This window comes from Paramisgurnus dabryanus, chromosome 17 (genome assembly GCF_030506205.2).
Source record: "Paramisgurnus dabryanus chromosome 17, PD_genome_1.1, whole genome shotgun sequence".
NCBI classification, from domain to species: domain Eukaryota; kingdom Metazoa; phylum Chordata; class Actinopteri; order Cypriniformes; family Cobitidae; genus Paramisgurnus; species Paramisgurnus dabryanus.
Genome location: NC_133353.1, coordinates 9371508 through 9432455, shown reverse-complemented (window position 1 = coordinate 9432455; position 60948 = coordinate 9371508). Strand labels below are relative to the sequence as shown.

The window sequence follows — 60948 nt, the reverse complement described above, 5'->3', positions numbered from 1 at the left end:
AACTTATAAAAAGAAATTTGCTGTAAACATATAGTTATATAGAAATATATAGACTGATGAGATCCATAATTCATCACCTAGAAGCAGGAGTGTTTTCTGCACTGTAAAAATGCAGCATGAAGTTAAAATTCAAGCTACTATTTTAAGTTTTGACCTGTGATAAGTTGTAGACATAACTTATAAAATCAAGCTGAAATTGTTTAACTTAATTTTTTAAGTTAAATTAACATAAAAATATATTTTATACAGTGTACACAAAAACTGTCACACATTGGAAACTGAATGTTTTGACCAATGAATAAATTTCCTTGACTTTTCCAGTTAATTGTGTTTAGTGTGTAAGGATTTTCTTTTAATCATTTTTACAAAGATAAATTTACTGAAGAAATCTTGAAGAGCTGAACGTAACTACAATCATTTATATGACTTCCCGTGACTTTTAATCATTCAAAATTAAGATGTTTTTATCAATTTTTTACTGATCAGGGTTCAAAATATGGGAATGAGACACAAATCAAACACAATGATTTCACAGAAAATGCTGTTTAATCTAAGCTTAATCGAAAGAAAGATTGACATAAAGATTGTCACTTAACACACACACATACATACGCACACACGCGCAGGCTCACATCTCTGGTGTGCCCAATAATAAGAAAAAGAAACACACAAAAAAATGCCAGAAAATAAATTAAAGAATTCCAAGCAAGCTCAAATCAAACAGATTGTCATCTACATTCACTAAAGGATTTACAATGAAGCAACTCTTTCCTATAAAATATGTTTTTTGTTTTATAAAAAAAATTATATTACATCTAATGGCACTTCTACACGCTCTATGAAAAAGTCCTCAACTTAGTAACATCTCATATCTTACAAGTCAAAATTCTGAGATACAAGAAACAAATCAATAAATATTACTTTTACTGTATGATTATATAATTTCACAGTCTGAAAATGTAGAAGACAATAATCCAGTATTAATTTACAAAGACTGTATTGAGAAATTCATGTGACTTGTTTTTAAACCTCACATTTTTTCTTATTGCATTAATCCATCAGTTTTCCTGATGTTATGATCTGTCATTACGACAGGTGCGTTCATCCTCAATTCAACAGCACATACTGTATGAGTAAATACATTAAACAAACATTCAAGAAACGTTTTTTTTTTTTATATTTCAGTATGTTTTGTGAAAAGCACGAAAAACAAAGAAATACATCAACAAGAATCAAATTCATCAGAAGTACCAGCATGTGAAATCTTATGGATTTGTTTGCACACAAATTCCAGTGAAACCATTTGAAATATAAACACAGACCTTAAAGTACAAAGAGAGATTTGTGCATTAAATGTGCAAAAATAAAAACCGAGTTCATTGCTTTAACAGCAGATAAAGATGCACACTTGCTTTCATCTGTAGTTCCTGAAGAAACAGCTTGATAACGTCATTATCGTGAGTCTTTTCCAGGTAGATTATTAGTCTCCGGATCAATCGGATCTTTGTGCTTGTGAACCAATAGTATCTCTGATATCTAGCAGATGTCAAAAAACAGGGCTTTTAATCCTGGAAGACTCGAATCAATGTCAAATATTGCAGCTTTTACCAGAGGTTTCAGTCGTACTTGACTCCAAATGAAATGTGACATAATGATTTCATCAAATACATATCTACAATAAATATACAGTTAGAAATAGCAGCCTAGAGTATATCAGTGTTGTAACTATAATGTGAACGTGTACGCTGAAGAGAAGTGCTTATAAGCATCAATGAAGTCAAACCTCATTAAACAGAGACAATGAAACCAGGTACCACATACAGCAATTCATCAATAATCCTATAATGTTAAAGAAAACGTACCGACACCATCTCTAGCTTCTACAGTAAACCCTGAACCAAAACAACTAATAAATAAACTACTCAAGTTTTCTCAGGACCGATGAAATATACAGCAGAACTTGGATTTGTTTAGTGCACACTACTGTTACTATCTAACCATAAACACTCCAGCGTCATATTAAATCAAAATAATGACAAGTCAACAAATCAATCGCTTCATTCAATCAGCAAATAAGAAAGACAAATCTGAAAGAATGAAGAGAAACTCAGTAGATATTAGAAGAAGACAGAACTGTAAAGTAAGATCAACCTGTCCTTCATTCAAACTGATCATCTGAAAAATGTCTTCAGTAAGTCATGATGACACAATCTCAAAAAAGAAACGATTTCAATGTCTATTATAACATTGCCAAGTGCAGAAACTTTAGTAATAGACCCTTCAGTAGATTTACACAAAACTAAAACATCTCCAAAATGATAAGTGAATAAATACAAAAAATCTGGATGCAGTGAAATCAGTGAAAAACTTCTCTCTGTCATGGTGGTAAATCACATTTCATGACGTCTCCATCAATAAATTATAGCTGCAAAAGCAAATCCTCAAACCTTAGATCTCAAGGTTTAAATACATTACAAACACACACACACACACACACACACACGAGAGGTCAGCATCCAAGTGCATCAAACTTGACAAAATGATTGCTGGGGTATTACTGTCACCAATGAACAAACTGACATCCCCCTGCAAAATACTGGATAACATTAGTAATATATTCAGGTCACAACTTGGACACGTTTGTAAAAGTGACAATGAGGTTTTTATACAAAAGCGTGTGCTGCGGCCGCCAGTGTAGAGATGAAGTGATTGTGACACACAGGAGCTTTTATCCAATAGGAAGAGTTTTCACAAGGCCGCAGTGAAACTTGCGAATGTGTCGGTACAGATCGCCCGACTGAGTGAAGCGTCGCTCGCACCACTTGCAAGCGTGCGGCTTCTCCCGCGTGTGCACCACGGCGTGCCGGCTCAGGTTGTGGGAATACTGGAAGCTCTTTCCGCACTGGCCGCACGTGTAGGGCTTCTCGCCGGAGTGCGTGCGCTCGTGCCGCTTCAAGGTGTACATGCACGAGAAGGTCTTGCCGCACTGCGAGCAGGTCGGCACGGAACCGTCGGGCGACAGTTTGGAACGCACGCCGTCTTTCTCCCGGAAGTGAGAGCTGAGGTGCAGCTGCAACACGTGGGGGCTCGGGAAGACTTTGCTGCACAGCGGACAGACGCACACCTGCCGTCGACCCCCCACGGGTAACAGGACCCCGCTGGACGTGGAGATGTCCGAAGAGGCCAGATCGTCCTCCTCTTCCCCCTCGCTGTCCCCGAGCAGCCGGCCTCCCCCCTCGCCGGCCTCGCGCCGATGACGGTGAACGTTCACCCCCATCCCATCCCCCTCGCCCTCCCCCTCCATCAGGTCATCGTCCGGGGGGAGCAGGGCGGCCGAGGTCGGGCCGCCGTTGCCGGGGAAGAGGGCGGCGAACCCTGTCACCACTGAGTTCCTGGTGCTATTCCCAAAGCGCCGGCTCTCGGGGCTCACGGGTTCGCTGTCGCCGTGCTCTGACAGAAAGTCATGTTCGTCTTTAACAAGTGGCTCAGTGCCCTGCTGCTGGCTGTCGAGGGCCAGCTGTCCCGAGACGTAGGAGGGGTGAAAGGCATCTCGGCTCGACAGAGGCTTGAAAGACAAATCCAGAGCGCAGTCCGTGTCATCCGACGCCCGAGACCTCTGGGACACGAGGACGGCCGAACCACTGACATCGGCTTTTGTTTTTCCAGCTGTTTGGACGCGGGGCTCGGCCTCGGCTGACACATAATTGACACCTACATGGTCCGGGGACCCGTCAGGGTGACCGTTCGCCTTCTGCCTGACCGGCGTGAGCTTTTCGCAATGCGCGAGGGCGCTCGTGTCACAGTCGTCTGGCGTGTGGGCTCTCGGGGGGGCGTGCGTCGCCGACCCCCCCGCCCTGTCGGAAGAGATCTCCCTGTCCGAAGTGCCCATAATCATGCCGTCTCCGATCCTGTCGTCCAGAGAGCACAGTTCCTTATCCTTTAACTTTCCTTTGCACACTTTCACGATGTCGTACATGTGCAGGTAGCTGGCGGCGGCCAGGACGTCCTCCACGGGCAGCGCTCCGAACTCAAGTTTTCCCTCGTACATAAATTCGAGGAGCAGGCCGAAAGCGGGGGCCGTGACGATGTCGCTGTTCAGATGCACCACCTCCCTTTTGTCCAGCTGGTCTCTGTAGAAGAGGTGAAAGTACATGCTGCACGAGGCCAGCACGGCTCTGTGCGCCTTGAATCGAGCGTCTCCGACGAGCACGGTGCAGTCGCAGAGGAAACCCTGGAGCCTCTGCTGACTCAGGCACTGCAGTAACTGCCGGCTGTGGTCTGGGAACTCCATTCTTCTTCCGTAACCTGCTGGAAAACAGGAAAAACTGGATGTTAAACAAACGCCGGGTAGCCATTCACAACACGCAGACCTGACGACGCATCTACAGGCCAGTGGAGACAAACAAAAGTGCACCCAACCCACTGAGCGATGCATTAAAAATGAGGAAAAAAAAGGCAGACAATGCAGAAAGGACTATTCAAATGAGCGCTTACAATGAAATCGTTTCAAAGAAAACACAACTTTCATCTCACAGAGAAACGTAGCGCTCTTCATTCAGAAACTTCAGCTCAATGTCATAACTATGTGCAAAAGCAGAAATCCTACACGTACAGTTTTTGCTTTAAATCAAAAGTCTGTCAACTGTCCAAACTGTCCAATTCTAGAAAAACCAACTAGTTAAATCAGTTACAGTAGAACAAAGAGATCCTCAAACAGTTTCTGAAGATATAAATGAAACAGAAAAGAAACATACCGTCCTGTAGCAGAGCTTACAGAGGTTGATCGAGAGTTTGAACAGTGAATGAGAGAAATCCAGCCATGAGCAAACACCTCTCACATCTCCAAACACTTCACAAACATGAAGAACATCAGCAAACTAAACGCGTGAGAGCAGCAGACGCCTGAACGCGACTCTCTATCTCGCGTCCATGTGAGCAACTGAGTGTGTGAGCTCTGTGTGTGTGCGCGTGCATGAGTGGTGTGTGTGTGTGTAACTGGTAGAGTCAGCTGCTCTGACATCAGTCTCAAACCTCCAGCTGTGTTTTTATGCCATATGTTCCTTCGAGTCACAAACTTCTCTCACATTTAACACTATTATCATTATAACGCGAGACTTTATAAGTTTTGAAAACAGAAATAAGCTCATAACCAGATACTTTTAGTCGAAAACTAACTTATTTAAGGCGATTGAACGAGCATTACATCACTCGACACCGTACATGGACTTTTGATTAATAATATTAAACGCGTCTCTGTTCCTCTCTTACTCTTTCATTTAGATGAAACATTAGGGAAACTCATAAATTCCACGTTAAATCGATCAAATACAAAGTTGAGATATCGCGTAGTGTGATGTGAAGAACAGATGATCGCGTCACAGAAACTCCAAGAGTGTCGCGGATCAAACGCGCCCGCGCCGCGCCAATACAATGTATCACGCGTTCAGTTTACAATAACTTTACCTCAAAGCAAATACTCACAGAGACACGAGACTGGTGCGCATTCAGATGTTCAGATCTTCTCTCATGACTCTGTGTCCAGATGTTAAAAGTCTCTCTCTCCCTCTCTCTCTCTCTTGTCCTCGAGTCCGGTGCGATCGCGCGCGTGTTTGTCAGGCAGGTTGTTAAAGGTCCAGTCTCGCGATAACACAGAGTGTACATTACTGCACACTCAAACTGGCCCAGTAAGCAGCAGTGTTCACTTACAGGACACCTGGGCATTTCTGGGAACTCTGTTTAGATTTATTGAAGAGATTTAAGAAATGTTTATTGTGCCTGTGAGTTCAAAATATACTCTTTTAAAATATAATGTAAAAGTGGAATCTCAAGAGATGAGTATTTATTTATTTCTTTGAACATTAGTCTGTTTGATAAAGTTTCTTTCATGTGCCAGGTGCCTCTTTAAAACATGTTTGTTGAGCACAATGCTAGAGAAGTGCGGAGACATTTTCAAATACATGAAGAGGAACTTAAGAGCATCAGTATAAGAGAAAACTGGCTTTCTCCAGAAACCTAAGTGCTATTTTTTGGAAAGGCCTCTGTAGGTGCTTGAGCTGAGAAAGTTATTTTGAATTATCACAATCCATCCAGTCTAAATGCATTCCACTCATTCAATACATTTAAGTGTATAATTAGAGCTCTTTTGAGACACTTCCCCCTCCTCTGTGGTCATTGTTGAGAGCGCTGATGTGTTGTGTGCTCCCAGTTTTCTGGGATCTAATCGGAGCTAATCCTGCTCTGAACTGGAATGTCTTGGCACTAACTTCTGTCGAAATTCTCCCTAAAGTTACTCTGGTTTAGATTTTTCATGTGGTAACAGCTGTACTGAGTGTTACATTTGGCACAAAGACATTATTTTAACTATTAGTTTTAATGCCCATCAGCTGCTTCAAATTGATCTTCTTATCATTTACAAAAAGTTTTATTTTTAAATAATTGAATTATGACATTGTTTGGCACACTTAGAAGAAGCTCCAAAATAGGATAAGATGCAAAAACCACTTAATTTTCATTTTATGAAAGGTAAAAATATCTATAACATATGTAAAAGCGTATCCACACATTTAAGTGTTTGCATTGTACATAACAATTGTTATTCTTCATTGTTTTTAATGGCCTTTGTTGGGCATATATTACTTCTACATCTCTCCCTCACTGTTACTCTCAAACTTTTCAAGTGTTTCTGTTTTTCCAAGATGATTCGTTCTTGCGCTGGCAATCCTCATTTGTTTCTCCATAAGTTGGATTGTATAGAAGCATCTGCTAAATGAATAATGTAAATGTGATTCCAATAAAACTATCCACCAAAGATATTACAGCATCATGCAGGAGTCACACAGCAGTGCTATAATTCACAGAACCGCTACAGAACCACATAGTAACAGGGCTATTTTGGGATTTGTGATCTATATGAACGCTCAAACTGTTGTTGATCCTGTAGGCGCAGTGAAGACGTGAGCAGGGAGTTGCAGCTGCTAAGCTTTTGCCCTCTGCAACTGTTTGGGTCACCTTTTGCCCAAACTCCAGCTGTCGAACGCTTTGAAAGGGCCATTTAAAGCGCCTCCGAAGGGCTGTTTAAGAAGAATGTCCTTTACAATACTGTATTTCTCTTCTTCTAGTAGTTAATGTGTACATTTGAGTAGACAGAGGACTGCTCTTTCACAAGAGATGCCCCCCCAAAAAGTCTTGCTATTATATGTACATTTTAATATATGAGAGAACGGGGCTTGTTGTCACAGTGTTATTGTATCGTAGCTTTGCACACAATTGTCTCAATTTTATTTAAGTAAATTGTACAATTTTTCAAAGATGAATAATTAACCAAATTGAAAAACTCTAAGTGAATTAAAACGACGTTTTAAAATGAAAAGTGGAATTTTGAGGCTTTTTGATTTATAGGCTATTTTCTCAAAAGTTGACAAAAGTGATTCATTTAGCAGATGTAAGTTTAAAATGTATAACATGAATATACGGATCATCTTTCACACATGGCCAGCTGGGTTTATTATCATCTGCCTCTGACAGCATTATGAACAAAAGAAAAAATAACTGCATCCACAAACAATTTCATCTTTTTATCTTTTTATAGTCTACAAAAATGTACTGTTGAATTAATAAATGTTTAATTCACTAATTCATTAAATTCACTAATTCATTATTTCAAATGTTTATAAGTGTAATCATGCACATGTCAAAGTACACAAAAAGAGCAAATCACAGAATCAACATTAAATAAAGCCATTGACAGTTAAACTGCTCTGTTCTGTCTGAGTTTTCACAAAACTTCTCTGAAGACTGATGGAAATGCAGCACTGTTGCTGTGAGCAGGAATGTCAGGCCCCTGCGTTTCATTCATTCATCCAGAGAGAGAGAAAAAGAGGGAGTTTGGTTGTAGTTTGTGGATAGTGTGTTTACGGGTTACACAATGCTGTTGTTGTGTATCCAGAGCAGCTCCGAATGACAGCTCGAGGTTCTCACAGGACAGATGAAGGGAGGGGGGACTCAGTTTTTTCTCTCTCTTTTCTCATCAATGGCATTCCGACCCGACCCGACCCTCTCTTTCCTCTTCCCTGACAAAAGCATCACATTCCTCCAGTGTTCTCTGGCCCGGCCCATCTACAATCTCTCTGGATCATTCACAAACACACACAGACAGACAATCTGCTTCTCAGCACTGAATATCTACTGGGAATTACCCATCAAACAGTACAGATTCCTGACTCCAGAGTCCAGCTCAATGCAGGATGCAATTCCACTCCATAACCAAACTGATTATTATAAAACCATTCATATTAACACAAGAGCTAAATGTTTTAAGTGATATATATAAAGATTTGTTACTTACTGAAAGTCCTCATCTAATAAAATCAAATACACAATTTTTAACCAATTGTTGGGTATGAAAATAATATGAATTTTTCATAGTGACACCCTTTCACTTCCATTGAAACCATTGTTTAAATTCATTGATGTTAAACCTCTAAAGAAAATTTACTGCAATCTTTTAAATAAAAAATCTAATGTTTTTGTTAAAATATACTTTATTGATTTATTATATTTGTAAAATTTTATGGAAAAAAGTAAATATGCCTCAGAAAACAAATCTTGCACTTTTAATTATTACTCCGCTTAATCTATATCCAGAGGATAATTTTATTGCTGAGAGTTTTCTCTTTCTTGACTCACGAGCCTTAGATGGATTTTTCACCTCTGTCTCAGATGTTTCTGGAAATAAAGTCAATTGTTGATGTAAAGAGTCTAGAGCTCTTTAGTTTCGCTACCTTTTGTTTAAAATAATTTGATAAGGAGTTAATTAATTAATATTGAGATTTTAAATATTTAAATGATATTGAAGACATTTTTTGTAGTTTTGAGTCTTCATTTGTTGTCCATTTAATTTCATTAAAGTCTTGAATTTTTTTTATATATTTCTGTAGAGTTTCACTCCACAAAATGAGTAATCTAGCAAGATTTAGCAAATACTTGTATGAATTTATATGAGGAGTTATGCAGAATTAATCTGTATATAAGGCAAACAGAGGTAATATATTGACATCTGCAAGTTTTTCTGTTCATACGATCTGGAATAAATGTGGTGCTACTGAGGCCATTTCCAGCTCATGTCCATCTGCATCACATTAATGAAAGCAGAGATCATGTGAACGAGAGGAGATCTTTGCCGTCTTCTCATTATGAACACTTAGAGGTCACATAAAGACACAGCATACAGAATTATACATAAAAACATAATGATGGGCTGGACACTTTTAGACAGACACACAAAAGATAATGTATTTAATGGGCTCTCATCTGGACAGACCCAAGAGTGAATAAAGCCTTTAGACATTTACAGCAGGAAAATGAGCCATAACTCTTTACAGCCAAGATTATATGTTATAATATTAAATAATGCCATTGACCTCCTGAAATGTAAAAAGAATATAGCAAAAATTGAAACATTATCATGAAACTTACCAAAATGTGTCCTAATGTACTGTTATTTCTTTACTTTATCCAGCTCATGCAAATATTTCTAAAGCTAATGTACTACTTAAAAATAGTTTTTTTTTTTTTTAGCATATGTGTTAAAATCCATCAGTACTGTGGTGCAGTATTTAATCTGTGAAGTAGAAACTGAAGTAACAACATCACACTTCATGTCAGATGTGTCTAATAAACAACTCACAGACATTTAAGCAAAATTCATAACATTATGGTTTGATTTATTTACTAAGCTATTTTGTTATAGTGTATATGTTTTGAATGTTGTATATTTTATGGCTGTAGTGTTTTGGCTGTTGTGACAATACTCCAATAATCTATACTGTAAATAGAGTAAACTCTAATAATTTTCTGAAACTTTGAATTATGTTTCTACTGTTTGATCCAACATGTATTTTCTCTAAAGTTGGTTTAGAAATTGAATTGAAACGTGTATTTAGTCATTTATTTTCAGCCTGATGAATTGCTCATCTCTGCAATAATCTACTGTACTGTAATCTGGTGTGTCAGTAACAGGGTGTGCTTTAGGACCGCGCGCTCTTCTCTCCGCGGACGCGCGCCTCGCGCTGTGGGCAGCTGTTGTGGAGTGAAGGCGAAGACGCGCTCGTGCTCATGAAAACACTCGTGTCTGTTTCCCGTGGAAATAAATCAGGCAGCAGATCCGCGAGCTCATCCACAGACATGATCCGTGCTCACCTGTGATCCATCAGTCTGATCTCTCTCCTCTGCCACGTGAGTTATTATCAGACAGACACACACACCGTGCAGGACTGATGCGCTTTTTCTCCCTCACAGGCCCCACTCAAACCTTTAACTCTCACATTAAACTGGTTTAGCTGCTGGTTAAACTTGTTAACTGTAGTGTCTGTGTTACTTTAAGTGTCTCAGTTGTTATTTTGTATCACTTCAGAGCGCGTACACGCGCAGGCCCAGTGTTTCTTTTTCTTCACTGTAACTTTGTACACACTTTATAAAAAGCGGATTTTCAGTTTCCTGAGAGTAGTACAGTGTTCACAAACTACATATGTTGTAAAGTACTGTAAAAATTTTTGCTTTACAGAAGAGATTTTAACATCAAACTACAGTGTTTCTTCAACATGATGTATTATTTGAAGTTAGTGCCATGTAGAAACAATGCTTCATGCTTCCTGTAGTTCTTAAAGAGATGCTAAATGATAACAGGGTTTACCTGTGTTCACCTTGATGTGCACTATAAATCACATTAAATAAAAGTGTTTGAAATGGTACATAAATTGTGATAGTACTTTGGTTCCATGATGTTATTGTATTTATTATGTATACAAATAACCTAACCCTAATCACTATGTGAGTATCATTCAGCCAAACTCTTGCACGCATAGTTACCTGCTCATTTACACATACACAAACAGGAACTGGTTTAGGTGATGTCTTTAGTTGTTTGTGCTGTGACTTCATTTGCTCACAATGGATTGTGTTACTTCTGCTTTGATTGATTGATTATTGCTGATTATAGTGCAGCAGGATCTGTGAATCTGATTTCATTGACTGATCGCTTCAGATTAATTTCTTGATACAGATAAGGTATTGGTCTATTTCATTACAAATTCATCTACATGATGTGAGCCAGACAAATGAAAGTGTGCTAGTAGAAAAAACTTTAAATGTAGAATGCAGGTTTGTAAACATGGTTTGTGGTGACTAGTGTGGTAAGTTATTGGCTGTATAAAGCATTCAACCAATAAGTCAAAGTTGAATGACGATGTACAACTAAAAGTCAATTTTGCTTGAGCAGTCTCATAAATTTTCAATTTTAAGAAGATTTTTTTTATTTATTTGTACAAATAACAGTTCCTGCCAGTGATCAATATATCATCCTGAAGCAAAAGATCCAGACATGATCTAAGCCTGACCCAGTTCTCATATAGTAAAGATCATTTGAGTGATGATGAAAATATTTATGCTATACACTCAATCAAATATGCTGATGACAACATTTCATACATGATCGGATCAAATAAAAATAAACCTTTTTAGAACTTATTCACTTCCTTTTATGCGGCATCCTTGTGGATTAAGTTTAAGAAAGAGGGCCTTTATAAGTCACAGGTATCTTATAACAATTGCATGAGTATCCTGGTAAAAAAAAAGGTGGAGTAGTGATAATGAGTTATTCTTTATGACAAGAGTGCAATTCCTTCCAGCTTCCTCTTTGATCTATAAATTCACTTGTAGACTGGATACGTCACAAAATATTATCATTAATCCGCTATCAGTCAAACAAAAATGTCTTTCTTTTATTCCTTTGCTGTTTTTATATTACGTGTTCTTTCTTATTACAGCTTTATTTATTTGCCATTGTTGTATTCTAATGTACCCAGAGTATGGATATAAAGTATTTATTTATTCATTCATTTAGTTACTCTTCAATCTTCCATGGTGAAATATCAGTAAATACCGTCTGTCGGTCCTCAGGCATTCGACCTGATCGGCTGGATAATGGATGTAACTGCTTTTTGGCTAGCAGTAAATTTTTCTTTGTAGGAGAACTTTCAGGTTTTTTGGGTAGCGCTGATGCTAATGTGGCACCAGTAGCTGTGCAGAATGTCAGGAATGCTTTTGGAAATGTGCTCAGACACAGTAAGATGTGTTGTGTGCATTAGTGGTTAGAGAGACAGACTGTGACGCAAAACGACATCATCTGACCGGCCTTGCCTCTTTGTTTGCGGAGAAAACACTTGTACTCGCTCTGAGGTTGATCTCACAAACGTTGCAGTGTAGACAGAACACAGAGCAGGTTGTGACTGTGAGTTATCTAGTACTGGTTCAGTCTACTACAGAATATATTATTGTGTATTATTTATTATCAAAACATGTTTACAAACATCACATTCATTGTTACTCTTACTTCAGCATGTACCATAAGTCGTCACTGACAAAAATGAGACCTTAAATTGTGCAAGAGATCAGATTCACCTGGTGCATGATAAAACATAGTTTCAGTATATACGGCATGGTATGACCTGGAGATAATATAATGCTAACCAGTTAGAGCTGGGAGATATTAACCAAATTCATATAGATTTGTGTCTGTGTGTCATGTGAGATGTCACAAACACAAACAGCGTATGATGAAAATCTAATTCAAAGAGAGGGTTTTCCTTCCTGTTTGAAAATATACAGCTGCAGTTTGTCTCGGTTAAGTTCAAGTCCTCGGGTACTCATTCCCATCTCTACACTCTACCCTAGTTGCTATTTGATCGCATTAGGGGCTGCATAACAACTAATCGTTTGCAGAATAAAAGTTTTAGTTTACATTATATATGTGTGTATGGTGTATAATAATTATGTACATATAAAAACACATGCATATTATGTATATGTTTAAGAAATATTTACATGTTTATATACATTTTTTATATTTGTATATAATTCATGTTATATATAAATACTTAATATATACAAAATTTTTTCCATAAAATTATTCATGCATTTGTGTGTATTTATTATATGCAGCTTTAGATCATGTCATCAAAAGCGTTACTGTTTTGTCTTTTCACTTATTCAACCAAAATAAGTGCTATTTTTAATAATAAAATGCTATTTTGTTATTTTCAGATAAATCGTTTCGGTTGCCGAATGTTCGATGCATCCCTAATTATGAATAAACTTTAATATTACTCATGATTTATTAAATACTGAAAAAAAAAGATTCTGTACAATTTCCATTTTACGCCGTATATTTCTATTCATGGTTTCTGTCTTTGAGGCAGTTAATATCTGAATGTAAGTGAGGTCTTTCCTCAATGTTTCGACACATTTGCTGTATGTCTGTGGCCATTTTGGTAAATTTTTGCCCATTCTAAATGAATGATTTACTGTGAAAGGGTCAGACAATGTTCAACACATTTAATGTTATCTTTCTTAAGCACAGGAAGTGTGAGTAATGATGACTGTAGATCTACAATGCAACGTTTGTTTGTCTGTCTGATAGTGAATTGTTATGTTGTCAATCATCGTGCATTAACTCATATTGAGATACTGTAAGTTTGTGTAGCGCATGAATTACTTAATGAAAGACAAAGATTTAATGTCTCATACAAGGTTAAATGTGTTTAATTTAAAACAAAAATGTCTACTTTAAATTCTGTTAAATTCCTTACTAGTTTATACAGACATATAACTATTGTTCTATCAGATAATTCACATATGTTATTCATAGGAGATTTTAAGCATCACTAGTTTAACGTTTAAGTGTTTTGGGAGCTGATATTTCGTGTATGATGTTCTCCAGCAGGTGCTCAGTGAGAGGAGGAGGTGTTGTGCTGAAGATCTCACACGCTGGATTGGAGATGATGACGACAGCAGGTGTGGTGATTGTGAAGGAGGGATGGCTCCACAAGCGAGGTCTGTGCAATATATTTTTAGCTATAATTACAATAAAATACAGCTATAACTGAAATACTGGTATGTTGTTTATAATATTTGTATCGTGAGGTAACTGTTTTATAAAAACAATAAGGTACTTGAGGCAAGTGCTTTCTTGTGAATAAGTTTGAAGTGGCCCTTCAGCCGTGACCCCAGCCTCGAGTATCTTATTGCTTGCATACAACCGGCAGCTAATCTTCAAGTGTATATTTATTACCAAATGTACTTCCCAAAAATGAAGGAAGTGACGAGCAATTTATCATTAAATCTGAGCAGTAAACCTAAATGTAGAATTGTGTGTCTGTTTACACCACAGCTGAGTCCTGTGGTCAGTGATGAACCTTACGTTACAGTAAAAAAAAGATCACACGGTTGAAAAGCTTAACAAACGAACATAGCACAACACTTGTAAGTAAGCCGTGTGATGATGCTTTTGCACTAATATCAGGTGCATCATTTATTTGTTATAAATCATCTTATAATCTGGTCTTTATCATGCTCCAAATAAATAAGAAAATAACCACACATTAAATTGCTTTATTGATTGATTTTTCAGCTTAAAACAATAAACCGTGCTGAACAAATGTATTAAACCACCACCCTGTGGTGCACAGCTTCCCTAAACTAACAATATTGCTCATTAATCCAGGTGTGTGATAGTTGCGTGTGTGGTCAAGGGTGTAGATTTGATTTGAACATTGTCATTTCACTGTATAAATATTAGAAAGGGGTAGAATTACACCCCTGTATGTTGAAATTCATCACAATTGATCTGCAAACAGTTTTTTTCACATACACACTGGTAAATGTGGCTATAATGTTGAATCCTGAGCATTAAAGGGGTCATAACATTAGGAATCAAATTTGTCTTGATCTTTTTATAACCTTTAAATTAAATGTAAAATGTCTGGATACGTGACATAGATGGAGAGATTCCCCCAAAGAAACAATCTGCACATCATCATTTACATCCAATAAAAATTAAACTCCATCCATATCTCTCTGAGGTCACTGAATGTACTTACTGTCCCATCCGCGTTGACCTGTATTTGCCTTTTGTTTTGGACTAAACAAGAATCTGCAAATTCCAAGTTACGTACTTCATTTAAATACTATTTTGCAACTGGTAATGACCCGTTTATCACACCGCAGAACTTTTTGGCCACTAGGGGGCGCTAGAAATGTATTTTCACCGTGATAAATGACATGACACGTCTAGCGCCCCTAGAGGCCACAAGCGCCACAGCACTGTCGCAAAGGAAAAGAAGACAACTCTTTAGGTCACAAAGTCTGCGGTGTGCCTTCCAGCATGGCATATGAATATGATTTTTATGGGTTTTATTTTTTTCAAATGCCAAAAGGCCGTGTTGTAGTTCCATGACGCTACCACAGTGCCACAGTGTCACGTGATATAAGTCTCTCTCTACACTCTTCAAGTAGCCTCCAGTAAAATTCACGGGAAAAAAAAGTGTTCGGGTGCCATACAGGACTTATATATGCAAGCAATATAACATTACTTACTAGTCTAAAAGCATGGCCAAGTCAGCATCGGTCAGAACCCCTCCTCCTCCTCCTTTAGTTCTCGCCAGCGAGTGAATGCTGGCCCAATATAATTGATCCTCATCCTTCTTTTTATTCGGTCACTCTCCTGTTTCTCTTTCTTGTCTCCTCCGACAAAACCTTGGGTTTCTTTTTCTTAGTTAATGCTTCGGCCATGAAAAAAACATCAGGAAAATAAATAGTTGCGCTCTCACATCCAAATTTGAGGAAGTGGAGGAAGTGACGTATGCCGTAAAGCAGATTTTTGTTTTGTGCTCTGGTTACTACCTGAAACCCCAAGTTTAAAAGTACGAGTAAAGGCGATACAGACCCCGTCAGGCTACAGTAGACATGTCATTCAACCTATTTTAAGTCGATGTACCATCACAAGGGTCTTGAAAATATATTATGAAGGTTGAAAATCTACAACATGTCACTTTAATGGGAAAATGCACAAAATAGATTCGAGGAAAATTTTTAATAATTAAATTGAACACCTCAGGGTACATAATAAGAACAAACACATCATGACCCCTTTAAGATTCAAAGATTTGTGAGGAGTGGGTCTGATATCTGCTGGAGTGTCCTGGGAGCTTGACTGTTGTTTGGATTTTTCTGAAACGCAGTATGGACTTGACAACAAAGTAAATAATATCACATCTACTAAGCAGAACTTCAGTTTCGAGTGCCAGATGTCGGTGGTGTGATGGTTTTAGCTGAAGTTACTGTACAGTCCACTGTGACGTCAGGCGTCTGTCTGGTTAACCAGAACAGGAAATTGAGAAGAAACCGTTATTTCCATCTCAGCCTCATCTCAGAGAAAATATGAATGGATGCTTAGCAGACACAGGAACTGTGTTTTACATCACTGAACACATAAAAAAGAATGTCTGCTTAGATGATCATCTGACGAAAACCTTTGTTCATTTCTGAAGTTTTAAACTATACTATTGTAGAAATATTTCATTCAATGGCAGCATAATAGCATAGTTCACCTCTCTCCCCCCAGTACTTTCCTGTCCTCTCCCCTACTGTACTGTCAATTAAAGGCATAAAAATCTCATATTTAACAGTTCACTGTTAAAATCTTGCAGGTTATTTGTCAAATTGAGCTCGCATGACCTTGGCTGATGTTTATTTACATGTACTTAAAATATTCTGCATACGTTTAATTTGTGAAATTCTTGTACGCGCACACACATCTCCATCTCTCTCATTTGTGTGTTTGGCAGGCGTGCTGTCATAGGTCCAGAAACTGCACTTAGTTAAATGTCACAGGAGTCTTTGTGTGTTTGGATGGGACAGCATTCGTCCTCTCGGCGTTCTGGTGGATAGGTGAAGATGTCACGTCACTGTCATTTCACCTTTGCCACAGTCAGGCATCAGACAGACGGTGTGTTTACTGTGTTTGACCTGCTCGCACAGCTCACTGTCCAGTGCCGTATCACACAGAGTTTCATACATCACTGTGGAATCTGACAGCTTCACATCAGCGCAAAGATCTTAGTGTTCATCTGATGACTTCAGACTCACTGATTTCCGCTCTTTTGCTTTCATGAGTAAACACATGTGCTTATGTAGATTTTGTGGAGGATTTTAAGGAAGGTCTGCAGATTTTTGCTTTATAGATGGGAAATGTGTAATATAGAGCTACCAATGTTATTAGATGTAAGCACTATTTGGACAGTAATTGTTTTTTCTCGAGGAGACGTAAGGTATTTTCATCATTTACAGGGGGTAGGCAGTGATCTTATTGCCGTCCGAATCCGGAATTTCTGGCTAAATGACCTGTTTTTTGATGAACACCAAGGTTCTGTGGTATTTAATAGCTGTCCAAATCCAGATCTCTGAGATTATAAAAGCTGATCAATGTAAAAGTCATTCTGCACTTTCTTTTCGACCACTAAAAAGCACCGTATGTCATGCGTTTTGCGTTTATTCTGCACCAGAAATGCATCTTTCTTTGCGAGAAATTTAGGGATGGGACGATTACCGGTTTCACGATTAAACGCGATAACAAAAAACCTGACGGTTAGTATTATCGTTTAAAATGTAATTATCATTACAACCGTGTTTGATTACCGTGATTTTGAAAACTTGTGGTAAATCCTGTCCAGCCAGAATCAGTTTGACGCAGGGCCACATGTAACATAGTTTTTTGCACAAGGCGGCATTTAAGGGATAATGTATTGTATTCATTCACGGTAAACTTATTAGACAGATTGATTTATTTTTTACCACAGAAATAATTTCAGTGACATAAAATATGAAATTGTGATTTTCAAAAATGAAACTTAAAAAAAAAAAAAATTCAATGTGTGTATCAGTTCTTTTTGAATACTCCCATCTAATTTTAACAAAACCATGATAATATTGATAACCGTGATAACTTTGGTTACTGTAATCATGATATGAAATTTTCATACCGTCCCATCCCTAGCAAGCATTTTAAACATTTTCAGAACTGAAATGATAACAGTATATTCACACGGGGCGTAATCGTTAACGCTTGACAGAAGTTGTGTCTGAAGCGTGGCCAATAGCCAATCACAGTGGCCACATCACATGCTCCTCTGTTCTCCAGTCTTGCATAAATGTGATTGGCTGGCTCTGCAGTAATTTTTTTGAATGAGGCGATCTGATTGGCTGACGCATGTGTTGGTGCTTGAAAAGTTGAGAAATGTTGAACTACTTCTGCAAGCAACGACAGTGACGCGACGGCGATGGATCCACAATTCAGTTTGGCAACACATGACGTCACCCATTTAAAGTAAATGAGAATCATTAATGCTTGCCCCCCTTGTGAATGTACCGTGAGAAATATGGACAAAATCTTTCATCGCTCTTCTACCGTGAGAAAAGTTTAAAATGTCTATTATCAGCAACAACAAGTGCTATATCAATTTTTAAAATGTATTAAATTACACAACTGTAGGCTATTCTACATACATTATCAAGTATCCGGGTGATGTGATAAACCACTTTTAACCACCATTTCCACGTGTTTCGAATGATAAACTCACACATCCACCGCAAATTTATCTTCATCGGAATGCATGAGTTTTTATCACGGAGGAGGCATGCAAATCCTGGCATGACATCCTCATAAGAAACGATTACTGTCTGAATAGTGCTTTAGGGGAAAGACCTTATGAAATCTGATCTCACAGAAATGTATATCAATTATTAATTCATACGAAGTGAAAATGTATGATTATTAGAACAAAACAAAAAAACGCCCTTGAAAACAAATCTTACAAAAACTTAAGGATTTGGTCATAGAAATTCATATGAATTAGTCAAATCTGTACGAATAGCTGCGAGAATGTGTTTGATCTGTCGAAATGATGACTGTGTGAATGTGTTGATAAGATGTGTTTGTGTGTACCTGTAGTATCTAGATTTTGGACATTATGATGGGATTTGTTGGGAGTGCAGTGACCGATTGTGTCTGTGATACATTTAAAAGTGTGGCTTTTCATCTTGAATGAATCCAGGTCATTTTGTCTATAAATATTATTGCACCAGCCGAGGGATTTTGTTCATGTTATAAAGAGAATGTGAAGTTTGTTATAGTCACAGTCCAAAAAGTAGATTGCATTGACCTCCTGTTTCAGCTTTATATAACCTATCATCAGTCTCTCATTGCATATCTGTGAATCATGTGATCATATACTGTACATGAATCTGCTCATCTTTAGTTTGGGAAATTTCATGCGAGAGCAGTAGTACATGTAGGTTGCAGCTTTGATCTGTGATGTTCGCTGATCGAGTTGACTTACCTTAAAAACACTTAGGCCCAGTTTCACAGACAAGACCTAAAGCACAGTCCCAGACACAAACAAATCCTGCCCTGTCATATCTTCAAATATACTGCTGTTCAGAGATTCATGCATGTCTGTGGGATGAGTTACGCACTAAAGTGTCATATTTAAAAAATGCAAACAAAGGGTTTATGACGTGTCTGTTTGATGTACAGCTTGTGTCTCATCTCATGTATAGTCAGGGTGACGGGTGTCATTAATGATCATCATGTGATCACCTGGGGGGCTGGTGGTCTTTTCTGGGTGTGTCTGTATACAGTATGCATGGGTGTATCTCAAACTGAAATGTACACTCATCATGTGTCTGTATCAAATTTCCAATCTTTGTTGTAGTAAAAAATTGATGCCTGAAGCTTTGAACCTTTTCTGTAATTTACTATTCTTTACGTTTTCCCATGTGTGTTAGTTAAAGCTGTTTTTTTGGCAGGATTGTGACCGGCTACAGTTAAGACAGCGGGGTTCTTGTTCTGTCTTTCCCTTGTTTAATCTCTACCTTGTTCGCCCAGTATGAATTCATTCATCAATGCCTGCTTGTCAAGGAATGTGTTGAAGTATTTCTCTGAATTGTTATAGATAAGTGTGTTATTCTGACCTTGTGTTTTAATGTACTGTAGCTCGTGCATCTTATAAGTTTTGTTTTTTGTTCAGTTGTCATGATGGCAAAGAGTTGGCACAGGCAGGCCTTCAGCATCTTTCACTTCTTTTGACTCTACAGAGCCCTTGTGCATCTCACCACTGTCATCAATAATCCACTTCAACAATGAATCGCTGTCAGATTTCTGTTATGTTTTTAATGATTGGTCTGTGTGCACATGCGTCAGACATTCTTCTGAAAGATGCGTCATGTCCATTCAAAACGTGCCCCCTTGGATTTTTGAGCCAAATGAATTTTGTATGCAACCTTAAAATCAATGAAATATCTTTTCATCTGTTTTCATTTGTTGTTTTAATCACATGCTTTATTCTGGATGCAAGAATTATACAATTTTAAATGCAACAAAACAGCGCTGGTGCCTTCATTGTGCATGGTTGCGAACACATTGCTCATGGTGCTGCATTTCGTTATCTGATAAAATGTCAAAAATGCCATCACAAATGCAGTTAAGTCCATTTCTCAATGTTTCTATCTAGATTCACCCCTAGAGGGGGCGTTGAATCATATCTACATAAAATATAATGCAAAAATACATTCCTCTAATAATTTTATATAAATATGTTGGCTAGTTTTTTCTTAAGTTGCATGCTTTCAATGCAATTAAATTGATATGTGAAAATAAACGAAAAATGACAGCATCTACTTACATTTAAGATCTACTTATGTTGCATCAAAGGTTTCTTTTTATTCTGTTTTGCATTGTTGATTATTACAGCCAATCACAGACGTGACCGATAAGCAGTGTTGGGGAAAGTTACTTCTAAAAGTAATGCATTAAGTTACTCCCCTCAAAAGTAACTAATTGCATAGTTACCGTTCATGCAGAAGTAATACTTACATTACTTTTAAGTTACTTTTGCATTACTTTTTCTTACTTGGCTGAGGTCGGATCTCTTTTAGGCTTTGCAGGTGTTTTTTATGACTGAGAAGTTCTGCATTAAAAAAATAGCATTTTCCATCACAAAAATGCGTAATGCTGCATGACTACTTTCAGTTTAAATTAGTTTTTTTTTGTCATTTATTTTAAATCAAATTAATTAAACTGAAAAGTAACTCGCATTACTTTTTTTTTTTAAAGTAACTCAAATATTAATGTGTTACTTTACTCGTTACTTCAAAAAAGTAATATTATTACGTAATGCACATAACTTGAAAATGCGTTTCCCCCAACACTACCTATAAGCACATCAATGTAACGTTTAAATGAGTCGTAATGTAATGGGTGTTAAAGTGTATTTTAGCCAATAATGTGTAAAATAGAATAGCAAATAAGTTAACTCCTCCTAAACGCTTCTTACCTTTTTGTTTGTGTAGTCGATGAGGCCTATAAAAAGGTTTTAAATTATTCTTTTAAAAGACGTTAATAATTAAGATTACAGTATGAAGTGTGCACATTCATGCATTAATGTGCGTGAAAAAAGATTTTGAACTTTGTAAAATATTTTTGTTAATATATTTCAAATGCTTGTATGTCCCAAAATGAAACATTATATAAGAGAAGAGAGCATCGTGTAAATAACTTCACACCCGTCAGACAGACACGTTTTGTCTCACTATATGAGTGTTTTCAGATTGTACAAAGACAAAAGCAGTAAACTTTTTAAAAACACATCTGTTGCATCCAGTTGTGTGTGGACACCCTAATATCTGCTGCACCCTTTACAGATTTCTCGAACGTCCCTTTTCGCTTTCTTAGACCCGGTCTCATCCTGCTGTCATGAATAGCTCTTGCATGTTTCCATGCATTTCAGTCTCTCTTCATCACTGTCCAACCATGACAGCCGAGCGCTGTCATCAGAAGTGCTGCTTTGGCTTTAAGGTTCTGCAGCGGCGCTGGGTTCTCGGGTGGAGCGCGCTCGGTCTGCTGTCTGGAGGCCAGCAGGTCTCAGTGCTCCGGGTGATGCCATACAGACTCCTGCTAAATGTGCTGGGAGATGTAAATTGCCAGGGTGCAGCTGTCAGAAGGGAGGGCGATTAGATGAGTGTGTGTCTGTGTGTGATTTTGTGTGCACCAGCAGGGTCTTTTGCGGCAGCAGCGCGCCCGCTGTGTGCTTACTTTTCTGTGATGAAACCTCCTGCTCTATGATTGGGCTGCTCGTCCGGTTCATTTTTCTGCTGTTTTATTTTCCTCCATCAGCTTTAATCTCTCTGTTTTCCTCTTCTGTTCTCGAGCGCTCTCGGTTGTGCGCCGTCCTCCACACGTCTGCTCTGCGTTCCCCGCTGACTGCGCAGAGCGTCTGCGCGGGTGTCTTTCAGATTGCTGTGGGTCTTCTTATCGCTGATATCCATCATGAGCAGAGATTTTCTGCTGTTAAGTCACTTTAAATTCAGAGACGAGAGTTACTCGATTAGTTTCGACTGTAGATTGCACACCTAAGTTCCCCAAAGTTGAAAGCAGGATGCCACAGTGAGCACTTTTGAGGAACAAATACTGTAATTTTATGTTGCTCGTGGCATTAAATCTTATCCGATCAGCGATCACAGAAAAGTTATGTTTTCTTATGCTTATTATTAAAGATGATTCATTATCTGTAGTCTTAATATCAAGCTTGAACGGGTGTAAGTATACATAGAAAACTTGATCCTAACAAAGATAAATTATAAGTTAACAATTTCACAGGGCTGGACTTTCACTTTATGCAATCAATACAATAGGACGTTCTGTTGGAGTTCAGTCATGCATCTGTACCGATCGCTGGAAATTTTCATTCCTGTTTGTTTGTTTTCTTTGCCCTATCCCAGTAAACTAATCCATGGAGCGCTTGTTTACCGGAACGAAAGGGGGGGGGGGGGGTGTAGGAATCTACAACACAAAAAGCAGCGGAGGGGGAAAAACTTCCCACTGTGTCTCTATGGTAATCAGCAGGTGCCACTGGCTGCTGAGAAGAAGTGGAGTCTTTCTTACGAGCGTGAGAAAGCACGGTCAAACCCGCACCTCCTCCCCGCGCCTCCGCTCGCCCCCTTTTCTCTCGTAGCGGTGGTAATACCCACCCCAGCGGCAACAGTGGTGCCTGCCAACCGCTCTGTCTGATCCAGCTGCAATGAAAACCAGACCAACAAAAGAGCAGAAGAAAAAAGAGGAAGATGAAGTGACTGCGGAAGAGTTTTAGCTCCTGGTTGGTAACGCCAGGATGCAGGATTTGGTCACTGTGTCACTTATAGACTTTTATATGAAGTGGTAGCATCTTATTTTCATCGTGAGCCTGAATTAGTTTTATAATTGTACTAAAACTAGGACTACAAAAAATTGGTGTTTTATCTCAGATGTGCATATGTAACTGAATGATTTTAATGCATCAAAAGGTTAAAGTTTTACCAAAGAGACTGGCACACACACGTTAGTACTTCTGATGTGTGGAAGATGATCAATGATCAGAAAGAATGCGAAACCTATGTTTGTTATAAAGTTTTCAGTTATTAAATATATTTTAATAAAGTTTACATCGATTATACATAAAGCAGTAGTTTATCGTATAATGTACACTGCATTATTTAACAAGTTATTGCATATCATATTTTTCTCCAATATTGTGCAAGCTTGAACGTTTCAAGTGTTACAGGCGAGTTAAAATGATTTAATCTAATTTAAGCTGTTGCACATTGAACATTTATTTACAAGATAAAAACTAAAGAATTAGGAATTATAAATGAGATATCAAATTTAAAAAGTCTTAGGATTAAGTTTAAAAGAATGTACGATTATGGTGATTTTTCACCGTCACTTTACTTTTTAATATCTGGGTGATTTTTGTCACTTTGGATGGCATTTGAATCCTCATTTCTGACCCCTCCGTTGGGCCTCCTTTGGACCGCTGGCAGACCGCTGGCTCATTGATATGCAGAGGACGGGCCGGCAGGCACAGCTGCAGGATACTCGCTCACAGGGGCTCCACGGGGAAAGGGGGGCAACCCGGGAAAACCAACAAAAGAGCCCCCACCCCCCCATTCCCGGTTTCCAAAGATTTTAATTCCCTAAATCCTCAACGTCACCTAAATGTCTCCTTTCTGCACTCAGACAGCCTGTCAGGCGTCTTCCTGTCCCTCCACTCGTCCTGATTCATGAATGCAGACACAGATCCTGCAGAAAGTCTCAGGCATTCTCGGACAGTCTCAGGGTGCTCATGGGGTGTCTCGGGATGTCATAGGCAGTCTTAGCATGGTCTCGGGCAGTCTTAGCATGGTCTCAGGCAATCTTAGCATGGTTTATTTTAAGATTATCTCCTTAGATCCTCATCTCAGATCTGATGTAGTTGCTTTTAGTTTCCAGTGTTTCCAGGGTTTTATGAAGATCTTCTAGTGTGCGTGCGTGAGTGTGTGCATGCGTGCTTGAGTGTGTGCGTGCATGTGTGTGTGTGTGCACACGTGTGTGTGTGCACGTTTGTCTGCAGTCTGAAACGAACTGTTTCTGTGTGTCAGAGTTTGACAATATAGAGATGAATAATTTTTTTAGTGTTGCATGAACTTTCTCACACATACAGTTGACACCTTAACCAGAACAGAGACAAAACAACAGTAAACAAACAGTTCAAAAGACTAAGATGCAGAAATCTATATGGAAATATTTTTGTCTTTCAGACAATGCATGCGTCCCTGTGATAACCACTGTCTGTCTAACAGCTTCCTGTTTCTTTAGAAGTGAATTTGGTTAGGACGGCCACAGAAACAAACAAACATCTAGAAAAACATAGATCAATCTGATATCAGTCTGCCACAGGTGATCTCAGCGCTGCATGCAGTTACATCATTTTTACAGCTAAACGCACAGGTGTTTGTTTGTTTGTTTGTTTCTGCGTTACATTGTCATCACGGATCAGACCAGAAAACCAGAAAAGTGGAAGTGTTAAATGTGAGAAAGAGGAAGAAGAGTGAGAAGAAAAAGCTGTAGAATAGAAAGGTGTGTGCGCGTGTGTGTGTGTGACTGCATGTGTGTGCACATGAATGAATAGTCAGACAGCGGTTGTGTACCCACAATGCGTTGTGTTGCCATTTAAAAAACAGGAAATTGTTTCTGATCGCTCAAACAGATGATTTATTTTGATTGCACTGTTCCTTTGTCATTGTTGAACATATTGCATATGTCTGATACAGAGCAAGAAAAAAAGATTTTGGTTTTATTTTCTGTTTTTTCCTAGCGTATTTGATAAACCTGTTTTTCAAAAGAAAATTATTATTTTACTTATAAAAATGATTGTTGAGCTGTAACATTTTACATATTTTTAAGGTTTAAGGACTGAAATAGACAAAAATAACTTGAGAGAAAATAAATGAATTGTTTAGACAAAACACAAAATATGTATTCATTTCTGATTTCAGCACACTCAAGTGACATCACAGTGTGTGTTTGTGCATTTGTAACACTATTTGGATGTATTTTGGAATGTGATGATGGGTGTGATTGGTGGTCTTGCCCATCATCAGTGTACGACCCGTTCTAAACCTGGGTGGGCAGCATGCATCAGCGAAGCTGGCATGAAAACTCTGGACTCTGTGTCTTTCTTGGTTATATTACATACGCACCAACACATACACACAGACACACAAACTTGCAATGCAAAAAATAAAGTACTGATGCAAACCGAACTTAAAATTGATTTGACATGTAAGTGCACGTGTGTTAGCATAAACATAAAAAATAACAAACATTAATCATGCCACTTTTGATGTCGTGAAATAAATGTTCATCTAGTTTAAATAAAACACAAGTGAGTAAATCAGATTTTATTATAAAAACAGAATAAATCAGCAAGTCAACTGTCTGTTTATGTTGTGAGAAATCAGGTGAACTTTATGACCCAGGAGTAAAGCTGGACGACACCTGAACTCACAGAAGAAACCAACAGAACTTTAAACTCATCCGATCACATCATTTAATGGAAAATTAATAGAAAAGATGGATCTGTCTAAAGTAAACATGTGTCAGTACAACTAGATTTCACTAAATTGAAGTTTTTATTTGAATTATTTAAATTCAGTCAGTGAAGCAATGTCATCACAAACACATGGAAGCAGATGTGAATGAATGTTTCAAGGTATACCAAGGTTTTAAAGACTCGAAGTTTCAAAACTACTAACATTTTCGGTGATACAATTTCCAAGCTGCGTTTACACAAAAATAATTAAATCGTCATGTAATTGATTTGATGTTTACATTTAATATATATTAAGAATATTATAATTTAAATGCTTTATATTAACCTGGCATGCATGTGTTGCCTAAAAATAAAATGTATTGTGTCCAGTTGAAAAGTTTTTTGTATTCACAGACGTATTCACGGCGTGTGCATGTGTGTGTGCGTGCGTGCGTGTGTAGTTGTATGTTTGTGTGTGTGCGTGTGTGCGTTATAAGATGTGCTGCGTTGTGGACATCCGCTCAGTTTTAGAGATGGAGAAAGAGACAGACAGGTGTTTGGCCTGGGCTCTGCTGGTTAAATGTGTGTACTGGCTGATGTTTACACCCCCCTGCTGACCTCAGAACAGTTATGGGTTTCTTTTTAATAGATGTGGTCTGGAAATGGGAACTGAAGTGCTTCTGGGATCACAGAAACCAGCTGTGTGAAACGGATATTGGGAGTCAAGTGTTAATCTCCATGTTTTTAAGTAATTGTATGTTTTTCAACTAGACATGTAACGATTACCGGTTTAATAAGTAACGCAAAAAATTCTAAAGGTTAGTATTATCGTGTAATATTTTAATTACAGTTTAACTGTGCCAGTGTTAACCCCTGTCCAGCAAAACCAATTAAACAATAACGTGAGGATTTCGTGAAATCTAGTTGTGCTGATGCATGTTTACTTTAGACAGATCCATCTTTTCAATTAATTTTCCATTAAATGATGTGATCGGATGAGTTTAAAGCTCTGTTCGTTTCTTCTGTGATTGCTGTGAGCTCAGGTGTCGTCCAGCTTTACTCCTGGGCCATAAAGTTCACCTGATTTCTCACAACATAAACAGACAGATGACTTGCTGATTTATTTTGTTTTATAAGAAAATCTGATTTACTCACTTTTGTTTCATTAAAACTAGATGAACATTTATTTCACAACCCCAAAAGTGGCATGATTAATGTTTATGTTATTTATTTGATGTATCTGCCAACAAAAGTGCACTTATATGTAAAATCAGTTTTTCATTCGGTTTGCATCAGTAGCCTAATTTTATTACATTTGGAAAAAAAATTCACAAATCCATGATAATATTGATAGTAGTGGTGATTTTGGTCAATATAACTGTGATGTAAAATGTTCAGTCAATTTTTTTTTTGCGCACTGTGTTTCATTGATATCCATCAGATTTACTATTATAAAAATATTAACAGTAGTGATATTCTAGTGAAAGTCTTCTTCACTATGTGTGTTTTAATTGCTAAAAGCTCTTAATGTGCAGAACAGGTCTGTGTGTTCTCGTACCGTCACGCCACGATGAAAAATGGCACCAGCCGTTTAAACATATTGGGCATCTGGTGTGAATGAGAGTTTTAAGTAGACAGATGTTCCCTCGGCTGTGTCTCCATCCCAGTTGTTATGAATCAGGTAAAGTCATTTGTAATGCTTTATCTTTAGTGAAGTGCACAGACAAACTGCTCCGTGATCTGAACACATTCATCACCATTGACTTGTCAATCAGACTATTACTACAATTATTGTGCCCCCCTCCAAAAAGGTATTATCGCAATACCTATTTAAATAAAAGTAAATAAATATAGAAAAAAAATAATCTGTAGTATTGTTTTTTATAAATTTTTTGACCAATATTATACCAATATTACCAATACTACTATCAAAAGAAAATAAAAATGGTAGAAGAAAAACTGTTTGTTACCACTTACAGTAAACTTTTTAATTGCTGTTGAATTATTTACAATATAATCATATGTGTAGTATTAACACAATATTGACAATCATGTTTTTTTTCCTTCAATATTGTGACGGTCTGATGTCTCGGTGAACTTGAAATACAAACTTGAACTACTATTTTCTGAATAGACTCATTTATTATAATTATTTCAATTAAGACAACAGTTTGTTTGTAAGACTCTTATCCTTAAGAAATCAATCAAGTTTGATATGGTTAGTAGTAATGAGATCACATCTGTTGTTATGTGTGATGTCAGAGCGTCACATGACTGGTGTCGGTGTAAAGAATCGTGACGTACATCACATTAAAGGTCCTGAGCGCTTAACCTCAATACTGTATGTGACAAAAGCCAAACATTTTCTCCTGAGAGTAAATGACAAAGTTCAAATGTTGTTTGTGAAATTGTTGTATGTTTGTACCTTGTTATGCAATAAGATTCTAACTTTATATGATAATTGTAGTTTGCTGTGTTACGGGCCAATCTCCGCTCCTCTGGTCCGTCACAGTTGAAATGAGCCAAAAGCCGATAAATATGAGCGAGACAGACGTTTGCCGTGACAGATCCACACTTTAGCGATTGAGGAAATGGGCCAATTAGGGACAGCTTGCTCAGACCCTGCATGGGGTTAATATTCAACTCCCGTAATTAAAAATAAATTACACTTTTCCTGGATAACTATTCAAAGTGTCTCTGTCTTTCTGACGTGCTATACGACTGCGTCTCTTTGCCTTTATTCATTTCCGATTCCGCAACATCTGGTGCCGCGATTCGGAGCAGAACTTCATTTCACTTCCAGAATCTGACAGTAGTTTTTGTTTTCCGCTGCCTCTCTCTCTTTCTCTCGTGCTGTTTTAGAAAAAAAAGGTCAAAATTTTTCCCAGGATTTCTGTTTTAAGCTCAAACTATTATTATTTTTTATTATTATGCAGGTTTTGCTTCACAAGTTAATGCTTTTATTTGTATGTCATTACTCATCGTCAGTCAATTGTCTTTAGGAAGGTGCTTAGTTGTGATTAATCGCATACAAAATTAAAGTTTGTGTTTGCATATTGCGTGTGTGTACTGTGTGTAATTATTGTGTATAAATAAATTTAAAAAACATTAATTTATGTATTTAAGAAACATTTACATGTGTTTATTTTTATATATATATATATATATATATATATACTTATATAAATAAATAATAGTTTTCTTACATGAATGCGTTTATTTATTTACAGTACACATTTATATATTTTAGGCAAACACAAACATTTATTTTGTATGCGATTAATTGCAATGAATTGTTCAGCCCTATTTTTACTCGGTTCTTACTCCTTCCACATTAAATGAAACCTCTAACTTTCTCTCTCTGTTTCTCTGTCTGTGTCTCTCGCCCACAGGAGAATACATAAAGACGTGGCGGCCGCGGTATTTTCTGCTGAAGAGCGACGGTACGTTTATCGGCTATAAGGAGCGGCCGCAGGATGTCGATCAGCTGGAAACACCATTAAATAATTTCTCAGTGGCCCGTGAGTGTTTTCCTGAACTTTCCATGTTTGTAATAAACCACGTTATGTAGAAAATAAGCTGAATAAAATATGAATACACTGTAGGTTTGTGTGTATGTTAGTAGTACAACTTGTAAAACTTGATTATATTATAGATCTGTATAATTTCATCTAAGTGATTTTAAAACGTCTTACAATCAAGTTTCATATTGGTATAATATGAATTTATGCATTGCGACATAACATTGAGTGTCAAGGATACAGATTTCTTTTGCGTCTTCATTACGAGTACATTGGTCATGAATGGAGTTGATTTTATTAGACGATCTCTCTGACCTCAGTCATGTTGTTGTTGTTTCCTCGAGAGATGTGCAAAAACATAAGAAAGAACACAGATTTGGACCATCTTCTCAAGTCATACCTCAGCAGAATTTCACGCCGCCACCCTGTGAAACTCGCTGAAATGATTGAACAGACTAATTAGACAGCCATAATGTTTGTTCATGAGAATGCTTCCTGTCTGACACTTGTGAAATATAGTGGTTATTAAGTGGCTGATCCTCATTATTTATCTCGGCGCTGACGGAGGGTCTGTTCCAAACGTTCTGGGCTGCTGATGATCCGCTCGGATCACAGTGGTGGTCTCACCTCGCTCCTCCATCTACTCGACAGGCCGATGGTGTCGTGTCTTCTCTGACACATGTCTCCTCCGCTGTCTCTGCTCGACATATGTTTGCGGGAAAATGCTGGTGGAAACGCTGCTGGATATGCGAAGGGGATTCTGCTTTGTGGCGCTGAACGCAGAAGTTTTCCTCTTTGAGTGAGCACTTTCGAGGGGAAAGAACACAGACGCAGCTTATTTTAGTTGCCCCGAAAACACGCCACTTTGAGTTTTTAGCAAATGATGACACGGTTTTCTTGTTTGTGTCGGATGCAGTCATTACACATTCATAGTGTCGGTGTGTAAAACAACAAGAATATCCCATCATCGCAGCTTTATTCTGGATCACTAGCATTTCACGCAGTAGCCCGTGTTAGTATCGTGTTTTTTTTTGTCATTTTTGTTCATGACTCTCCTCAACCCAAAATTGTGTTTGCAGTAACACACTTACAACAGAAGTCATGACAAATGCTAAACAGTACATGACACAGATGTGAATTGGGTTTGTTCTGAAGAGAGATTTGAAGTTATCAGATGTTGCATATTATAGTATAGTATGAATGTGTAATTCGGAGCGCACCTGTTCATTCCCAGCGTGACCGCTGCTCTTCCCTACTGAGTGTGCTGGAGAAACACAGAGATAAAGATAAATGATAGTAAACCTGTCTGTTTCTCTGCTGTGTTTCTCTCTGGATTTGTCCAGAGTGTCAGCTGATGAAGACAGAACGACCCAAAGCCAATACATTCATCATACGCTGCCTACAGTGGACCACTGTCATCGAACGCACCTTCCATGTAGAGAGGCCTGAGGAACGGTCAGAAACACACACAAACACGCACACGCACGCACGCACACACACACACACACAGGTTTACTTTTTACTTGCTCTTGAATTACAGTATAAAATTTTAACTAATGTGGAATGGTATGTTAAACTTCATATCTCCACATCACAGACACTGTAAACAATAATTTGTTAGTTCCACTTAAAAAAAGTTAATTAGCCTACCTGTTGCCTTAAAATTTTGGCTTTATTCAACTTAAAAATATTGGTTATCTCAAAAAAAAATACTAATAATTACTAATATTTGTAAGTTGATTTAACTCAAAGTTACCCTAACTTGTTTACAGGATACATTTTAATTCGGAGGTGTGAAGTACTTGAGTATTATTACTTTATTATTTTATTTTACTAAGTATCTGTACTTTGTGTTCTTCTTCATTTTATTGTAAAGCATAATATCATACTTTTGCATCCATACCATTTCATATTAAAATTAAAATTTATACTTGATCTACATAAAAAATCTAGTACTTAAAGGAACAGTATGTAGGATTGTGGCCAAAACTGGTATTGCAATCACAAAACTTGTGGCTAAAACCGGTACTGCAATCACACAGCTGGTGGCCAGTGCACAAAATGACAACATAAACATCAGTTGAGGGCTGCAACTCCACTTTTTAAATGACAATATCCTGGCCAGAAAACTGTTGTTAGTGATATAAGTATTTGAAATGAAAATGATTTCTTAATGTCTCGTGACATATCAGAGCCATTTTATGATTAATTGATATAAATTTCTTACATACTGTTCCTTTAAATAGTTCTAGTTTACTCAAATAAAAGTAATTAAAAGTTACACTTTAGCACTAATAAGAAAGTACCAAATTTTTATGTATTTAACTATTAAAGGAAAGAAACAGCTTGCATGAAATGTAATGGAGTGAAAAGTACAATAGTATGCATTGGAATAAAGTGAAGCAAAAGTTTACCAAACAAAAAACTCTGAGAAAGTACAGATAGTTGAGAAGTGATTAATAATACTTCACTACTTTACACCTCTGTAACTTCTGCTTTTGGAGATTTACATTAAAAATGATTTTTTAATGAGTTTTTCTATCTGCAAAATCCTTAAAATGAATGTTTTGATGTTCCAACACAGAAGTATTTGAATATTTCAGCATATACAGTATTATACTGGTTAGACGTTTGGAAACACTTGACAGAAATATTTCCCATGGTCTTCAAAATCCTTTATATTGGAAGTTGTGTTTAAATTTTTTATTTACTTTTGTAGAAAAAATATAGTTGTGCCAAACATATACATTTCTTTCATTAGAAAACACTTTCTCACCTTAAGGAAAAGTGAACAGAGGTTTTTAGTTTTTTCGACAATATGAAAGAGAGTTTTGATTTATTTCTGATGCTTTTAATTCCCAGTGACTTTATTCTATAATGTGGAAAAATGTGTAAATAAAGAATAAGTGTTTCTAAACCTTTGATCGGTGCTGTATGTTGGAATAAAGAACACAATTGTACTTAAAGATGAATACAAATGTTGTATTTCTGATGATGAATTTAATCTTAGGGTTGTGTCTGTGTCTTTAGGGAGGAGTGGACCAAAGCCATTCAGGCTGTGGCCGACAGTCTACAGAAAGAGGAGGAGATGATGGACTCGTCTCCTGATCCCATGGACATGGAAATGTATTTGACCAAACCTCGACAGAAAGTGGTTCGTGTCTTCTGTATTGTTGTTTTTGAAACATTAATCATTTACACTGTTTCTGGTGTACTGTTCCATTATCCTACCAAAGTTTTGCGCTGCCATCACCCCTCACGCTTCTTACGAGTCTCAGTGATCTGGTTGACAGATGCTTTATATCGGCTGTAAATGTTGTGTCCGTGTTTCTCTCTTTTAGACTATGAATGATTTTGAATACCTCAAGCTCTTGGGAAAAGGCACTTTTGGGAAGGTGATTCTGGTGAAGGAGAAAGCGACTGGAAGATATTACGCCATGAAGATCCTTAAAAAAGAAGTGATTGTAGCCAAAGTGAGTCACAGCTGGAAACATCTGAATGAACGGAGAAATATTCAGTGTTAAGTGTCTGACCAGCACTTCTGTGTGTACCACACCCCAAAAATCAATTCTACTTTACATAAAGACTAAGAAAAAAACTTTCTTTCATCATATTTTATTTATTATATTAAATACAACTGCCTTTTATATTTCCCATGTTGTTGTCACACACAATATGAATCCAGATGTTTCAGGTCACACGATAATGAAATTAAATCATTCCATCTCATTATTTTAATAAAGTCATTTTATTTCATGGACTAATTATTTATTTGATTTAAAACAAGCATGAATTTAGGTTCAATAAAAAATGACTACTATGATTTTCAAACAGTTTAAGTAATTCATATTTGATTTACATTACAATATTGAGAATTGGGGGAAATATTATTTTAATGTTAATATCATAAAGGTCATAAAGTAGATTGAATTACAGATTAAAACAAAATAATATTTCATATTTAATCTTTTGACTTTGTAGTAAAATATTATTTACAGTTTTGTGAGATTCACGTAGTTGTGGTGGTGTTTTTGTGTGTGTATGATTTTTTTCATTGCATACACACTTTATATTATGTGCTTTTTTAGGATGAAGTGGCTCACACGCTCGCTGAAAACCGCGTCCTCCAAAACTCTAAACACCCGTTCCTGACGGTGAGCAACACAAACACACACACGTACACACACACACACACACACACACACACACACGCGCACACACAAACACACACGGATCACTTCTAGATCAGATCACTCTTTTCATGGACTAATCTGTTTTACAGAAGCTCTGTTTAACATAAGTTTCTCTTTACATGATCATCTGTTGAAACGATCTGTGTATGAATTAAGGATACAGGTGTAATATATCATAAATATAATGTGTCATGTCGCACTATTGATATTGATAGTCATTTATAAGTTATCCTTTTGTCATTTTGACTTTCTGAACAGTGTTAATGTGACGCTGTAGGTTTTTTTTATATTTTGAGTTTTTGGAGAAGGTCTCTCTGGGGACAGCTGTAATAGTTTTGCCCTCACTGACTCTTACACTGGCACTCGATGAGCTGTTTGTGCAGATTATAAATGGTCATGAGTAGATTTATAATGCAATGTTTGTCTTTTGTATTTCTTTGAATGAAATGTTTAGGGTCTGAAGTATTCATTTCAAACTCACGACCGCTTGTGTTTTGTCATGGAGTATGCAAACGGAGGAGAGGTGAGATGTCCACACTACAGGTTGATCAAATGATCGTTTACCTGTAATGTGAAGCTCAAAATGTTCCTGTATTTATTTATTTCTTCCTGAAGCTTTTTTTCCACTTGTCCCGGGATCGAGTTTTCTCCGAGGAGCGAGCGAGGTTTTATGGGGCAGAGATCGTGTCTGCGCTGGATTACCTGCATTCAGAGAAAAACGTGGTCTACAGAGATCTGAAGGTCAGAGTCTTTATATAACGGATGAATCAATTAAATAAAATATAAAAAATCTGTAAAAAGATAACAGCGCTGTTTTTGACCATTAAGATTTAATTTCCCATTTACTCCCAGTTTAATATGAATTGAAACCCTTGTTTTATGAGATTAAGAAGATAAACTCTTACCTGTAGAAAAATCATTTTAATACATTAGGACTGGTTTATTGCTTTAATACGTAGTAAAATATTAATAAATATTTGATAAATTAAAGTTTATTATTGTTTATACCACAGTCTGTTGAATGCTTTATTCTGATTGGTTGAGAAATGTTCCACAGGTATGCATTATTTATTATTTGATAAATACACAGATAACTTGTCAAATGTTTTAAAATGACCACCAGAGCAATGTTTGTGGTAATCATGGTAAAAGAGAAATAATTTTCTCCGGTCCGTTGAATTATTTGAAATACTAAATGCTGCGTGTCGTGCCACATTACCACTTCGGGTGTGCATTATTTTTGAATAATTAAAAGGCCCAGCGTAATAATTGAATAAACAGTCAATGCACATTCACAAGTACAGTTTATAGCAACAAAAGAAGAGCTGCAAAATGATTAATCGCAACTAATCATTTACAGAATATAAGTTTTGTTTACATTATATGTGTGTGCTGTGTGTAATAATTATGTATATATAAATACATAATGCGTGTATAATTAAAAAAAATTACATATAAAGTATTTATAATGATAAATTGTATATAAATATAAAGTATTTATACTAGGGGTGAACCGCTATATATATATATATATATATATATATATATATATATATATATATATATATATATATATATATATATATATATATATATATATATATATATATATTTACAGTAAATAAGAGACAAACTGGTGAAACTACATTAATATTTGTGATGCATAACATTTATAAATATACCCTTTTAAAGTCCTTAAACATATTTACATAATAAGACATAATTATTGTGGATCTGACATCTCGCAGTACTGTTTGAATAAGTGTGTTGAACCTGTGTGGTGTTGTGTGTAAACACAACATAACGTCATGTTAAGAAGTGAATAATGATTGATCATTTCATTCTTATAATTACAAACAACAAATTTAAGTAATAAAAAAATGTACTGACTGATTAAAAAGATTTATCAGCCGATAATAAAAAATCCAAATATTGGCCGATTTATCGGTCTATCACTAATATAAACACAGTGTTTCCCACAGGAATTTGAGAGACTGTGGTGGTGATGATGTCACACGCCGATTAGCATATATGTGACGTCATTGCGTCGTGTTTTACTTTTTGATCTGTCACATTATATTGCATTTTAACACAACTAAATGCTATTTTTACATATTATTTGTTCTGTTGTCTATAAAATAGCGACTAAACACAACCCAGTAACGACCCAGTTTAATCCAATCAGCTCTTTCTTTATTTGCTGCTAAAAACGCACCCTCATCTGACAAAATCATCATACATTTGCATTAAGGCTGTACTGGTGTTGCTCTTCTCATCAGTGCTGTTGCGTTATGAGCGCTTTTTTATTTTAAATACGAGTGGCCGGCCACAGATAAATAAATTTATGGGAAACACCGTAAACATGTGAATATTTCTAAAATATACTTGCACGTGTGTTTATTTATATATACATAATTATTATACACATTACACACACACACACACATATATATATATATATATATATATGATGTTAACAATTAGTTGTAATAAATCATTTGCATCCCAATTTCAAAGTCATCTTTAATACTGAAGATTGTTGTAAGAAAGACAAATCAAGACACATAAGCTTGATGACCATCCGGCAGATGATGATGATGATGATGATGATGATGATGATGATACTGTACATCTGCACAACAACACTACAGTTTGCCCTCTCTCTCTCTCTCTCTCTCTCTCTCTCTCTCTGAGCGCTGATGCTCAGGTTGGTGGTAAAATGCGTTGCAGCACGAGTGATTGTGCTGACTGCTGCTCTTGTGCCTCTGGCCACGTGTGAGATGCAGCTGCCAGGTGACTTTCAACATTGAGAGAGAGAGAGAGAGAGGACATGCTGATATTAAACTCCTGAAAGGCACACAAACACTCGTTCAATTTGTGACACCCTGTATGATGCCTGAATTAAAAAAAATTCACATGGCGAAAATGGTTTTCAACAAAACTGTTTTAGATGTACCACAGAGGTTGTTATATATGCTGTTATTTACAGTTTTGTTTAGATGTCATTATTAAAAAGTTAGTTGTTATGTAATGAGTGATCCCTGAGATCAGTGCTTCTAGTTTAGGCCACTGTACTATTATTCATCTTCATTATTCCTCTCAGCTGGAGAATCTGATGCTGGATAAAGATGGACACATAAAGATCACCGACTTCGGTTTGTGTAAAGAGGGAATCACTGATGGAGCCACTATGAAGACTTTCTGTGGAACTCCAGAATATCTCGCACCTGAGGTGATCAAACTTTACACAAACACAAACTATTGGTAGATACATGAGATCTGAAACATTCATCTTTCATAAGTTTATTGTTAGTTAGCGTTTATATTTTTGTGTAAAAACTTTTAATGAAGTCAAAAACTGATAAACAAAAAATTCTGTAGTATTGTCAGAGAGGCTTCTGTGTGTCCCGTAAATGTTCTGCGATCGCTCCCGTAAAGAGGATTAAGTAACATTGTCGTAACATTCTTTCTGTGTGAACAAAAGGCAGAAAGAATGCATTAATGGGGCGTGTCATAGTGAGGATGCATGTGTCATCACAACAAGAAGTTATGGTTCAGCTCTTTGACACAGGGATTTAAACGCAGATCAACATTCATGATGAGAAATGATGGCAGACTGGACTGAAGGAGGGAGATCATCACTATTAGCGCTGAAACTGACATCAACTAAAATGCACGCTGTGAAAAACCTACCAAGTGCATAACTTAAATATGTCACACTTTACGGGATGAGTGTGAATGCATGCACAGATTTAGGAAAATCATTTCCAGTGTGAATGAACCAAAAATCAAACAATTCCGGACAAATCCCGGACGCATCTGTGTATTTTCTGTAATCTCTGTGAAAAGGGCTTTAGTGTTATCATTTATTGGACAAATTGATTAAGGACAGCAGTCTTCTGACATCTTACTGTATTGTTGTTTCCGTCATTGATTAAGATGACCACCTTTAGAAAACCATCACTGTGCTGCTGCTTTAAACAAACATGAAGAACAATGTGAGAAGTTTGCGTCAGACAGGTGTTTGCGTGCGCGCGTCTGTGTGTGCGTGCAGGCTGAGGATGAAGAGCTGCTCATGTTGACACAGTTGTGAGCTCGTTGTTTTTAGCCCACCGTTTTGGAATTTGCTGTGAAAGAGGCTTGGCAGAGCTGCAGGAAACATGAGCTGCAACAGCTGCACAACACACTGAACGATACTCTGCCCTCTTGTGGTGAACGTGTGTGTTTGCATGGCTCTATGTGTATGTGCATGGATAAGTGTGTGTGCGTAAACTCAACCCATCTATTCTTTAATTGTTTTACTTTCCTTTCAGTCCATCTAATGTTCAGTTTTGAGTGAACTGTTCCTTGTTAATGGTTTCATGTGAGAACTTTGTGTCACCTGTCTCTCTCTCTCTCTCTCACCCCATCCCGACGGTTTCAGTTCAGTCCTTGTGTTGACATGACGACACGGTCTGGGTGCGAGTGATTTCGGGAGGGGGTGTTACCGTGGAGACGTGTGGCCTCTCTGGAGTTTGGCCCAGGCAGTGTTACAGGTTGTTCTGCTGTAAACAATGACCTTGTTGTGTGTTTGCAGCTCTGGAATGCTGAACGTCTGGAAGCCTTCCACAGAGAGAAAGAGAGAGAGAGAGAGAATGAATGAAAAAGTAAAATCAGGGAGCGAGTGGGAAAGAGAGAGTGAGAATGAAACCGAGGTGAATAGAAGAGAGAAACTTGGATAAATGGGCATGAGAAAGTGATTCCAGACCTCAGCTGACAGAATGAATGTGATGATGGAGATGTGTATGATTTGATATTCATATAGAAGTGATGCAGTTGTTTGGCATGGTGACAAAAGATTTAGTCTTGTAGCTTAACATTTAGTATTAAACTGTGTACCCAGACCTGAGATCAGCTGTCAGATGTAACCACACAGTGAACTTTGAGATGTTATAGCTGGATTTTATACTAGAATGTGTGTCTGTAGATGTGGTAATACAGGGGGATATAAAGCTGCTATGTGAGACCTTTAGCAAGATCTCACCCCTCTGTTTCTGATGTCTCTGGACTCGGGTGTAACCGTACGCCCGGCTTGGGTCTGCTTACGTGGGTGAGAGCTCAGCTTTGGCTCCTCGGTTCCTGGCAGCTTCACAGCTGTGCTGATCTTCTACATATATGGGGCAGCTGCAAACCCAGCTGTCTCACTCTCGGCGAGCCACGCGACAGCAGCTCTGGAAATAGACAGCGGTCGGTAATTCAAGGAGTTCAGTGGCATCAGCTTTCCACTGAGAGCATGGACTGAGTCATTCTGACCCGAAGCCCTGTTCTCACACACACACACGCATGCACGCGCACACACACACACACACGGTCAGGGTCACAAACACACATCACATCTCTTATGTACACAAAGCTGGGACACACTTGACTGAATTTATGATTCTCAAGATCTTTAAAACCTTTCATCTAAATCATAGCTGTGATGTAGTTTGAAGAAGCAGAAATATGAGAGTTTTACATTTTTCAATGTATGCAGTTTTTATTAACATAAATTTTGATCATTAACTCTTTCCCCGTCAGCATTTAAAAAATAAAAAGTTTAATGCATACATGTATGTATAAACATACAATATATCAAAACAAAAAAAGTTAAAAAAACATTCAACTTTATCTTCATTTGTTCTTTTTTTATTACCTCTCATATATGGGCAGGTTTCTTCAATAATACAACATTTTGAGCAAAAAGCTGAGATAATTGCGTTTTTGTAAAGGACAAAACCCACTTTTTACAGCATTTTTTTATGCTTTTGGATAAGTAGATGCTTAAGTGTTTTATAAGTTGGGTAAGAGCGACACCTAGTGGATAATAGAGGGAATACAGATTGCCGTAAAAGCTCGTCAGAGAAGCGTCATTGGCAGGAAAGTGTTTTCTCTTAATTGACATGATAACTCCTCAATGGCAGGGAAAGAGTTAAAAAAAAACCTTAGGCGTCCATTTGTGTTATTTAAACTTCTGATGTTTTTAAGATAACTATTTTCCATCATTTAAACTAAAGATTGATTATCTGTGTATGCTGCATCTGTTTAACAATGAATAGTGAAATAATGTTTTATATTTAGTGCATTTTTAATACAAAACCAGAGATAAACTGGATCGACTCGAGTCTAATTGTAAAATCTATCTGATTCAAATCTACTTTTGGCTCTCTGACTTCACACACATGTTTGTCTTCCAGTGTATGTTTTTATATGTTTGAATTCATCACATTCATGTCTCTGTCAAGTCTTCTAAGTCCATCATTAAATCTAAGAACCTCTCAGCTGCTCATGGAGTTATTTTAGGAGCGATCGGTCACTTCATCTCATTTAAAGCATTAGTTCAGTTCATTCATGATCATGTCATATCAACATTATATTTACAGTATATGAGCAATTACAGTACTATGGATTTGACATTTTTAGTAAATAATTCTAATAAATTTTCCTTAAAGAAAGCATTTATTACCAAATGTTGAACCATCTGTTTATATTTTCCTGAACCTTTAATGATATAGTCCAGACATCAGAAAAATATACATTATGGATGTGAAAAATCAGAAAGCTGCACTTGCCTAATGGAAAAGCATTTTAAACCGAGACCTCACATTGGTATTTAAGCCAAAAAATATTGACATACAAAACAGTTTTTCATGGTAAGGTTTATTTGCATTGGATTCCTCATATGTGTCTTATGTTTATATTTGACTTTCATTTTATTATGAAGTCTTGATGTTAAATCTGGATGTGTGCACACTTGCCAGTAAAGCACTGATTCTGATGTCCAAATTGACATCAAAATGTTGTTGATTTACTTTTCAGGTGTAAACATTTGGAAGTTCATTTATTTCATATACAGTTATTGAGCACTATAAAGAAATGTGTTTTTTATGTGGTTATTGATGAATCTGTGTGTCTCCAGGTACTGGAGGATAATGATTATGGTCGTGCGGTGGACTGGTGGGGTTTGGGTGTGGTCATGTATGAGATGATGTGTGGACGGCTCCCCTTCTATAATCAGGATCATGAGCGTTTGTTTGAGCTCATCCTTATGGAGGACATTCGCTTTCCTCGCACGCTCGCTCCGGAGGCTAAATCTCTCTTGTCCTGCCTGCTCAAGAAAGACCCGAAGCATAGGTCAGTTTCATGGGCGCACTACCTGTACTGTATCCCACAATGCACTGCACACATGGCTACATATTTTTACTGTGACAAATTAATCAGCTGCTTTTCTAAAAAAATTTACTGCATATTTCTGTTTGACATGTTTATGTAAGGAATAATTGACGACGGGCCATTGAATTATAAGAAAATAATGCTCACCCAAGGTGATAAAACCGCGGGTGTGCATTATTTTGAAAAAATTCAAAGGACCGGAGTCAATTATTCCTCTTATACCACGGTTACCACAAACATTGCTCTGGTGCCTATTTTTAAGACATTTGACAAGTTAGGTGTGCGGTTATCAGAAATTAATGCATACCCACAGAACATTTCTCAGCCAATCAGAATACAGCATTCGACAGACCCGTTAAAGTTACATATAGCACACACTGTTTTACTAACATAATGCTAATATTTCATTCCCAACATGACTGTAATTTTTTTGTGTATTACATGAAACACATAACTTCTGTTTAAAATGTTCATTTTGGTTCAACATATACTCATGTGAGTGTCTGAAAGCTGTGTGTCACTGTTTACAGTCATATTTACTGTCACCACAAACTCTGTGTTAGACTTGTTTGTGTAATTTAACAGTAATTGTGTATGTTGTGTGTGTTTTAGGTTAGGTGGTGGCCCTGAGGATGCTAAAGAGATCATGCAGCACAAATTCTTTACTGGAATAGTGTGGCAAGATGTTTATGAAAAGAAGGTAAATAATCGCCGTTTGCACATCCATTATGTTGTTATTATCAGTTTTTTAACAGCCCCTCTCTCTCTCTCATTCAGTTGATTCCCCCATTTAAACCGCAGGTGACCTCAGAAACAGACACCAGATATTTTGATGAAGAGTTCACAGGACAGACCATCACCATCACACCACCTGGACAAGGTTCTCATTCATTTCACCTCATCCAGAGAAGTGACCAGCTGTCTGCGCTTACAGTTTGGAAATGGCTCAGATGTTTGGGGATATTTATTATCAGTGTTGGGTGTAACTGGTTACTTAGTAATTAGTTACAGTAATTTAATGAATTTTCCTTGATAAAGTAAAGTAAGGGATTCCTCAGTAATTTACTGACAGTAACTTCTGATGTAATTAAAGTAAATCGGACTGTAGATCAATGATATATAATACAATAGTGGATTTAACATCGACATTTGAAGTCTAAGAATAAAATGCATATTTGTATGCATTTTTTCTCACTTTAAATACTTTGAGTTTAATAAGAATAATGGTAACATACTACTAGTGTAGTTTACAATTCTCACTATAAACAAGTTAGTTATTAGCATTAATATTACTGAAATATTGGTAGTTTATTAATACTTATAAATCACATATTAATGCCTGATTTTACAAAACGTTGTTCTACATCCTTAATCCTACCTATACATAAACATAATAACTACTTTACTAAGTATTAATAAGCAGTAATTAGGATTATATTAAAGCATAAGTAGTTAATAGTTAGTTAATAGTGAGACCTTGAAAAAAGTCTGACCAGAATAATTGATGTGTTTTTATATGATTTATTCGAGCATTTTCAAACCTGTCTGTGTATCATTTACTAAATAGGATTTATAAAGTAATAAGTAATTAAATAGTTTTTGGAGAGAGTAATTCATACAGTAATGTAATGACATGATTGAAGATGTCATTAGTAACTAGTAATTAATTACTTTTTTGAGTAACTTACCAAACACTGTTTATTAAATGAAACCCTCTTGATCAGAGTTTTTACTTTGGTTATCTTAAATCAATTAATTTAGATTCTTGCAAGGCTGCAAACTTTTTAAGACACCCAAATCTAGTTTAACCAGTTGCTGTTTGTGTCTGTGCTGCGACATGCCCATTTAATGTCTGTCTCATTCTTTTAAATGCTCATTAGATTCATTCACACAAGTTAGCACTGCTGGTGAAACAACATTAAAGTGATACGTTACATATATCACATGATACATCTGCTGTACAGCGCCAAAACATCACAGATATCAGAGCTATCAGTCGTTCATTCATGAATTTAATATGCTCTGGACTTTATATCACTTCAGTGAAGTTTTTCATATGCATCTGTATGGATATTCAGATTTGGATGATATTTTCTCCTCACAGGTGACAGCATGGAGGTGTTCGACAGTGAGAGGAGGCCACATTTCCCACAGTTCTCCTACTCCGCCAGTGGAACATCATGAAGCGTCACATCATCTTCCTCTGCTCCTTTTATGACACTTTATGTTGCATCTATTTTACTGATGCTTAATTAATGTAAAACATCAGCACAGAACTGCAGCCGAACTGTTCTGAGGTCAGTGAAAGGGAGAATATTTACCAGTTCGCACAATCGATTTGTTTTTCATACATGTTTGTCTACTCTGTGGCCTTTTGTGTTATTCATGTTCTTCTGAGGATTTGCGAGGGAACACTAAATATATTTTCACTTCAACTGCCAAAAATAAAAGAGGTTAAAATACAGAATTGAAATATATTGTATTGCGCTATCATACATCTCTAAATATTTAGATGTAAAAATAAAAATGATGTAAATTTGACCATTTAAGAAACATTACAGACCTCTCAACAGCATTGTGTAAAAAAGAGATATTTTTAATTCTCTGATTTTATCTTAAAAGGACTGAATCTTTATTCCCAAAGTACCTTTATTGTGAAATGTCTCTTGTAATCATTTGCATTGAATGTGCAATACTGTATGAAAGGAAATGTAGATAAATATTTTTTAATTATTCAAATGAATGATGACTAAACTCCTACAAATTAACTTTTAAAATTTTCAGCAAACATTAAAGTAGTGTTTGTTTCTAATGAAAACTGAAAGCATGTCCAGGTCCAAGAAATCACATTTTTTTGTCTAAAGAGCAACAAGCTAACTTTATTTTAATGAAATATATTGTGTTTTATCATTTTAATGACAGTTAAGAACGCCCCCTACACACTTACCATCATTATTATTATTATGTTAAAATGTAATTGTATAATCATAATGATCTTATAATTTATTATACCACAGGTCTGTTGAATGCTTTATTCTGATTACCTGAGAAATCTTCCATGGGTGTTGATTATTTTTCTGTAAACCGCATACCTAACCTTTCAAATGTCTTAATAATAATCACCAGAGTAATGTTTGTGGTAATCGTGTTATAAGAGGAATAATTGACTCCGGTCCTAAAAATAATGCACACCTGCGGTGTAACTCCACTTCACGTCGTGCCACATTACCACCTTGGGTGTGGGTTATTTTGTTATAATTCAATGGCCCGTCGTCAATTATTGTATTCTGCAGCTCAACGAGTAAAGCATGGTGCTAGAAACACTGAGATTATGTACCTTGAATGAAGTGTAAGTCACTTTGTATAAAGGCATCTGCTTTATGTGTGTTATCAAAAAATTCAGACAAACAGAAAAGAGTCTTGTATTGAATTATTCATTTTTGATATTCCTCATTATTTAAAGGGCCTGCCAGTAAATATATATCAAATCATTTCATTTCTCCATCTCAGAAAGATCCTCTTGCTGTTTTCTTCTCCATTTTTTGTTGTTGTTGTGTTGTATACGTCAGTGTACAGTTTCATGGGACCACAAAGGTGGAATAAATCTTACAACTGTTTGAAATGACTTATTTTATTTGTTTATTATTTATATTTTAACCATGATGAGATTGGAGTGGTTTAACTGTGCAGGGTATTTTTTTGTTTTGTTTTACTCAAACCACACAAAACATTTAAACATGTCAGCTTTGATACACGTGACTTTTGTTGAAGGTTATTTAAAAGCATTTCTAAACATTGACTGAATCTGTGTAAATCTGATCTTTGTACAGACATGAGGTAATAATTGGTTTTATTATTGTTCAATGCCACACAAATGTTGGGCAGCGTACATGAATGAATGTAAAGTCTTCTCTCATTCATTTCTACTTTTTTTTATGTTATATGCAAGACATGTTGTTTTCCAATGCTTTTTTCATTTGAATTCTGCTCTTTCATACCTGCTATCTTTTTTTAATGGGAAAATATTTACATTTTTATCCTTTTTCTAACAATGAACTAAAGAACGATGCAGCTTTAGGATACAACTTCTATAACATTTTATACACTGTTAAACTGTTTTTATGGGTTATACATTTTCATTGAATTGATCAAATAAAGTTTTGGCTTAAAAAAATTAAACTTTGTGTGATTCTCTTGACAGCTCTGACAATTTATAAGACTGAATTTCAGGTAGACATAGATCACACAGTTCATCTGTTTTAATGAAGTGATAACATCTGAGATAAAGTCATGTCAATAACATGGCGGCACTATGGGATAAGTTTTAGGTTTAAATATTGTGTTTTTTAGGCAGGGAAACATTAATCGATATTAACACCTTATAATCAGGAACATCTTTATTATTGGAGTAATTGGTGGGTAAAATGTGTTGAAACTCTTAAATTTACATGGCATAATTTAATTGTTATTCTTGGTGTTTAGTAAATTCTAAAACCCAAGCTTTGAACAATAGTAAGAGAGATTCTTATCTTGGTTTATGATGGAGATGCAGTCGCTTAGATGTGTAGTGAGGATTTTCTTCTTCTGGTTAGCAGCAGATGGTTGATTCTGTGGGCCAGATGTTGATTACAAACCCTCACAGCTGGATGGTGTGTATGACACCACCCTGAGGAAACTTTATCCTCACACCACACACCTGACAGCTTGCTAAACTGCAGATAAATCACCTACAGTTCAACAGAAATATACTGTCAGCTTTTTACACCACAATCACCTAACACACAAAGATCATGATTCATGTTTGTTTCTACTTCCTGAATTGCAACACAATTAAACACCAAACACAAAGTTGCTGTTTATAAAAAAATAGTGTAATAAAAACCACTGTTTCCTTCATGCCTTTGTTCTGCAGCAGGTTATCAGAATAGATGCTAGAGTTTGGAAATGATGACATTTAAAATTGTTTATTGTGTGTGACTGTGCTGTGTAGAAAGCCTTCATGTCATTTAAGAAAACTGATGTATGGCCAATTAGACTTTCTCCATTCTATTAAAATCATCACAGGTATAACTGTTTATGAACCCCCATATCACTGTATTTACTGACAGAAAAATTATTTTTTATGTTGCCTTAGTAATGGAAGTCTGGGGCAAGTTGTCACAGGGGATAAATCTCAGCAACCCAAAGATTTATCAAACATATAATTCATAATTTTCTTAAATTAGATAAAAACACAATTATTCTTTTTATTATATGGTTTTATAATATATTATTATAATAGTTTTTGAGTTAATATGTGAATTTAATGAAACCACAGTGCATACAGTAAGACAAAGTTGAACTATAATGAAGGTTAAACTTGAAAACTGAAAGATTGAACTGTACTCTTGTGCTTTCTGTGTCATACAACAGCGCCATCTAACGGAAACAAAACAAAACTACAGAAATCAATCATCTGTAGTTTTATTGGTACACATTGCAATGAACTTTTATCTCTATATTTGTAATGATTTACTATTATTGTAGTATTATTATGTACAACACATTATTTATTAGAGTTCGCTTTACACCGGTATATCATTAGATCCTCTGCCAATTTTGACATAATCTCAGATACTAAAGTATTGCTTTATTTCCTGACAACTATTTAATTCTGAGAGAGCAGTGACTCTAGAGTGATTTTTTTTAGAATAAATCAATATTATTATAATGAATTATGCACTACATTGCATTCAACAAGTGATATATTATAGGCCCAAAGCATTTTAACAGCAGATGTGGCTTTTATTAAGCGAGCCAGCAAAATAAATTATTTCGTACGTTTATTTTAAAGTATTTGTGTTGATCTTGTTTTTCAGGTAGAGGCGCTGCGGCGGCTGTGACGTCACTGGCCTTACCAAGCGTCACACTAGTGAGGATTAACGTCCGTCTCTCTCTCTCTCTCTCCTCACAGAGACAAACAGCTGCTAACTAAGGATTTGGGATTTCTGAGCTCGTGATTCTTCACGCAGTCGCGTGTTTGACTGTATTAAAGCGTGTGTCTGAGTGTTATAAAGTTCTCGTGGATGTGTTCGGGAATGTCGGGATGATGAAGTCACTTCCTGTTCAGCTGTAGCAGTCGCGAGCACTTTTACCTTAAAGGTGTGTGCGTTTACCTGTATGTCTTCTGTGTCACAGCTTTACAACGGACTGATGTCGCTTTTAAAAACATTAGATTCGTGTTATTTCGTCAACATTGTGTCTTGTTGGTTGCGTCGCGTTTAGTTGTTAAACAGTTTTGAGGCGTTGGGAGTCGCGCGACGGGACGCTGAGGTGACAGCTCGCGCTTGTGTTAGTTTTTCCTCTTTAAAGTTTTGTCTGGTATGTTTTTGTGTTTTAAAGTATTCCGATTTGATTTAATGTGGGTTTGTCATGATGTAAATGTGACCCAGCACACTTGAGGGTTTGATTATCATCCATCAGTTTGTCATACATTGACTTTTATTATATTATTATTGAGGTTTATTTGAAATGTTAGTGTGTCGTATCTGTGATGTGGATGTAAAGTTTGAGTTCTGGTTAGTGCTGTAGTCAGTAGGGTTCTCACAGGTGAAGTATGAGGGATAAAGTTTAGACATTAAACCAGGCGACAGTGACTGAAAGTACTGGATTCGGAACAAATGAATCAAATGTGTTTCTGTAAAAATAGTAATATATTTTAGTCTTGTGTGTTTCAAATGAAGCCATGAAATCTGAGTTTTTGTAGACATACTTGCTTTTGTTAGTAACCTAAAAAGTGCAACATGTGTCTATCATAACTGATAATTCTCTATCATAGCTTTTATGTTTATTTGTCTCAGACTGTCCATTAAAGTCTTATGCTGGGGACACACTTAAGGACTTGCTGAAACATAAGACTGGACTCAACACACTTAGAGTCTTTCTTGCATAAATGATTTTTATCTGTGATTGTAAACAAAGACTGGAAGAGACTAGGCAAGATCAGTCTTTATGATCAAATTACATTCATAATCTATTCGAAAATCATTAGGTGTGTCCTCTGCTTTAGACTTAAGTTTGTACCCCACTGTACTTTATGTGTAAGGGAAAATATAGCTATAGAAACACATTCATGATTTAAAATATCTGATAACTGTTTTGTAGTCAAATCTAAAGTGTTGTGACATAAATTTTCAAAGCTCATATTCTTTGTCATCTCTCAGTTAATATTGAGCTTGTGAGATGTGCTGTTCGTGTGTAAAATACGTTAAGAATGAATATTCTGTGCATACATCCCAGGAAATGTCAGTGTGATTGTGTTCCTTTTCTGTCTGATGTAGGATGCTGATGGAGTTTTGATGGTGTAAAAATGAGTGTGACATCATGGTTCCTCGTGAGCAGCTCTGGCACACGCCACCGACTGCCACGAGAGATGATCTTTGTTGGACGAGAAGACTGTGAACTGATGCTACAGGTGAAACAAACACACTTTATTTTAGTTTAAAGGTGCTTGAAAGGTTCCAACTATTTCTTTCATACCTTTTTAAATCTAAATAACATTTATTCACATACAAATAACCTTTTGTGCAACATAAAGGTTCTTCAGATGTTAAAGGTGCTTTATGGAACCATTTACACAAAAAATGGTTCTTTAATGTCATTGTGAAGCACCTTTATAGCTCTGTGTTGATTTGAATGTAAGAGCACTTTGATGTTTTATCACTCGCTTATAAAAAGATGTTTTCATATAGATCTCATATTCAACACAGACCTCGGACAAACACAGGGAATACAGATAACAGACCCCTACAGGTCATTTCACTGTCATATAACTCCATATGTCATGTATTAGTGAATAGACGACACTCAAATGAAACCTGCTTTGGCAATGTGACGTGAGTCTGAAAAAAACATCCTGATTTTCTCTCTGTGCCTCTTTGTTCTGCTGACATCAGAATGCTGCATTTCAAACTGTTTATACGTTTCTCTTCATCTGTGGTTAGTTTAGATCGGCCCACTCACCACAACAGTCAAAAGACCCATCCTGTGTATTTATGTGGCCAAACATCAACCTCTCCCGGCCTGCTGAAACACATTATCTCATGTTACATTTCACAGTCAAGTTGTTTTACAGAAATCTTTGACCGAAATATGTAATGTTTAAAATGATAAAACTGTAGATATTTTGTTTATAATGAAGATAAACCGTTTTGTGACAATCTGTGATTTTAAAGGTTAGTGTAACTGTTCATAGTAAATGTGATACAGTGTTACTCTTCTAGAAAACCCATGTAAACTAAACCACTAACCTAAAAACAGATACAGATAATGCATTGACAATCATCTTTTTTTAAGGTATTTATTTAGACAGAATAGTGGCGAGGAGACAGGAAAGTATTGGATAAAGATAGGGGAGCGGGATCGGCAAACGACCAAAGAGATGGGAAATGAGCACATTGGTGCTAAATGTTGGTAAACTTACCACAGAGCTATCGGAGTCGACGACAATCATCTTTTTAAGAAAGACTTCACATTTTGGGCAACTTTATTTTCATTTGTTGTTTTTAAGGGGAATTTAAACAAATGTCAGTATAAGCAACCTTATGGATTTAAAGGAAAATTTTCAGAAGCGTGCAGTAAAACAGAAGCCATAATGAAATGTTATAGTCTGTACTGACCTCAGTTCAGTTGAGATGAGTACTGATGATCACTAATGAGGCAGTAAATGAATGTGGTCAGATCTTACTGAAGCGTGAGGAATGCTGAATGTGAATACACTGGGTCATCGCCAGGCTTTCCTGTGGTCAAATGTTTACTTGGTAATCTGTAAGTTTACTGATAAGTTTCTTTCATGGAAACATCTTAAGGGCTTTTCTGTTTGACCGGCCACACGGTGTCTGGTCATAGTTCTGTTCCTCTGGATTAAACCTGCAGACGGGTCAATGGTCTTACAGCTGATCTCTGTCAATATCCTAGCAGACGTTTTCGGCTTAAGATTGTGTTCTGCTCCTCTATGTGTGTGTTAGATTTTCCTGCATGTTTATTTTATGATAAAGCTTTTCTGATGTTGCTAAGCATCTTCATGTCCCCTCACAGTCTCGCAGTGTGGACAAACAGCATGCTGTCATTAACTATGACGTCTCCACAGATGAACATCTGGTCAAAGATTTGGGCAGTCTCAATGGGGTGAGTTTTGGTGCTTTTCCATTGCATGGTACCCCACCAGTTGGGTTTGGTCAGCTCACAGTTTGTTTGTTGTTTCCACTGGGTACAGTACATAGTATCCAATACTTTTTTAAGTACCACCTATTAGCAGCTGATACTAAAACGTGATGTGAAAACACTGTAGATCACTGATTGGTCTGAGAGAATCTTCACTAGCAATTAGCTTTACCCTAGTGCGTGCGCTGTCTCGAGCATGTTGTCATCATCGGTGCTTTGTTGTAAGTTCCCAAACTCTCTTTTAGTGGTGAAAAACATTCACAGGATGAGAATCAGGAACACCATACCAGTGTTTCCACAGACTTTCAGTTTTTGGCAGTCACGCGCACGTCCGCATGCATGCATGCCATTTTTGCAACTTAAATGGGGCTCAGTGGAGCGCGATGACTGATGCCATGTAAGACCGAGGTATAGTGATAAATGCAATGTGCAAACATCTATTTGTGGTGGTCAAGTTTGATTTTGTGGCAGGCTGAATGTTTGGGAAGCACTGCATTCCAGCGATGCTCCCACTTTTTGTATGATGTCACTGCAGTAGGCATTGCAAATATAAGACACACCTATAATCTCTCCAACTCTGAACCTTTACTCAACCCAGTGGAAAATCAAACCAAGCCCAAGTAAGGCAAGACGTGTCAAGCTGCATGGTACCGATCCAGTCAATGGAAAAGTGGCTTTTGTGAATTTTACACCTCAAATGGTGAACAATTTTGACAAAAGCCACTCTTGGGACTGTCAAAATTGTTCACCATTATGTCAATGTTCTGAGTCTTGCTTTGTGGCTTTTTACACTGGCAAGCACTTACATCTTCCTTAAAAATGTCAATCTTATTGTTGTTTAAAAAAATATCAGTTTTTTGAGGGCATTGGTGAAGCTTCATCATAAACTAGGAGATCCAGTTAAACATCTTGTTTTGTTTAATTGTGTTATGTTTGTGTATCTACAGACCTTCGTGAATGACCTCAGGATCCCTGATCAAACATACATCAGTCTAAAGCTCTCTGATGTCATTCGCTTTGGATATGATATCCTTCCTCAAACGATAATGAACAGAATATAATTTAGGTCTAAATCCTTTGTGGTTTGTGTCAGGAGTTTTAATCGCACCTTCAAAACCTCCCGGAAAAAAATGATATCGATGCAGAAATGTATTTGGTTATGAGTATAAAGCAGATTTCTTGTTAATAGGACAGATTTGTTCAGGACGGTGTTGTATCAGCTCATTAGAAATGATGGTACAAGCAGTTTGAAAGAAACTCGTTCATCTTGAAGTTTTGCTGTATCGTTCATCTGTTAGATTATTTTTGTGAGTTTTTCTTGACGTCTGGCACATTCACACATATATATTCTGGAGAGAAGTCAACACAAAGTGCCCGAGGAAGCCCTCAAGGTAAATTAGATTAATTCATCATTTTTTTTTTGTTTCCCTAGCAATGTAAAGGAATATTCTGTATTGTGTTTCACTGTATTTAATTTGTTTTAAGTGTGCGTGTGTTGAGCGATCACTCATTTGTTTGTTTTCTTGATATTAGCATGAAAAATACACAAGTCAGCTTCACTTTAGTCAGGATCCACTGGAATCCAAGAAACACATCCAGACAGATGAGAGACAGATTAAACCAGACAAAACTGAACGAAAAAACATCACAGGTAACATGTTAATCCTGTACCCCTTTAAAACGGATCATCTTTATATTAACCCACAACTCACCCACTCATTTTACTCTGTTACAAACAATCTTATTTTGTCTTTTAATCCTTCATCAGAATTGGTTCCTTGTTAATGTATTACTCTATTCTCCACTTGCCTGACATCAGATTACATGTGTAAAATATCTCACATCGACTGTATTTGCAAACCAAAGTGTGATTGGTTGTCTTTCTTCAATCATCTGTGGTCTCTGTTACATACATACAGACATACATGTGTTCATATTTGACCTGCAGAAAATAAAACATGTGCTGTTTGTCAAGACATCAGAAAGCGCCTCCTGAAGAAACTAAATCCTAAGCTAACCACAACATTAACTATTATTTTACTATTGTACTCTCATTTCCTTCAGGAAATGCAAATCTAGTTTGAATATTGCTGATGACTTCATCTGCCATTTATTAACATGATGGTTTAGTTATCTGTTAGTGTAATATTAACCCAAGCTTTGGTCGGAAGACACAGATGGTTGATTTGCTGTGGCTCTAGAAGTGTTTAATCTGTTTCACATTGGCATGGACCTGTCGCAGGTGACTGCAGTGTCTAAACATACGGCATGATGAGATTACTGCACGAGTTAAAGCCAGACTACTGTCACACTAGCTTGTCTGTGCTTCTCATTGGGCGATGTGCTTGCTAAATGTATGTGAACATAAAAGCTAAAGTGAGGCAGTTAGTGAAACAGGTTTTTATTCGGTTCAACTCAGTTTTTCCATAAATATATGAAAAAGCATCATTTTGTAAAGCATTCATTGAGCAAAAACATGGAATAGAGTTGCTAAGGGAAAAAATGAGATGTTTCATCGCTGACTAAACTAAGAGGTTTTAATCAAAACAGAGTTCTGGTTGCATCCGCCTTGTTTAAAGGGAGTTTTTCTATAAAGGAGTTAAACTAACTCATTCAGATTAATGCAGTACATTTTGGATAATGTAGTTATTTTTGCATATACACAGTTTTAGCATTACTAGTGTACATTAAAGTCTCCATGAACAGGAAGTTGCAACCGACCTTACGTCTGTATTGTGACGTATTTCCAAGTGAAACAGAATAGCACATGAGGAAAATAGGGGGTGTGGCTTGTGTTTTTCACTTTGAATTGATTGGATATAAAATAGGTGTTACATTTAGAACTAGAACTTGCAGCAGACTGTCAGCTCGAAGGGGGCGGGGTTTACGGATGCTCCGCCCAAAGCTTTTAAGCTGACATCATCAGATAAGGGTCAGAAGTACATTTTCAGATTTTGATTAAAATTTATGAGGACACATTATTAATAATAAAACACATGAGTAAATAGTTTATTATGACCACTGCAATATTTCAAAAATAAGAATTGTCCGTTTTGATTTCACGGGGACTAAAAATTCAGTCATCGTTTTCTCACCCTCAGTTGAGTTGGTGAACACAAAGAAAAATCATTGTAATCATGTAAGAAACAGGAGCACTATTGACTTTCATAGTAGGAATGAGAAATACTATGAAGTCAGTGGTGCGCAGAGACTTTTTGCTTACAAACATGGCTCAAAATGTCTTCTTATGTGTTCAGCAAAACAAAGACATTATACAGGTTTATAACAACATGAGAGTGAGAAAATGATGACAACATTTTGTGTGAACTATCACTTTACAGTTGTGTATTTTAAAGTCATCATCATCAAAGGTTAATAAATACTCTGAAATTGTTCATTGTAAGGTCATGATAGTTTTTATTAGATTTTTTATTGTCATTACAGTTTTTTTATTTTTATCTAAAAATGTATTTGTCATTAACACAATTAAGTCTTTAATTCGCTGTAGAAGCGTTGGTGTGTTTTCATTATTTGTATGAGCTTCCTGTGGTTTGTAACCTGGTCCTGCCCAGCTGACTCATGATGGGATTAAATCCTGATGAATCACTTTCACATGCTTGTTTCCTTCTACACTTTCTTTACTTTATACTGTAAAATATTTGACATTCTGATGTACGACAGGTAAAGACTCTCACCGCTGTTTAAATGTCAGTTTTCTTGACGTCATCTGTAAATGGTATTTATGTTGTGTTTGTATAAAGGTGCAGAGGTTTGCTTTTCTCTTCCTGTCAGTTTTGTGTGTTTGCTGTAGATGTTATAATGATAGTGAGAGGTTTAACATCATTTATTTTCACAACACAAACTTGATTATTTTCTTTTTAAAACTTTACATCAGTGACATGGGTCAAGATTTTAGAAATGATCCCTTTATAAAGTTAAATGTGTTTACAAATGTCTCTTTCTTGTAGTGAAACTGGTGTTGTGTTCTTGTTGGTTTTGTTTTACTCTCTGTTGATACGCCACACTGTTAACATGACTACACTATTGTCGTATGAGTCGTATGACTGTTATCAGTGCTGACACTCAGCGAATAAATAAAACAACAACTGACAGTTTAGATGGTTTTGATCAAACATGTCTTATTGGGTGGAGTCGAGACCGACGCCTTCTGTATGAGTTTGCAGCCAGACAGAGTTTTAGTGAATTAACTACCACCATACATCCATTTGATTTGCAGTAATGTAGAAATTGATTCAATGGAATTTACCCAGCATTTTTTTAAAACTGAAATGTGCTATGAAAAATAAAAAATGAGAAATAATATAGAGGCGTCTAATTCATCTTTTTACCAAATAGCACTACTTTTCAAGGTAGATAATCTTTCTGGTGCTGTATTACTGAAGTCAATTTAGTGTTTCTATAGCTCGACTGGTGGTGAATTGTGTTAGCATTGCAAAAGGTCAAGGGTTCAATCCCAGTGAACACACCCAGTGAACACACAAAAAAAGTCTTTGCCAAATGCATAAATGTAAATGAGATGTAAATTTTGTGGGTGGAGTTCTGTGTTCTGTGTAAACTGTGTTTAATGAGTATTTGTGTTGTTGTAATGTAAATGTTGTAAAACTGGGTTTATTTGCCACATGACATTGAAGTTAAAACATAACAAAGGTTAGTAAACAATTCTCTGAGACAAAGTTTTACTGTGTGCAAGACTTTGCTTCCTTAACCTGCAGGATGATTTAAAAAGATTTTTTGTGATAATCCCCTCAAAGTCTGTTCATAAGCTTAACTTGTATTAAACCTGAAATAGTCTAATAACAAGCTTCTCTCTCTCTCAGATCCATCTATCTCCAGACCCACTCCTCTATACGGCCAGCCGTCCTGGTGGGGTGATGCTGATGAGGATGTTAAAGGTCACCGTCGTGACCCAAGCGGTCATGAGCATCACTCAGGTCTGAAACTTTTATGTAGCACTAACCTTTGAAAGATTTAAAGAGACTTGGAAAACATTTATTATTGCTACATTTATTAAAGTGGTTATAAAGCCAAGCTGACATTCGGTCAGTCACTAAAGTCTGTCACTGTCATCTTTTATTTGTCAATATGTTGAATCGGTGGTGCCGCTTATCCGGGAGTCCGATTATTTTGACTGGCTGCTCGGCATAGCCAACTAGTGCACAAGAAAATAGACAGAAGTGACGAAGCAAGCAAACAATGACATCTTGGACATTACACGTCACGGACAATGTGAGGCGACCTTACAGTCTGCTTTACTTTGTTGCCTTCGGTTTGATGTGTCCTTACCCTAAGACAGGGCATGTAACAGTTGAGATCTCATTCCGCTACAAAAGTGAGAGCAGAAAATCCTTGGTGATTTTCAGTCTGTGGGATTCAGTACTAAACTCCACATTGGCATGAGCTTTACAGCTTTACAACATGTCAGAGCAACAAGTCCAGCCTTGTGATAGATTAGCAGTCGGCTTAGCCAAAAGCCTCATGAGAAGGTCATTGTTTTTCCTTCGGGTCTCAAGTGTCCTTTTTAAAGTTTTAGCAAAGATTAAAGGGTGACTACAGCAACTTTTAACCATTTCAGTTTTTTCAGGTTTATGATGTTTTAGTCACATTTGCTGGCTTAGCAGTAGATTTAATATTATAGTGTGAATGTCAGTGTTTGACTACTATTTCTGGATATTGTTGTATATTTTAAGACCAGGTCTCTCTTCTTTACAGTCTATATTTCTAAACATCTCACCTTTTCCTAACCAGCGGTAACACAGCACAGAAACATTGAAGTAAAGCATTGAATCTCAAGTTAATGGGTTAGTTTACTGGAAATTTGTTGTTAATTTACTCACCCTCTGACCGGCCATCCGATAGTTGGGTGACGTTGTTTCTTCAGTTAAACAGTAAAGAAGATTTTTAGCTGTGGTCCTTGGCGAGTCTTATTTTAAGTTATATTTATGTGTTGCATGTTTTTGCTTGTGTGACTCTCAGACAACGATTACTTACATTTTTATGAATCAGAATATGACACCTGGTTAAGACAGTGAAAGATATTTCTACAATTGTCTTACTAAGGTTTCTTCACAGTAGGTGTAAAGTATTTAAGTAGCTCTTATACTCTTATTTGCATCAACATGGAGTTGGCAGGTGTCTTAATCCATCTTTGCAATATGGGTTAGATTAACAAACGTAACTTTAATTTCCTTTTATAGAAAACCAAAAAGAAGGTACCGGATCTGCCTCTCCAGATGAACTTCAAGATGGACAGGGGAAATCCTTTTACCGGAAAGAACCAAGGTACTTTGAGATCCCCACAAAGGAGATCCAGTCCAAGCCCAAAACTGGAACGCAGGAAGTTCAGGAGATACCCACAAAAGACACAAACAGCAAAGCCCCTACTACACCGTCAGTGGTGCAGGGTCATGCCTCCTTCACCATTGAGTTTGATGATCAAACCCCTGGAAAGATGAAAATCAGAGACCACGTCACAAAGTTCTCCATTCGTCAACGAAAGAATCCCAGCAAGGAGTCGATAGCCACGCTTCCAGAAGTGCTGTCTGCAGAAAACAAAGTTGCTGATTGGTTGGTGCACAGTGATACAAGCATGCTGGACAATGGAGAAGTTCAGTCTGGACCAGGGGACCACTTTAATAAATCCTTCAAGGGTAAAGGCAGCTATCGTTTGTGTAGTCAGAATATAATCTTTGCTTAAATGTTGATGTTTTATTTGTGTTATTTTTAGATGGCTACCATCACAAAGATGATTTGGTAAATCTACATTCTGTCACCCCTCCGGATGAAGATGATTATCCTGTTAACTACACACGAGAGTCCAAAAGCCAAGAGAAACAAGACCCTCAGCAAGCATTTGTGATTGATATTTTTGAAGAGAATCAACAAAAGCGTCGTTCGCAGTCTTTCACCAATAACATATCTTCTCCTGACTTCCAATCTGCCCTTAAAAACAAATTGGATAAACGGAAAGGTACGACTACATCTAATAATCCACCAACGCAGCAGTTCACCGTTCCTCTCAAAGACGGCTGTGATGGTTCTCCGAAGGCTGGGTCACTTCGACGAGAGAAGAGCGACATCCGTATGAGTACCTCTGATTTTCCTTCCCGGTCAGCGGGAAAACCATTCAGAAGCGTCGGACGCAAGTCTAAACTGGCACAGGACTTTGCGAGGGAGTTGCAGAGAATGTCAAAAACAAGTTCTGCCTCAACACGGGAGCAAAACTCTAGTAGATCGAACGACACATGGGTGAAAACCTCATCCTCCACATCTGGGACATCCCCACCAACCGCACACAATGATTCCTCTGTAACACATCAGAGTCTTCCTGCCACATCATCTTATTTAGATACTCTGAATCAGGCACTTTACCAACAGTCACGACCTTTAAACTCTTCATCTGTACCCATGGAAGATGAAAGCATGGAAGTCAAAGCTGCAGGTCCCAAGCAGGAGGAGGAGGACAGTTTAAGTGATGCAGGTACCTACACCATTGAGGGAGAGGGACCTGAAAAAGAGGCTGTGGATGCACGTACCATGATCGATCAGGTACAATCCTTTCATTGAAGTATGACTTGAACACTTGAGAGCCAGTAAAACTGATTCCTAAATAACATTATTAGGTAAAATTGAGATGGTTATTATTTAAGTTGCAAAGTTCCAGTTGGTTGGCTAGACATAAAAGCCCCCCTTATTCATGAATGCTTTATCATTAACAGGTGTTTGGTGTTGCTGACAGCAGCCAAACCTCAGCAACTGCATTTAACACTGTAGTTGGTCTCAATGAGGGCCATGATAGCCTTCTACTTAGTGAGAATAGTTCAGCCCCAAAACTGGGCCTATACCCAACAGACCATAGTGACACAGCCAAGAGTCCTGTGCAGGTAACCTCTCACCTTAGTTTAAATGTCAGCTGGGATCACTTAGGCTCATGGGAAGCAATCAGTCAATCACTGTCACAGCAGTTGATATGCTAATAATCAGATGTATTTTTCACTCACTGTCATTTTATCTGTGATCTTGGTGGGCTTCTTAAAGCCGGTTTGATGACATTTTTGTGTGTCTTGTTTCTTTTCTGCTTTATAAAGGGTGATTCAAACAATTAAAAGGTCTGATCCCTGTTTGGATAAATTTACATTTTGTTTGTTCTTGTTCTTTTGGAATCTTCTGTACACAAACAGTCGATGACGACATTAACACCTGGAGGCAATAGGTGGGTTTCTCGCTGGGCTAGTTTGGCTGACAGCTATTCAGATTCTGGACCTTCATCAGGACTGTTTGATATCCCAGCACAACATGATCTTGTCAGCAGAGGTATAGATTACAGATTATTTTCTTTTCTAGTGCTGTACCTATTTATTCTTTGTCCAGACAATTTTGGTGCATCCCTAATCAGGTTTTCAACATGCCTTTTCAGCTACTGGAACAACTGTCCATCAAGTTATGCCTAATCAAAGTGCTGAGTCATCAGAATCAGTCCAAAGCACCAGAGCAAGACGAGTTCTGCCTCAGGTCCCTTTAGACAAGACTGAGACCCCACCACCTACAATACTTATCCAGTCTGACCCTTATCTGACTGCTGCTGATAGGAGTTTAGAAGTTCAAAAGCAAAAGTGGGATCCCCAAAAACTTGGTGTCCAAGAGGATCTGGACCCAGACAGCCTAAGTGATGCCAGTAAATCTGATGAAGGTTCTGTAGTCGAGCAGTGTAGAGGAACTCCTGGCAGAATTCAAACGGTGGAGAACCAGTCTTGCAAGGCGCCAGCAAATGAAGATATTGACTCCAAGACTCCAAAAGACCAAGATTCATCTCCCAAATTCTCCACAGCTACTGTTACAAGACAGTACGCCAAGCTTAGCAAGAACAGCCTTTCACCACCCAACATTGATCAGCAAAACAAGGATACTTATGATGGTACGGATAACTCTGTTTCCTTTTTCAGACAGGAAAGTTACACCAAAGAAAGGGCCAGTGATAACATCCAGTTGTCCAGATTGCCCAAAATATCCAGTCAACCCCTTTTCAAGGAAAACGAGACTGCAGAAGCTTTTAAAGGTGTAGACACCCAGTCTTACCTCAAAGATACTGAGGATGTTTTAGCTGTTCTGGAGGCAAAGCTTCTTGAGCAGCAAAAAGTAGACAAAGCTCGTACCCACGTGGATGAGTCGATCTCTGGAGATTCAGATGTAGACACCTCTAGTACGATCAGCGGCAAAAACGCTCCAAATTCTGTACCTAAGAAGCCAGTGGTCCTCAGAGGACTCTTAAGAGATAAAACAGCCCCCATTCAGTATCCTAGTCAAGAACATAAATCTTCTGATGACCCCTTGTCCAATAAGAGCAAGTCCAGTCTAAAGGACAATGATGAGCCAAGCAAACGTTTCCAGCTTCGACGGAACCTCACTTCTTCGGACTTTGGGTCGGATCATCAAAGTTACACTACACCTCACAGGCCTGATACAATGTCAGACCAGGAATCAAGCTCCTTACCTTACAAGAAATCCCATATGCCCCTTCAGAGGAACAACTCCAGCAAGTCCAAAAGCACTGTAAACCAAGCACTAACTCGCTCTAACAGCGTCTCTACTCCAAGACCCACAAGGGCTTCGATGCTTCGCCGTGCACGTTTGGGCGAAGCATCTGACAATGAAGGTACAGAAACTGACCGTATGTCTCAGAACTCAGACGCCAACCCCTCTGCCAACCGGGTCACCCAGGAAAGCAAGAAGCTTTCACGACTGGACATTTTAGCATTACCTAGAAAAAGGACAGGCTCCTTCACTACACCCAGTGACACAGAGTCTTCCGCCGGTCGGACAGGCTTTTCAAACCGTAGTATGGAGTCGAGTAACTCTGTGCGGAAAGCTTCGGTGCCAGACCCGAAGGCTCTTCTGCGGAAGATTTCCGCACCCACAAACAAACCGATCATCCGAGGACGCTCAAGCAGTGCCAAATATGCCAGCAGTACTGCCAGTGAGTATGACACTGTGATAAATATGTTTTGTGATGTTGATGATATTAACTGTATTTTTACATGACCAGTCTGTAAATTTGTCTTCATTATGAGATATTTGCAAAAGATTGTTGTGGGTGGTTTTGGTTTTGTACCCATTTATCTGAGCGCTGAGCTTTCCAAATTCAAATGGTCTTGATCCATTTTGGTGTCTGTAATTGACCACTGGTTTTAGTCATTGACTCTGTGATGTGTGTCCTACTGTTTATATCACCTAACCGGGTCAATGACTATACAATACGTAACTAACATGCAGCCATGTATTTGGCCAATTTCTGTTTACTAATATTTTGGTTTTTGAACAACTGTATCACCACACTAAAACTCATTGGTTAATAATAATCAAGATTATTCTAAGAATTATTTTTCTGACGGGATTAACAATCAGTGTTGGGAAGGTTACTTTGGAAATGTAAAATGTTACCGATTACAAGTTACTCTATTTTACCCTAAATTATGACTGTTTCACAATATGCGTTCTCCAGCAATCTTGCGTCCTTATGTTCTCGCTCTACGTCATCATTAACCGTCGAAGTTGAATTCCAATTCTCAAGAACGCTAGTACAAAGGACGCATTTAAAGACCCGGATGTGTTCCTGATATCGAGGATGCTTCGAGTGCAGACTTGCGTGCTGAAATCCCTTTACACCCCAGAAGTCATTGCGGCAAAACAATGGCTGAGGTCAGGTGACCAACAGGAAGATCGCACACATCTCAATTTTCACAAGTGCATTTGTGTTATCGCAACCATCTGAGTTCCTTCTTCCAAGGTCGCCTGGCAAGACTGATCTCCACAAGAACGCAAGTCCGTTCTTTGCATATTTGGAATTGAGAAACAGCCTTTTTAATTCTGTTACATGTAACTAGTTACTCCCCAACACTATTAACAATTAAATACTCTTGGGCAATTGAAAATCAGTTCATGAACGGGAAGTTGGTTTTCGGTGTCTTTCTTACTTTTCTCTTTCTTTCTGTCTTTCTTTTCCTACTTTAAATTTTCAACACGGTGTACCAAACTCCCATCATTCCCAATTAC

At 37.3% G+C, this 60948-nt stretch overlaps 3 protein-coding genes across 11 annotated transcripts in view; 2 read left to right on the top strand and 1 right to left on the bottom strand.

Annotated features, from left to right (window-relative positions):
- Positions 1–507: 507 nt before the first annotated feature.
- Positions 508–5606, bottom strand: zbtb42 (zinc finger and BTB domain containing 42). 4 transcript variants are annotated; one of them, XM_065255157.2, is made up of 2 exons: positions 5482–5606; positions 508–4305 (listed from the first exon to the last, which is right to left on the bottom strand). In XM_065255157.2, the coding sequence occupies exon 2, from the start codon at positions 4289–4291 to the stop codon at positions 2729–2731; it is 1563 nt and encodes a 520-aa protein (XP_065111229.1). In that variant the 5' UTR covers positions 4292–4305; positions 5482–5606; the 3' UTR covers positions 508–2728. The 4 variants fall into 4 exon arrangements, with proteins under 4 accessions (XP_065111229.1, XP_065111219.1, XP_065111233.1 ...); XM_065255147.2 differs by having other exon boundaries at positions 508–4308; positions 5482–5592; XM_065255161.2 differs by lacking the exon at positions 5482–5606 and adding an exon at positions 4755–5388.
- Positions 5607–10047: 4441 nt separating this feature from the next.
- Positions 10048–43208, top strand: akt1 (v-akt murine thymoma viral oncogene homolog 1). 2 transcript variants are annotated; one of them, XM_065255142.2, is made up of 14 exons: positions 10048–10233; positions 13778–13887; positions 29168–29296; positions 30640–30751; positions 32327–32450; positions 32638–32769; positions 33385–33450; positions 33944–34012; positions 34105–34230; positions 36593–36721; positions 40427–40641; positions 41293–41380; positions 41458–41560; positions 42785–43208. In XM_065255142.2, the coding sequence occupies exons 2-14, from the start codon at positions 13833–13835 to the stop codon at positions 42862–42864; spliced, it is 1428 nt and encodes a 475-aa protein (XP_065111214.1). In that variant the 5' UTR covers positions 10048–10233; positions 13778–13832; the 3' UTR covers positions 42865–43208. The 2 variants fall into 2 exon arrangements, with proteins under 2 accessions (XP_065111214.1, XP_065111213.1); XM_065255141.2 differs by having other exon boundaries at positions 13775–13887.
- A 3379-nt stretch (positions 43209–46587) lies between these two features.
- The window catches only part of cep170ba (centrosomal protein 170Ba), a 19354-nt gene continuing 4993 nt past the window's right edge, over positions 46588–60948 (top strand). For 2 of the 5 annotated variants that reach the window (XM_065255135.2, XM_065255132.2), the window contains exons 1-12: positions 46588–46821; positions 48000–48133; positions 49756–49845; positions 50829–50909; positions 51216–51272; positions 51415–51532; positions 54720–54833; positions 56097–56549; positions 56627–57447; positions 57618–57782; positions 58080–58212; positions 58316–59872. In XM_065255135.2, the coding sequence (XP_065111207.1) occupies positions 48029–48133; positions 49756–49845; positions 50829–50909; positions 51216–51272; positions 51415–51532; positions 54720–54833; positions 56097–56549; positions 56627–57447; positions 57618–57782; positions 58080–58212; positions 58316–59872 (3694 nt within the window). In that variant the 5' untranslated portion in view covers positions 46588–46821; positions 48000–48028. The other 3 variants (XM_065255134.2, XM_065255133.2, XM_065255137.2) reach the window with 3 other exon arrangements.

Bases quoted from the DNA above. Each gene is read 5' to 3' on its own strand.
- zbtb42 (XM_065255157.2), bottom strand. From the start codon at position 4,291: ATGGAGTTCCCAGACCACAGCCGGCAGTTACTGCAGTGCCTGAGTCAG.
- akt1 (XM_065255142.2), top strand. From the start codon at position 13,833: ATGATGACGACAGCAGGTGTGGTGATTGTGAAGGAGGGATGGCTCCAC. The intron at 13,888-29,167 runs GTCTGTGCAATA...TCTCGCCCACAG, and splicing joins GGGATGGCTCCACAAGCGAG to GAGAATACATAAAGACGTGG. The intron at 41,381-41,457 runs GTAAATAATCGC...TCTCTCATTCAG, and splicing joins AAGATGTTTATGAAAAGAAG to TTGATTCCCCCATTTAAACC.